Genomic DNA, 72,089 nt, shown 5'->3' with positions numbered 1-72,089 from the left:
ATTTTTTGTGTTTTCCAATCAGCATTGTCTAAGCGATTTCTTGTGGTTTCAAAGCACAAACAATTTATTTTAGCAAAAGTTTTAGCAGTTCAATACATATTTATAATAAAGTACAGCCGATTCTAAATACATGCATACCGCCGCGCCACGCTGGTACTAGCTACAGTACTTTAGTCCGGAAGATGATGTGGTCAGAGATGACTGTTAGCTGGTCCCAGCAGAGCTGTATATATACACTCAGTGATACAGAGAAGACAATACAGATGATGTGGCTTGCTTCTATAGGTCCAGGCTTCAGGAGGGTCCAGTGTAATGCAGGTCATAGGCCAGTTCAAACAACCCCCTCCAAAAGTGGGGGTTAACATTCCAAGGATGGGGGTCTGCTCTACAGATGATGACTCCTATTTTCCCGTCCAGAATCCAGTTTAAACTAGTCTATTTACATAACACAGACTGTGTTCAGTGGAGCTTCATCAGGAGTTCCACTGAATGAAATGCGTTGAGGCCTATACTGCACCTTATTGAGAACATTGTTATACTGTTATACCTTCGGAGTCACCACTGTAGATTCTACCCTTTCCTGAGCTTTTGTATGGAGCCTATAGAGGGACATCTATAAGTACCACCAGGAATACAACAACCAGTGATCTCACCTGTATATTATACAGATAAGCTTGGATTTTATACCTTTATTGTGAGTTTGCATTTTATATTTATACCTGCTGTCAGGCGCCGTCTCCGCACTGACACTTGGTGCAGGAGACGGAGGCCTGCACCTTCCAAGCAACCACGTCCTGTTGCCTAGCAGCAGGACGCTATCTCTGCTCACCTGTCTGCAGCCAGCATGTCTTACCGCCAAAACCTCCCTAACCCCCTTAGGGTATATAACGTAGCCTCTGACACATGTCTAGTGCCAGAGTATTTGGTCTTCAGCCTTGCTCCAGCGTTTGTTCCTGTGTTGCTGTTATTTGGATTCTGACCCCGGCTTGTTCCTGACTTCTCCTTTGGCTCCTGATTCTGGCTTAGAGTGATATTTGGTATTGACCCGGCTTCCTGACCATTCTCCTGCTTCTGATTTGGCTATATCCATTCCTCTGGTTTTGACCTGGCTTGCTGACTACTCTTCCATCCTGCATCCTGGTGGGCTATCACCGCTGCCTCAATTGTTACCTCGCCAGCTGACCTGCACGTCCCTTGCAGCGAAGTCCATACCTCCTTGCGGGGGTTCCTGGTGAAAACCAGGGGCGTGTTAGACTCCGCGCCTCAGTACTCAGTAGCGCCAACTGCTGGCAGGTATCATCAATTCCACCTAGTTATTCTGACAGTATACTCTGGCCATGTCAAATGCCGAAGGCATCGGTGATCTCTCTGGATAACCAGACTCAGTTCCTGCAATGCCTTCAGGGACTGGCTACACGCATGGATACCCTCCAGAGAACCCTGACTCCTCCCGGAGTATCTGATGCTCCCGCACCCCCCCGTTGTCGGCTCTCCTGCTTCAGCTGCACCTAATCCTACTAAAGGGATTCGCATCCCACCTCCCGAAAAATTTGGTGGTGATCCGAGAAAGTGCAGAGGGTTTCTCAACCAATGTGCTATTCAGTTCGAGCTATCACCAGGAAATTTTTCTTCAGAATGAGCCAAGGTGGCATATATTATTTCGTTACTCACGGATCAAGCGCTTGCCTGGGCCTCTCCTCTATAGGAGCATGATGACCCAGTTACAAAATCCATCGTCCTTTATACAAAGCTTCAGAAAATTGTTCTATGAGCCTGGTCGAGTTGCCTCTGCGGCCTCCAGCATTTTGAAGCTACGTCAGGGAAGCCTTCCCGTTAGTCAGTACGCGGTTCAGTTCAGAACTCTCGCCTCTGAACTGACCTGGAATAATGAGGCCCTTATAGCTACCTCCTGGCAGGGGCTGACAGATCGGATCAAGGACGAGTTGGTCTCCAGGGATTTACCAGCTACCCTAGATGATCTGATCTCCTTATGCATCAAGGTCGATATCCGGTATTTGGAGCGTAATCAGGAACGAGAACAATCTCCCCGGGCTAGTCCACGCTTGGTCTTCACTATTCAGAACCCACCAATTCTACCTGAGGAGCCCATGCAGATCGGGCGTTCTCGTCTAACTGTGGAGGAGTGGGAACGAAGGTTTTAAAACCATCTATGCCTCTACTGCGCTGACCCCTCTCACATTCTATCACAGTGTCCCAAAGGCCTGGGAAAACGCCAGATCCTAGTCGGTGCCGGGAAGGCCGGTCTAGGACTGAGTACATCTTCCCCTTATTCCCCAGACAAGACAGCCTTTTTGATGCCCATTATCATCCATGCTTCCCAGGGTCCGGTCTCCCTTCGGGCCTTCGTGGATTCAGGGGCAGCTGGAAACTTTATTTCTGCATCCTTAGCAGCTAACCTTCATCTCCCCCTGGAATCATTATTGCAACCCTTGGTTCTGACAGCGGTGGATGGTAACAGAGTGGCCAATGGATCTATCTCTCAGGCCACCCGGCCGATCCTCCATTTAGAATGGATCTCGTTTCTAGTCCTTCCACAGACTGTTAATCCAGTAATATTAGGACTATCCTGGTTAAGGAACCATTCACCCCAATTTGATTGGCATCATGCTCAGGTTACTTCCTGGGGTCCGCTCTTCGCTGATCGATGCCTCAATAACCTACCTATTAGATGTCACGCTCTCAGACCCAGTCTTGGGTTGCCATCTGAATACGCTGCCTTCGTGGATGTCTTCAGTAAGACTGCCGCTGAGACTCTTCCACCCCACCGTCCTTGTGATTGTTCCATTGAACTTATTCCTGGAGAAAGGATTCCTCGTGGCAGAACATACTCTCTGTCCCTCCCTGAGACTCGAGCCATGACCGAGTATGTATCTGAAAACCTTGAACGAGGATTTATTAGAAAATCTTCCTCACCTGCCGATGCAGGATTTTTTTTTGTAAAGAAGAAGGATGGTTCTCTAAGACCATGCATCGACTACAGACTACTCAATGCCATTACCGTGAAGAACAGGTACCCCATACCCCTGGTTTCCGAGTTATTCGATCGGATCAAAGGTGCCACAATATTCACCAAACTAGACCTCAGGGGCGCTTATAATTTGATTAGGATTCGTGAGGGCGATGAATGGAAGACCGGTTTTAACACTCGGGATGGCCACTATGAATACCTGGTGATGCCTTTTGGCCTATGCAATGCCCCAGCGGTCTTCCAGGAGTTCATTAACGACATCTTCCGAGATCTACTCTATCTCTCAGTCGTTGTCTATCTGGATGACATACTTATATTCTCCAGAGACTTAGAATCCCATAGAGGTCACGTCAAGGAGGTTCTCTCTCGACTACGTTCCAACCACCTTTACTGCAAGCTGGAGAAGTGTGTCTTTGAAGCCTCTCAGGTCCACTTCCTGGGATATATTGTGTCCGGTGCTGGTCTTTCCTTGAATCCTGGGAAAGTGGCTGCCATTCTCAATTGGCCACAACCATTGGGCCTTAAGGCGATCCAACGCTTTATTGGCTTCGCCAATTATTATTGGCACTTTATCCAAGACTTTTCAACTCTCATTTCTCCCATTACTGCTCTCACCCGCAAGGGAGCAGCAAAATCATGGTCTGCCGAAGCCCTCAGTGCCTTCCAGTCATTAAAAAGGGCGTTCTCCTCCGCCCCTATTTTGCTACAACCTGACTTGTCTCGGCCTTTCTTTGTTGAAGTTGATGCATCCTCCATTGGCATAGGAGCCATTCTTACACAGAAAGATTGCGATGGAAAGTTTCATCCCTGTGGTTTCTATTCCAGAAGATTTTCCTCCAGTGAATTAAACTATGGTATCGGGGATAAAGAGTTATTGGCCATCAAAACAGCACTAGAGGAGTGCAGACATTTGCTAGAGGGGGCTGAGCATCCTGTTACTGTCTACACGGACCATAAGAACTTAACGTACTTGCAAACAGCTCAGTGTCTGAACCCACGTCAGGCCCGCTGGTCCTTGTTTTTTGCCTGTTTTAATTTCATTTTGACCTTTCGATCTGGGGTTAAGAATATCAGGGCGGATGCTCTCTCCCGGTCATTTGATGATAAAGATCTTCAACCCGCCCCCACCCCTAGAACCATCTTGGATCCTACTACCATTGTGGCCCTCACCAGAACTTCAACCAAGGTTCCTCTTACTGGTCGTTCCTTTCTCACTTCCAGGCTTCGGCCCAAGGCTCTCAAGTGGGCCCATGATTCTCTGTTTGCCGGGCATGCGGGTGTCAAGAAGACCTTCTCGTTTATTTCTAGGTATTATTGGTGGCCCTCTATCCAGGCGGACGTTAAGGCCTATGTTGCCGCTTGTGGAATCTGTGCCACACACAAGACACCTAGGCAGTCTCCTGCAGGACCCTTGGTACCACTTCCTATTCCAGAGAGACCATGGACTAGTATTTCTATGGATTTCATCACCGATTTACCAGCTAGCCATGGATTCAATACTATCTGGGTGGTAGTGGATATATTTTCCAAGTTGGCACATTTCATACCTCTCAAGGGACTTCCTTCGACTTCTTATCCTTGCTAACCTCTTCATCAAGGAGATTTTCCATCTTCACGGCTGTCCCCAGGATATTATCTCGGATAGAGGAGTACAGTTCGTGTCCAAGTTCTGGAGATCATTCTGCAAAGAGTTGGGGGACAATCTAAAGTTTTCCTCAGGGTACCACCCTCAAACCAACGGCCAAACAGAGAGGGTCAACCAAGACTTGGAACAATTTCTCATTACCTACTCTTCGGGTAATCAGGCTGAATGGAGTCGTTTCTTGTGTTGGGCAGAATTTGCTCATAATAACCAGGTGCATGTATCTACTGGTTCGTCTATATTTTTTCTTACCTATGGGTTTCACCCTCTCCTTCCTGAACTTTCCCAACCTGGTTCAGCGCTTCCGGCTGTGCAGAATCTCATTCAGGACTTTTCTCAAATATGGTCTCAGGCGAAGTCCAAATTATTGGAATCCTCCCGACGCTACAAAGCTAGCGTCGATCGTCGCCATAGACCAGTCCCCAGACTTCGAGTTGGGGACAAAGTGTGGTTATCCACAAGGAATTTAAGACTTCTAGTTCCCACCATGAAGCTCGCACCCCATTATATCGGACCTTTTCAAATAACTCAAGTTATAAATCCTGTGACATTCAAACTCCTTCTTCCTCCATCACTCAAGATTCACAATGTGTTTCATATTGCTCTACTTAAACCCCTCGTTCTCAACAGATTTGTCAAAAGAACCCCACCCCCGGTTCTAGTAAAGACTGATCATGGGGAGGAATATAAGATCAATCAGATTCTGGATTTCTGGATCTCCAGGGGTCGCCACCAATATCTTGTTGACTGGAGGGGTTATGGCCCCGAGGAGAGATCTTGGATCGATGTACAAGAGATACATGCCCCTCGCTTATTGGCCAAATTCAAGAAGGAGAGAGAGGCGACCTTGCAAGCCCTGAAAAAGAAGAAAGGGGAGAGTACTGTCAGGCACCGTCTCCGCACTGACACTTGGTGCAGGAGACGGACGCCTGCACCTTCCAAGCAACCACGTCCTGTTGCCTAGCAGCAGGACGTTATCTCTGCTCACCTGTCTGCAGCCAACATGTCTTACCGCCAAAATCTCCCTAACTCTATCAGGAGGCACCTTAGGGTATATAAGGCAGCCTCTGACACATGTCTAGTGCCAGAGTATTTGGTCTTCAGCCTTGCTCCAGCGTTTGTTCCTGTAATGCTGTTATTTGGATTCTGACCCGGCTTGTTACTGACTTCTCCTTTGGCTCCTGATTCTGGCTTAGAGTGATATTTGGTATTGACCCGGCTTCCTGACCATTCTCCTGCTTCTGATTTGGCTATATCCATTCTTATGGTTTTGACCTGGCTTGCTGACTACTCTTCCATCCTGCATCCTGGTGGGCTATCACCACTGCCTCAATTGTTACCTCGCCAGCTGACTGATACTGAGGGCCGTGACCTGCACGTCCCTTGCAGCGAAGTCCATGCCTCCTTGCTGGAGTTCCTGGTGAAAACCAGGGGCGTGTTAGACGCCGCACCTCAGTACTCAGTAGCGCCAACTGCTGGCAGGTATCATCAATTCCACCTAGTGATTCTGACACTTGCTGATTAAATTGTTTGCACAATACTACACCATATGGCCTTCTTACATTTTTCCTATTAATGAGCGCTTGAGAACGGTGATGCAGCTGTAATTATTAGAACATACGGTTTTTACTTTATATTTCTGCGGTGGAAGGAAACCATCACTCGAGATGACTGAGGAGCACCTATACAGATAAACTGTTATATTATTTACTTCTGGTACGCACACCATCCTATTACTATCCTGCACGGTGCCTCATATTGTGATATATGTTGACTACTTTGATATGCTGATATATGCTGATTAATTTACATCAGCTCCTTCGGCCTCAAGTACCACCTTTATGCTGATGACACTCAACTCTACCTTTCCTCTCCTGATCTCTCTCCCTCCCCTCTTTCCAGGGTATCCGCATGCCTCTCTGCCATCTCCTCCTGGATGTCCTCTAGATTTCTTAAACTCAATCTTGCTAAAACTGAACTCATTGTCTTTCCTCCCTCTCGTACCTCCTTCCCCTCTGACCTCTCCATCACTGTTGACAACTCATCTATCTCCCCTGTTCCCCAACTCCGCTGCCTAGGACTCCTCTCTCTCCTTTGCCCCTCACATTCACTCTCTCGCCAAATCCTGCCATTTCCAGCTTCGCAACATTGCCCGCATTCGGCCCTTCCTCTCCCAGGATGCCACCAAATCTCTCCTCCACTCTCTGATTATCTCCCGCTTGGACTACTGCAACCTTCTCCTTATCGGCCTCCCCCTCTCTCATCTCGCTCCCCTTAGATCTGTACTTAACGCCGCTGCTAGGCTTATTTTCCTCTCTCGCCGTTCCACCTCAGTATACCCACTCTACCAAGCCCTTCACTGGCTCCCCTTCCCCTACAGAATCCTTTTCAAGCTCCTCACTCTGACTTACAAGGCCCTCGCCAACTCCACTGCTCCCTACATCTCTAACCTTATCTCTATTCACACTCCCTCCCGCTCACTGCGATCGTCCAACGATCGTCGCCTCTCTTCCCCTCTGATTACCTCCCTTCACGCACGTATCCAAGACTTCTCCCGCGCCGCTCCCCTCCATTGGAACAAGCTCCCCCGCTCCATCAGAACTTCCCCTAATCTGTCCTCTTTCAAACGAACATTAAAAACCCACCTTTTTCTTAAAGCCTTCCAGTCTCATGCCTAAACTCCCACCGGTCGGCTACCTCTCTTTCTCATCCCTTCTTCCCTTCTCCCCCTTCCTTGACTCCGTCTCCGTTTCTCCCGTCTCTCCGTCTCATCCATGTGTCTGTCTGTCTTCCCCTCCCTTTAGATTGTTCGCTCCTTTGAGCAGGGCTCTCCTACCTTCTGTTTCCATCACTTTTAACTGCGCTCTCCAGCTACTCAGCTCACCCCCTCTCAGTCCCTCTGCCCTCTGTCTCCTCTCGCTTCTCTCCGCTCCCTTCAGTGACTCTCAACCTGTCATCCGTGCCCACCCTCTTGGGCCATAGTTACCTGCCTATACTCACTTTTCCCCTCCCTCCCTCTCTTTCATGCTGTGCCTGAGCCCCCAGAGTTATAGTGCTTACTGTCACTTGTACTGTGCTGTTTCACCTTGTACTGTGCCATTGTTTGTCCTTGTACGGCGCTACGGATACTTTGTGGCGCCCTATAAATAAAAAATTAATAATAATAATAATAATAATAATACATCTTGCACATGGGGTATATGATCTAGCTGTATTACTGACACCTTTTGGACTAATTACCGTTGTCCTACATAATCCTCTGGACTGTCCTGTGCTTATTGACTATACACATACCATTTGCATATACAACTGAAGGCGCCGTCCTTCCATGCTTGTTTTTCTGTTATCTTTATTCGGACTAACCATCTGTTATTGGAAACTTGGCTGCTACACATATACCTGTGGAGGTGTTCTGTATATCTGTATATTTCTGTATTAATGTTGAAATATCCAAACACTGGGTTAAGCGCCATTTAGATATCTTGTTCTATTCTATATATATATATATATATATATACATATATATATATGTGTGTGTATATATGTATATATACACCACTCCTTCTGACGCTTGGCATTTATCTTGGTGATGTGAAGCTTGCATGCAGCTGTTCAGCCATGGAAATCAATTCCATTATGCTCCTGCTGCACAGTTTTTGTGCTTACATTAATGCCAGTGGACGTTCAAAACTCAGCTATGGAATCAGCAGAGACGTTGACCCCTCTATGTGATTTTACATGGTCTTCCACTTCATGGCTAAGTTGCTGTTGTTCCTGAACACTTCCACTTTCTAATAATATTATTTACAGTTGATCTCGAAATATCCAGTAGGGATGAAATTCCATGAACCATCTTATTGCAACGGTGGCATCCAATCACAGTACCATGCTTGAAGTCAATGAGCTCTTTAGAACAACCCATTTTGTATCACAAATGTCTGCAAATGGAGACTGCATGGCTAGGTGCTTGATTTTATACACCTCTGGCAATGGATCTGATTGAAACACCTCAATTCAATAATTAACAGGTGTGGCTAAATACTTTTGTCCATACAGTGTAGTTCTATCATAGTAAAATATTATACAGCATTGAATCATAGTAAAATTATCCATAGCATTGTATAAATAGTAAAATCATAGATACTATTCAGTCATAGTGTAATGATATATAGCATTCCATCACATTTAAATAATATAGTTTAAATATGCAGATTTATAGACTTTTCTTGTTTGATTAGAGTTTAGTAAATTGTTAATCAGCTCACTCCATCTTTTTATGGCTATACAACATCTAGCTATGGTTATATGTATATAATAAGTATAAATAATGTAATAATATTTGTAAAACGTAATATATATTTAAGGCATACATATAGTACCACAGTAGAGTATCCACACTGCACCCTTTGTACAGCAAGTGTAGTTGAAATGGTCATATATGTATGCCTTTTAGAAAATTATTGTATTGAGATGACAGATAACTTATATCTGACTTCTGTATAGCTTTGATTGTTGAGCAGTTCATATATGTATATGTTGCTATATATAAATCATTGACTGCTGTATTCTTGAGAAGTTTGAAAAGACAGTTTATAAAAATACGTTCTAAAAGTATTTGGAAATAAAATTTTGGCTTCATTGCTAGAATTGTTTGATAGGCCTGACATAAAGGTCTACACAGATGTACTGAACCTATGGCCATAATAGATTACATAAAATAAGCCTCAGAGAGTATACAGATATATTGTTCAGCACGGTGCCTTGGTGGTAAGCACTTCTTCCTCACAGCACTGGGGTCATGAGTTTGATTCCCGACCATGGCCTTATCTGTGTGGAGTTTGTATTTTCTCGCCATGTTTGCGTGGGTTTCCTATGTGTGCTGTGGTTTCCTCCCACACTTCAAAAAAAAACAAACCCATACTAGATAGGTTAATTGGCTGCTATAAAATTGACCTTAATCCTGTGGATCCTAAACTTTGTCAGTTTGAGGCACCCTTAGGGTCTCCATAATTTTTTCAAGACAAGACTAAGCCAAAATAATTACCAAGTAGTCCCCCTCCTTACTTACCACCAGCCCAGTCTGTGGCGAGGGAGGGAGAGGGAGAGGGAGAGGGAGAGGGAGAGGGAGAGGGAGAGGGAGAGGGAGAGAGAGAGTTAGGGAATTTAGATTATAAGCTCCAATGGGGCAGGGACCCATGTGAATGAGTTCTCTGTACAGCGCAGTGGGATTAGGAGCGAGAAAGATGGTAGAACAGGGCCATCTCTTCCATTGGGCACGATGGGCAGCTGCCCGGGGGCCCCACGGGCAAGGGGGCCGCATAGGCATGGCTCTTAATGAGAATAAATAATCCTGCAAAAAAAAACCTACAAGGGTCACTGAGCAAGTACATCTATCTATCTATCTATCTATCTCTATATATCTATATCTGTATCTGTATATATCTATATATAGGGGCCCAGGTGCACTGCTTTGCCCGGGGGCCCATAATGTTGTTAAGATGGCCCTGTGGTAGAACATGCAATTTAACCATAAATACAGGTAGATAATACAGAATATAAGAAGTGGACACACAACAAACACATCAGTAACTAAGTGAGACTTAATTGAGAATATGTATTTGGACGTGTTATAGAGCATGTATGTTGATTCGATATGAAAATATCTAAGTAAAAGGAAGAAACTTCTGAATAAACATTTTGTAGTATATTTGTGATTGTGCACTAGCTGTGTGAAAATAAAAGCAGCAAATTGAAAATTGTTTTTGTTTTTGAAATATAATTGTAAATTTATAAGAAGTCTAGCCTTTTAAAAAAAAAAAAATGCAGACTTTTTGTAGAAAAAATCTTTAGCCTAGGAAATGTTTGTTATATAACTAAATTCCTTTACCTTAATTGTAGAATGTAGCAATTTTTGCTTTTGTATTTTAAAGGTTAACACAACATCCATAATTATATTAAACCATAAGACTAAATTGTCAGAGGGAGAGAATTCTTCCGCTACACAATCATGCACTGTTTTTATTCCAGCACGCTGCAGCATAACCTAGTCTGATGACTCGCTTAGCCAGCACACAGCTTTGACTGGATGAGTGACTAGCATTGTACAGTAACTCAACAAATAACATATTGATAAACTCTCACTGCCCAGGAGCCAGAAAAATTATGCCAGCACAGTACCATGTCGTGAGAAATCTGTAGTTGATTTGAATGATGACAGAGGGATAGACAGAGGGTTTGTGGAGACTGGTAACATTTTTGGGGAAGATAGAAAAGGAGAACATACTGTTGGAGAAAAATAGAGAAAAAATTTCAGGTAGAGCCCCAAAATAAGGGAAACAAACAGAGGGAAGATTGAAAATATACTGGGAAGAGGGATACTGAAAAGACAAGAGAATGGAGGGCAGTCTCTCCTAGAGTTTCTGCACCGTCTCCATGTATTTCTCCCTTCCTCTACACTTCTGCACCCCTTACCTCCTTTCACTTCCGTCACCACACTTCCACACTCCCTATATCCCTTTTCCCCTCTAGCCCCACTTACAACCTTTATTTCCAATTCCTTCTCTCCCTTCTTTCACGCTCCCTCTCTCCTCTTAATGTCTCATTCTCCCCACCTCTTCCCTCCCCCTCCATCTCACTCTGTTTTTAACTCTCTTTATAAAAGTTTCAGATTGAAATATGGAAACCACACAAAGACATCAGATGAATTATCGAACGTGAAAACTTAATATTTTAAATAATTGTTTATTTTAGGGTTGAAACAAGGTGATCTAGAAGTGGAACACAGTCAACATTAGGGGTATATTTACTAAACTGCAGGTTGGACAAAGGGAAGATATTGCCTATGGCAACTATTAAAGTATTTTTCATCGTTTCCCAATAAGCATTGTCTAAGCGATTTCTTGTGGTTCCAAAGCACAAACAATTTATTTAGCAAAAGCAAAGAATTAGCAGTTCCATAAATAAGTTACAGTACAATCCAGCTAGAACAGTCCTTCAGTCCAGAAGACTGTGGTCAGTGATGACAGTTTTAGTTAGTCCCAGGGAGCTGTATATATATATACTCAGTGATACAGAGAAAACTATACAGATGATGTGGCTTGCTTCTAAAGGTCCAGGCTTCAGGAGGGTCCAGTGTAATGCAGGTCATAGGCCAGTTCAAACAACCCCCTCCAAAGGTAGAGGTTAACATTCCAATGGTGGGGGTCTGCTCTCCAGATGATAAATTCGATTTTCCCGCCCAGAATCCAGTTTAAAGTAGTATATTTATATTACACAGACAGTATCATTTTAAACATTTATTCCCTAACATCGCTAACTATAGTATGCAATGTGCGATCCCTTTGGCGAATGAACCGGACAACTGCGGATAAATAGGGGATTAAAATGCTACTAAACATGACATATTACCTGTAACCTGAACCTTAAATATCACTAAAGTGTACATATAACCTTATAATATATATAACAATAAACCAAATACCATCTGCTCATAAACGACTGTGGAATGGAACCGTTATGAATATGAAATATATAAATGAGTGCGAGTGTATGCATGCGTATTTTATTGTGCGATCGCACCATGACACGTAGCGTACTGATTGCAATCGCATGGTAAAACAATATTAATCAATATACTTTCTTTCATCCAATTATACAACTTCGACACAACCAATCAGATTCTACCTATCATTTTGTAGAATGTACCAAATAAATGATAACTAAAATCTGATTGGTTGCTATAGGCAACATCTCCACTTTTTCAAACCTGCAGTTTAATACATATACCCCTTAGTGTTTGTTTTCAATCAGTGCAGAGGCGTGTGATTCTGGAGAAATTCCGCTTGATTCTAAAATGAAAGAGTGCTAGGGTCAAAACGGATGAGTGTGATTAAAATTAAAAAGGACAGTTATCTGAACCAGAATATGTTTTCTGAAAATTGATAGGATTTGGTAATACAGTTTGGTTTAAACAATGGTTGTTGGAAGTTAAGGATGCTAAAACAGCTACCACAGGAGAAAAACCATCACATCATGCTAGTACTAAGCAGTGGGATAGGACACAGATTTTTAAAAAGCATTCCATAAGACGAATATAATGAGTTAGACGTGCAAATTGTATTGGTTAAAGATTTCAACAAGACAAAATGATTTATAAGGGAAAGTTTTGAATCACTGTTATATAAATGTTTTTGTCTTTATGTAAGGGTTGTAATAGGTTAGGTTATAATGTTCTATTATATGAAAGGATTATAATGCACAAAGACAGGGTGCATCTGATTGATTTACAATATTATGCTAATGTGTTTAAATGACTTTTGTAATATCAAAATAATGCAATAAAATACTTGCATATACTAACACTGCAAACAAAATGAGCAGCTGAAGTTACTTTCAAACTTCTGAAGATATTTTTAGAGTTTGATTCCCCCAACATCCTCCTCCAGAGTGACAATAGTTATAGTTAAGAATCCACTGCTAATGTTGTAAAAGAATTAATGGATCTGTGCCTTTCATTTCATTGAATAATACGGAAATTCCCTGTATTGTGCACTTTTCAGGTGCAAACCAAAATTTGATGTTAAAAGTGCTGAGATACAAGAATTTGTTTAAGTGCAATTAGCACAAAAGACAAAGAAAAATTCTAGAATTGTAACAACAGTACTGAGGCAAGCAGTAGGGCCAGAGGCGGAACTAGCGAGCTGTGCAGTGCAGGGAAGCAGGGAGGAGAGAAACGGGCCCACAGCTGACTAGTTTCCCATGAAGCAGGCCCCATTATCTCCATTGGGCCCCGATGCACCACACTTGGCTGCACCAATGATAGTTCCGCCATTGAGTAGGACACAAAATGAAGAACCCAGCATTTTCCCTCTCCTGAACGAGCCTACAGAGGGAGAGGAGGTGCAATCAGAATGGCTGAACTTTTCTGTGCACCACACAGAACAGTTCAGTGTCACACATTATCACATTCATATTACCTACGGTGAGCCAGACTCAGACACATGAAAGGGTAAAGCCACACTCCACTCCAGCTGCCATCATAAGACTCCCAAATACCAGTTACTGAGTAATGCTATCCCAATCCCTACCAATTCAAATAATAAAAAGCTCCAGCCAGTAGATGGTTGCAGTTGTCTAATTGTTGCTGGGCCTTAGATTTCTCATGGGACCCAGGGCAATAAGACTATGATCAAAAGGTAGTTTTCTGGATAAAAAGCCTGATTAATCCAGGTTTATTAATTTGTAGAGAAGAGTTAAATTTGTTGGCATGGAGTGATATGTAAAAATTTTTGATCAGTGTTTGGGTATTGTTATTATCCTGTTTCTAAGATTGCATTTGGAAATAAAGACATTAGAATGATTATTAAATAGATCACTTACTATGTTTTTGAAAATCTTAAAATAGTGGTTAAATAATTCCATTGGGCCCAGACCTTGACTAATTTAAGGTTTTTAATAACTAGATAACTTTGGAAAAAAACTGCTTATCTGGAGTTCAGTCAGTATTATCATTTGGAGGTTATTTTCAAGGTTTTATAAGTGGGGACATCATTCTACAGATACATTGATGATTAGGGCTATAAATAGGTTTATATGATCCAGTATACAAAATTATTTCTTTTATTCTCTTCTATCCTAATTTGTTTGCTAGGAATTTATCAGCTTTATTTCCTTTCAACTAAAACTTCATAAGAATGCACTTTAAAGCAGCAATCCCATGGAGAAATTATTTTTTGGGTTTTTCACATAAACCACTTTGGCACCCTATGAGAAGAATCTTGACAATTACCATCTTTCCTTGGTTTGTTTCTTCAGGCTGCTATAATGGATTTATAATCTGACAGGACTTGCACAGTACCATTGCAACCGCAGTAACATGGCACATGAAGTGAGCAGAGAGGCGTTGGAACACCACTCTTAGTTTAATCTGCTCTGTGCACAGTAATATCCTCCCCTTCCTTCTAACCCCTCGACCAACACATGACATGCTAAGAGCTGTGAGTCTGTGTGTTACTGGCAGCCACACACTTGTATGATTGACAGAGATTTGAAAAGGAGATAATGATTTGTAGGAGGACAGCTAAGAAAAATTACCTTAACTTGCTATTTAAGGGATAAGAAAAGCAAATGAGGTAGGGAGGTAATGCAAATAAGTGCAAATGAGGCTCATCACCGTCAAACAGCATGAATTAATGTAGCCCTTCAAAAGAACTTAATATAGTGGCAATTAGTTCAGCTAAAGCATTTATCTTCCACCAAGGTAACTGGGATTCAAAAGACAATCCAAAAATGAGAAAAATATTGAAATATATACACATATAATACATTTTGTCTAGTGACATAAGATTAATTTCCACTAGATTCACTGTGAACTCAAAGGAAGTTTGTGTTCAGAATTATAGGCAAAATATGGAAACCAATTCCTATGATCACTATGCAGAGAACAATAACTCACTGTGATACAAGGCCTAAACCATGCGAAAAGGTTCAAATTAAGCCTACTAAGAATCACAATCTGGTAAAGGCAAGTTTAAAAAAATATATAATTTTAAAGTCTTATCCTGCTACAGATGAGCAGAAAACATAGCTCACACTGCTACCTTCCTTTACTCACATAAAGAGGATACAAGACAGTTTAAACCTCTCAGGTGAACAAAATAGTTTATACACTTCTAAGATGTGAAAAACTGTTTTCAGTAGGTGATACTACTTAGCATAGATTATTTGTGTGATGCCAATGCACAACAAATCTTTGGATTAATAATATGTAAAAATCTAACGAGTGCCTTGAATTTGTATGTAATTAGTAAGCATTCACAATGTAAACAAACTGGAGAGTCAGGGCAACAGTTAAGCTATGTACACACCACAGCAAATATAAATGATGGGCAATTTTCCAAAGACATGGGAAAAAAAAAATCCCAATCAGCCTGTCAATTTATGTGTACACACTATACACGATTACCTCCAGCTGTCTGCTCTTCCTCCATCATAACATACCAATTGTCTGAATGGTGACAGCCAGAGCCGCCATCAGGGGGGTAACAGGGGGTACTCTTGTACCAGGCCTTGGCTCACCAGGGGGCGGCAGGGCCCCCTGGTGAGGGGGGGCAGGGACTAATTACCCAAACCCGGGCCCTCACTGCCCGCGGGTTTTTTTTTCGGTTTTTTTCTTTTTTCTTTCCTTTTGTTTGTTTTTTTTTCGTGGGGGGGCGTTCGGTGCCTTGGTAGTTCGTTGGTGGGGGGAGCAGGGTAGTGAGAAAAAAAAAAAAAAGAAAAACAGATACTCACGTGATCGCAGTGCCGGCGTCCCTCCTCCTTCCTCGCTGCACTATTTACACTAAATGAGGAACTGTGCAGCGATGAACAAGAAAGAAGCAAGAAGACAGAAGAAAAGAGAAGAGAAGAGAGGAAAAAAGCTAATACAAAGGTAAGTAAAATAAAAAGAGAGAAAGGCCCACCATGAGGAAAAAGTATGGGGGAGAAGCACAGACAGTATGAAGAAAAAGGGGGGGAGGGAGAGGCACAGACAGTATGAAGAAAAAGGGGGGGAGGGAGAGGCACAGACAGTATGAAGAAAAAGGGGGGAAGGCAGAGGCACAGACAGTATGAAGAAAAAAGGGGGGGAGGGAGAGGCACAGAAAGTATAAAGAAAAAGGGGGGGGAGGGAGAGGCAGACAGTATGAAGAAAAAGGGGGGGGAGGGAGAGGCACAGAAAGTATGAAGAAAAAGGGGGGGGAGGGAGAGGCACAGAAAGTATGAAGAAAAAGGGGGGGAGGGAGAGGCATAGACCGTATGATGAAAAAGGGGGGGGGAGAGAGAGGCACAGACAGTATGAAGAAAAAGGGGGGGAGGCATAGACAGTATGAAGAAAAAGGGGGGGCGAGGCACAGACAGTATAAAGAAAAAGGGGGAGGAGGCACAGACAGTATGAAGAAAAAGGGGGGGAGGCACAGACAGTATGAAGAAAAAGGGGGGCAGGATGGCACAGTGATGGAGAGGGGGGACAGGATGGCACAGTGTGATAATGGGGGGCCAGGTGAAGTGGGAAAAGCAGCATGGAGGGCGCAGTGTGATCATAAGGGGGCACAACATGGTGATTAAGGGGCACAGTAATGTGTGTGTGATGGTACAGGGGACTTGTGGCAATGTAGTATGAGGTAGGTGGTGAATAATTAATGGGTGCAAGTTTGTTTGCGGGGTAACGGTTGGGCAACTTTATAGTGCAGACTTAATTTAAGATGGGGTGGTTTAGGGGCAACTGAATGTGGGGAAGAATGAGGTCGCTTTAGTAAATCTGACTATGAATTATTTAATGTCAGTAAGGGAAATAGGATAATTTATTAAATGTAAATACTATTATTTTAATATTGGGGTTGGAGGAACCCCTAATTATTAATCGTGGGTGCTATTGATTTAACACCGGGGCTGGCTGTAATTTTCTAAATGTATCAATTTTTTTCCCCCCAAAATAGGGCCCCCAACATTGCAAGATCCAGACAAGCCGCAAAGAAACCTGCAACCACAGGTGGTGAAAGTGAGAAGAACGGGTAGGAGAGAGCAGGAGAGTCTGTGAAAAGTTGTGATTCTAGTAGGAACAATGCCAATATTTGGCGAGTGTGTGTATAGTGTATATATATATATATATATATATATATATATATATATATATATATATATATATATATATATATATATATATATATATATATTAGGGGCCCCCTTAACTTACCTTTTAATCGCCTAAGTCTTTGTTTTTTAGTTTTTTTTCCTACATGATTATTTTTTTTTTTGCCTTGGGCCCCCTTTCCCCCTGGGCTCCCGCCCATCGTGCCCAGTCGGAAAGACGGCCCTGGTTCATCGGGGGTGGGATTTGGGGGGCCCTGTCTGCTTCATTTGTACTGGGCTCCACGATTTGATGGCAGCCATGGTAACAATTCCTGTCTTGAATGACAGGTTATAAAACAGGCCGCACACGGGAGAGAGAAGAGGAGAGGTACGGGGGAGAGAAGCTCCTGCATTCACGTTATCCGGGAAGGGTATTACTCGCTTCAACTGTAGAGCACCTTTCTTGTTAGCAACTCTCCTTTAAGGTTGATGCAATTTCTCAGTGAGGTTTCCCTCCCCCCTCTCTACTGCAGCACAATGGTTCAGCCCGTCAGCCTTAGAACCCACCCCCCCCCCCCCCCTCCCCTCTGAAAAGTGTACTGGTCCCGGGCATACAGCACAGGACCAGCACACAGGGCAGCATTAACTCTACCTGTGCTTTGGAACGATGATGGTTCATCATTCTAGGGTACACACTACTATGATACCGGGCCAATCAGTCATTTATCATCTGATTGGCCCAATAATTGGCTGAAAACAGTGTAGTGTGTACCCAGTCTGCGATAGATTTTAGTGATTTTAAGGTAGTAGCTAGGCTTAAAATCACTAAAACCTATTATACTCAGTAATCTAGTAATTAAGAGAATACAACATAGTTAACTCATATGAAATTAGTCATATCAGATCCTGAGCATATTGGGAGATGAGTCATGTGTCAGTCTCTGGCAGTTGCAAGATTTTTCTGGGATAGAAGTTTTTGAGTTTCAAAAACATAATTCTGCTAGAAAGTAGGAATACTTTTCAGGTATTAGCAGAATGTTCAGATGTCGACTATTCTGGCTGTATGTGCTAGGCTGGGGAAGGTTTGTTTTGATTAAGGTGGCAAAATCTGTTTGGTAGCATTTGTAGATGTTCTTGCATAGATATCATCAGTTGGGTGATATACTTTCACGTAAACCCCTTACACTAGTTTCTGTAGTCATCTAAACCAGCTATTTTCAAGAGCAGCTGTTATAGTTTAGTCCTGCTCATCAGGAATATATTTTTGTAGTAATGTCTTGAAATTTACTTTTCAGGTGCGCTGCCCTGTCTCCCAAATCCTTTACGTATTCGGAAATAGTCACAGCTAAGAAGCTTACCATTTCTCTTTAAACAGACCAGATTAGTGAGGCTGTGAATTAATTTTTTTTTTTTTTTTTAACCAAACACTTATTAACAGTCAGAAATATAAAACAATAATCAGATATTTTAACATCAAGTAGAGTGGATAAGTAAAAAAAAAACAAAAACCTTCATATGACGGAGAGGACAGTATTCACTCTTTACAGGGATGAAAAAGGAAAGACCAGTAGCTTTCTTGAATTAAGGAGGTGGGAAACGACCTGCTTCCAATCAGTGGCAATAAGGCAAGTGGCAGCAGAAATAATGTGCCGGGCCAGTTTATTTTGATGTTTAGTGGCTGAGGGGAATCAAAGTGGTAAGAGGAAAAATGTAGGTTCAAGGGGGACGGAAATTTGAATCAGTCCCAGCTGTGACTGGATCCTAATTGTAGTCTGTCTCTTCATCTTAGGCAAGCTGAGAGATTGAGGAACTCTACCCTAGTTTGGATCAGACTGTCGGTGGTATCTTGGCCGGAAGATGCGGTCAGCTTAAAGAAAGCCATTTACCAATCCAATGTCTTTTTCTTCGTTTTTTGGATACGTACTTCCTCTAGTGCCACCAATCTGCATGTTGAAAGTTGTTGTGTTTGACTATACGCTGCAGGTCTTCTGCATAGATTGAATTGTCCAATACAGTGGTCTTTGTCTTCGAAATCACGTACTTAAGTGCAGGTAACTGATATAGATAAACCAATAACAGTATACAAAGACATATGAAAATAGTTATTAAAGCAAAGTAAAAAAAACTATATGCATATTCAGTGTCACCCATATTCTTTCAATATTAAACACACTTGTACAATGCAATGTTCGATTACAAACTAATAGTATAATGACACAATGTCAGACAGGCATTATATATAGTTGTAAATGGAGAAAAGATGACCAACAACATTTTGGGAATAATCTCTTTCAAGTCTTACAACACTGTATGCAATGCTCTCCCCAGCACCTATTTCCCAGGTGCTCCAACAGAGTCCTATTATAATAGAATAAACTATTTTTTTCTCCTATTACAACAGGCACTATGTGAGCACTAAAGCCAGCAGTGTGTGTTAGACCACATGTCCGATCAGTCCTGGCATGTAAGGGCTATAACCGCCAACATTTTTCAATATTATTGCAATTACACTGCTCTACCCGGCTACTTCTTAATGCCACCCAGCTGCCAACATTTGCTATGGAGAACACTGGTATGCACTATCTGTCCTTGTCTGTAATTGTATTTTTTATCTGTATATACATGCATGTTAAATATTGAATGCACATTGGTGAATGTATCACTGAATATGTATATAATTTTTTGTATGTTGCTAAAACAAATCTAATTAACATGTTTGTGCAAGTGTGCTAATATTGCTTTTTTATTTGGATATTAATGAACGACACTAGACAGCACTCATGTTTTTCCCTAGCAAGTGTGTCTAATATATATGCACCATGCTAACATTTTTCCATACAGGTAATCAAAACTAGTCATATTTGGCTTTCCACATAATTCAGAATGCTAGTGGATGTCAGTCAGCAAACAGTGTACCAATGCTTTTAAATGGAAACAGTTTTTTTTGCATCTAGTAATGCAGCCTACAATTAGTGTGAACAGGTGGATTTGTGGAGTCCCCCTGCAAAGGAGGTAATCAGCACCAGCCTTTACCAGACTGGACACACTGTAACAGATCTGCAGAATGGGGCATTCAGTTCAACTCCAAATGGACTCCCAAAATAAAACACCCCTAATAGAACTGCTCTGCACAGCCACACAATATTAAGCGACAAATTTATTGACTGGGAGGCCAATACCCTCTTAGCCAATCAGGGTTTTTTCATTTTCGGAAAGGAAGATTCCTTTTTGCTATGGAATAGATCATTCTCAGTTTAAAACAGTAGATTAAAAAAAAAAAGAAGTTTTGTGATGTATGTTTAATTAAATCATTTTAATTCAGTTTGATCTTTTTATTTATTTTCTATAGCTACTGTGAAAGAAACGTTAGTTCCACAATAGCTAGAATAGAAAATAAAAAAGGCACGAGAGTCCCAGTAACAACAATGAGTATACTGGCACTTATTTTACAAGTTTGCTGGGAGATGTAGTTCCACAACTTTACAGCAGATTATTATTATAATTATGAGTACCAGGAAAACTCCCGGTTCTATTCAGCACAGGGCTGTATGTCTCTACAGCTTATGTTCTTTAATTGGTTCTAAAAATGTATCTACAGATCTGGTAGGGGTAGTGTTATACTCAAATTATAGAATAAAGGTAGTGATAAAGCTGGTATTTGCTGGGTCTTAAGACCAAACACAAAGAAGAAAAGCTGCACATCAGGTACCAGAATTAAGCTGTGGTATATGAAGTGTCATAAAAATGTCCACCTCTGTATTTTAGTGGACTAGTGTCCATAGCAGGTACTGGTAGGGGACAAAAGCATAAATAAATATAAAATCACTTAATATGTCGTTTGGCACCATTCCAGCCTGTATGTGCCATGGCATGGGATCTACCAATGTCTGAAAAGTGCAGGAGGGATGAAATACTGAATTTTCGCAATACGGTCACATGTACATGCCTGGTGAATGGAAAAAAACACTGCCTCGAGCGTCGTTCCAGAATATGCCATAAGTGTTCAATTGAGTTATGATCTGGTGACTGAAAAAGACACAGCATATTATAAAATTGGTGTCATGCTCCCACCATTGGACAACCACAGATGCTCTGCGGATGCGGTCATTGTTATCAAGGAAGACACCCCTCCAAATCAAGAAAAGGCTGCAACATGGTATAAACTCTAATACCAAGTAGAGATTAGCATTGGCCTTGCCTTCTAAGTAAATGACTGCATCAAAAGCAGACCAAAAAAAAATAAAAAAATCTATATAGATAGACGCCCCACATGCACTCTTGCTTTATTGAGAACATAGTGAAGGATGATTCATCTAACCATATCACCTTTGACCACTGATCCTTAAGCCATTAACTGCATCACTGAACTCACAAACATGCATGGTTAGATTTAATGAGCAGTTAATGTACTACCAGACTAGGTGATCCCGATTTGTAGAAGCCTTGTCAGTTCAAATTTAAACCTGTGGTGTGAGTAGCCAGTTTAGTAAAAGATGAAGTCAATTGACCAGCAGGACTTTGCCTAACACTTCACTCCGGCATTTTTATACAAGTCCTTGACCATGCTGGAATGTCATCTGCTTAATTATTACATGAACCACACCTATGTAGAAGACCTTGCTTTCAATATGCTTGGTGTCCCACACTTACTCATGTGTTCCTAGTTTTTTTTTCTTCACCACCTATACTCCTTTCATATACATGTAAACTACATTTGTAGGAACGCACACCATATAGAATATCATTAATTTAAATGTAAAATAAATAACATTATGTGCAAATTACCCAACTCTTCTTGATTTGAATCTTATGAGACATACTGACATAGCTTGCACCACTCATACAATGAAAGTGATCATAGATTGAAATGTGTCAAAAAGGATTGCAGATTGATTGCCAAATCCTCTAAGAAGCCATAGCTTTTACCATATCACATAGTAGATACTAAATTACTAAAGGTATAGCAACATACAACACCAATATTCACATCAGACTGTTCCATTGGAGCTTGCATTCTACCCCACATACTAGGGTCCATTTAGTCAGAAGCCAATTGTTTTTGAACTGTGGGAGAAAACTAGCACATGGAGGTGCTACAGGGAGAACATACACTCTCCACACAGATAGTGCACTAGAAGTATGGAGCTCACAATACCAGTGCTGTGAGTCAGCAATGCTAACCAGTGTGCTGCCCCAGGGAATGATGTTTTATAAAGCTACATGCAGCTAAATAGCATTTATCAATATACAGTATTTACAGGTGATGAAAGGAGTTTGTTCTTGCCAGGCAGAACAACATTCTGCACCTTGAATTTACTCGTTTTTATTTACACAATACTTCACACAGAGGATTTCAGTATGTAAAATTAAGACTCTGGTTATATCTCTTCTAAAAAGGAAAATATACCCCGGTTATTAGTGTACCAATATAAAAACATAAAATATCATGCACAGCCAGCAGTGGAAGAATGTCAACCAGGTTCAGATTAAATCTAAAAATTGAAAATTACAATTAACATTTAAAACCAAATCATTGTGTATACAGAGATATGTATTTTAAGATATATATTACTCAAGAAATCTACAAATCATATATTTAATCTATAAATAATTTTTCCATAAAATAGCTCTTAAAGATTACATTTCCTAGTGAACTTGCGAAACACTTGTGGACATTGTACTCTAATGCACATATGCTCAGGTCCCAAGCTAAATGTTACTGTGGACATTGTAACTACAAATACAATTCCAGAATATACTTTATCGACACTGACATCAGAAGCATAAAACACAAGTAGTTCATAAAACACCGAAGCTATTCAAATTTTTGCAGTTGCAAAGAATAGTTTTGCCAACATGCACAAACCTCTTCAGAGATTCACTTCCACATCCCTTTACCCTCAGCCCAAAAGAAAGTGTAAATAAGAAAACCCCACCATGCAGCTGTGGATTATATTGTTCAGGATATAAAACACATTTTTAAAATGTTGACATACTTTAACCATGTTTTAAAGTTAGAACTCTCCCTTGTATTACCATACAAAAGGCACAAGGCCTAGGGAGCAGGACATGGGTGTTTGCAGTGTTTGTAAATATTCATAATATAGAACTCCATGCTTAAAAGTGTTGTGTGTTCACAACACTTATGACAAAAATACTTTAGAAATCTGAAATATTTAGGTAAGCTATATTATACGATTAAGCTTATATTGTACTGTTCCAGTGTATGAAAATAGAAACTACCATTTTAAAGATGGAAAGTATTTCTCTATAGCATGAATTTATTGAGCAAAAACACCCACTGCAATTGCTAAATTATAGATTCATGCGAGTTTTGCATAATTAAATATGCTACTCATTGGGTTTTAGGTCTAACTCAGGGAACTATAAAACATTGTTAAACTTGTTTAACAATAGAAACTTATGTTAAAATATGTAATGTACCGAAATCCAATAAAAAAAACCCAAAAAAAACACACAACCCCCCCAAAAAGCTTTAAATGCCCCAGACCAGCGGTTCCCAAAGTGTGCGCCGCGACCAGCCGGGGGAAACCCCCGGGACCCAGCAGCTTCCTCTCTCCCGCAGCGCGCCAGACATTCAGTGACAAGCTGCGGGAGAGGGAAGGATGCTGGGTCCTGGACTCCACGCGGATTGGTAAGTTTTTTTTTTTTTCTCTGACTGGCCGCGGCAGAGTGAGTGTGATGTGGACCCCCAGAAATAAAAGAAAATCAATATGGTGTATATTGTTCAAATTTTACCATATATGATGTTGTATTTAGGGGACTCACCTAATAAAGGTGTTGCAAATTGTTGCAGGTGTTGTGCCTTTCAGATATTAGTAACATTTCAACAATGATTTTCAGTGAGAAGTACTCAAAAGGAAGAAAAAAAAAAAAAGAAAGACCATAGTGTTTACTTGTAAAGAAAAGATCAGTGGGGTTGTAAAAAAGGCAAATACACACATCTATAGAATGTAATTTAACGGCCTTTTGATTGTAATGAGATCATGGATCTGACATGATGTGGATTAGATTTGCTATACTGGATAATAAAATGAATGGTACAGTATATTGTAAAAAATAGCATTACTAAAGAAAACTGATCTCAGATTTAATATATGTAAGGGCAGAGTGACTGGATGCAGAGGGGACAGCGTGTGTGGAGATGAAGGTGGTCACAGTTTGAGTTAGCTGTCAATTATTCTTTGACAGAAATATAATTGAAAAAAATATATAAAAATATTCTTTTTCCTTGGATTTATGTGTATTATTTTTGCATACAACTAGTATTTCCATCCTGACCTAAATACTTATTACGCTTTTTTGACCCAACTACTTCTAAAATAGGACTGCTCGCTAATTATTTTGGAGGTGTGCCTTTAAAAAAATTATGGAGACTAAGGGTGCCGCGAACTGCAAAAGTTTGGGAACCACTGCCCCAGACCAACTTTTTCAAGCTCTAAAATCAACAAAACTCCTAAGACATCATTACAATCCTTTAAAGTTTGAACTTAAGGGACTTGTATTTTTCAACCTATGTAATAATTTCATATACTGTACAGTAAAGATTAAAGTATGCTCACAGATGGGACTTTGTTTTCCTGTTCTAAAGCCTTTACACTCCATGAACAGCGTCAACATTTTCTCAGACTTGTTTTTGAAACAATTAACGGTTACTAGCAACATTTACAGCTAATAAAGTATATACACAATATTTTTGGTGCAGTTTTCATTTTCGATAACCGTGTCACCCTGTACCTGCCGCAGGAAAAAGGGTAGCAAAGTAAACTACAATAAATAGTTCTGCGTAAGACAAGTGTAAAGTTCACACTATAAAATTAGGACAACCTTTGCACACAAGGGATTGTATATTGCAAATTCATTAAGAGAACGAGTGTAAAAAGGTATGTCATATATTCCAAAGTTTATGTAACTTGTTTGATAGCCCCTATAAACAATCTTCCACATTAGTGTTACCAATATGTGCTGTTTGATTATGTATTACAGCTATTAGCAGAATGGTAAAAATAATTACTATACTCAAGATAGTGCTTTGGTGAACAATATTTTTTTAATAAACATCACCCAGTGGTTCAAATTACATCAATAAATTTTACAATTAAAAAAGCTTAATCTCAAAGAAAATGAGTAACCAGAGACAATTTACAATGTCATAAAATGTATTTGGCATTTTTAACAAGTGCATACAAATACAGCTAAAAGCATTTCTGTTTTTCAAAGTGCTCTAAAAAGCATCTCAAGTCACAGCCTACACTGAACAGTAACTGTCACTGGATAAGAACAAATACTTGCAAATAACATTAGCAAAGAATACCTTTCTGATCAGTACATACCTTTGTTTTCAAAAATAGAAACACAATGTATTCAAAAATTAAAAATTATACAGCCATGTTTATGCAGTCTACATTGTGTGTGTGATATGTAGAAATTTATAAATTTCTACATATCACACACCACAAGAGGTTTAGTAAGAGATTATGGTGGCTACGAAGCACAAAAGAAAAAAAAACCAAGTCAAGAGTCTCTCTCCTTTTTCACTTTTACATCCCCAGCAAGAATTGTGGCAATTTCTCCCTGCATGAAGGCCCATGGTACATTTGATCCCACCAGGGGACATTTTTCCCCACTTGGGCAATACACTTCTCCAGATGATCCTTGTTGTTTAATACTTTGCCTTGAACATGGAAAACAAAATTTGTGAGAAGATACTGAAGGGCACTGTACAAAATGTGTGTCCTCAAGACGCTCATGGCAAAGAGTGCAGCACAATGGCATACTGTTTGGTATGGAAGAATCAGGAATGCTTTGGGGGTGCGCCTGTTCCAATCCTCCATGTGATGATGTTCCTCCACTAGGAAGTTGGCTTGGCACATCCCTCGCAGCCATTCTTCTTTGGTTCATAGAGGAAGGTGATGGTGGACTGTTACTGTTTCTCCTAGTTGTAGAATGAACCTGGTTAGCATCTTTCGAACCATGATTACCACCAGCATTATCAGCCACCAATATTAAAGCAGCCATTGGCGACTGGCCATTTTGTGCAGCTTCTGGTGGGGTGGTACGGTTGGAATGAGGAGAGACAGTGGAAGGTGGAGACATGAATGATGAATTAGTCATTGTAGAAATCTTAAGACAGTCAGCTGCTGGCAACCATGACTGCCCTTCGCCATTTATCTTAACTGGACCTCCTTCCTGTTCTGGTTCTGGAGAAGGCTTTCGCTTCCGTGCTGCACGGGCACCTGAGGGAAAAGAAAAGAGGGTACAATGAAAACAATGCATGGGAAACACTTTAAGTGCATGTTCTGACATTAAATTAGGCATTTTAGATGGAAACAAAAAGCATAATTTAATGTAGCACAAGTATTATTTGTCTTTTAATTCTAATCCCAATATAACCTACATAACTAAAAGAAAACAGACAAAAAAAAAAACTTAGTCTCATGCCAAATGTTTCATTTCTCAGAATCATGCAGTCTATTTAAATCATATCTTAATCAAAACCCAAGTCTGGGTATATGAAAAAAATGTTCAAATATATTTATCTACACAAAAGCCCTGTAAACCATAGAAACCAGCAGCTAACTTTTCAAAATTGGCTTTTATTTTGAAATTTGGTGAAACAATGCATATTAATGAATATGTAACTAATTAGGCCAAGTTCCTAGTGCTGTTAACCTGGTAGTGCAATCTTATATCCAAACGTCATTAACTTTCAATTACTTGTAATCATATGTATTTCAAGTATACATTTACAGGACAAAATTCTGATCTCTCAGTAAATATAAAAAAATTTCAAGTACTACTGGATAATAGTCCTTAGTTCCTTAACTAGATACAAATATTTTGGAAAACCACCAACAAGCTAGGAGTCTCACAGGAAAAAACTATTTCTAAAACTTAAAAATATACTCAAGATCTCAGTCATCATATGATAATGAAACAAATAGACTTTGGAATGTGATGCAAAAGGAGAATATGCAATCTGTTCAGTAGAGCCTATTGATTTGAATCTAGTCACAAGACTAAGCTCTAGTTTTTAAAAATGCATTAGTATTATTTTTAAATAAAGAGACCAAAACCTGCAACTATTGAACAGGTATTTGTTCAAAATGTTTTCAGATAGCTTCATGAAGAAAGTGGGTATGTGGGACCAACCAGAATCATAGGACAAACAACAACCAGTAGCAGTCACATATAAGTAAAGGTAAATATCTAACATTTGGCAAAGAAGCCTGTAAAATCACAACAGTGTGGAAGTGTATTTAGAAATCCTGCAACTTTTTCCTGCAACTAAAAAAAAAAAAAAAAAAAAAAAAAAGTAGTAACATTCAAACATTTTCATATATAATAGTTAAAGACAGCCACACACATGCCAAGAAATCTGTATCCAATTTAGTGACACTTTTGACGTAAATGGGTTGAAAATAACAGTGTACACACATGTCTAATGATCTACTGACCAGATCTGCCAAAAACACACCCGATAATGATCTTAACAATTTTGATCAGATAATTATTGGGTATTGCAGTTTTTTTGGCTGCCAACTACCTAATATTTTAGTGTGCACAAGCATTTTTCCTGGGGTTCCAATGGCCCCTCTCACCGCTTCTGCCAAAAACCACCCTCCCTCCTCTTCATCTAAGCTTTTTTTTTTTTTTTTTTTTTATATATTTTGTTATAGTCTGGCCCAGAACCCAGGTAAGTGGATCACATTGTGAATGGTAGATTTGTGTATTAAATTTTTTTGACCCCTTTTACCAAGGCAATTTTAATTATAATTTGCAGCTGTATTGGTTGCGCTTACCACTAAGCAGCTGAGCCAAAAACATGCAGCATGTACAAGTGTTAACAGGGCAGCTGTAGAGCGTTGCAGACAACTTTAATACATACACCCCCCCCACCCCTAGCAAATACAAATTTGCAAGTATTTTTTTTATAATTTTCAGGAAATAATTTTTTTACAAAAATAATAGAAGGTATTCCCCTTAAAAGTTAGTGACTAAGTGTGTGGGACAGACTGTCGCAAAAATTGTAGTATGGAAAGAGCAACGCCTGAATATATTTTCAGATTAACCAGAGCTGTTCTGACAGTCAAGGTAATGAAAGGTGATACAGTTTATCCTCTAGAGTATATAGCAGAGAATTTCCCCCTTGTGTAGACACATTTTAGAAAGAGTAGGATCCTGTCATAAGAATTGGTCAGCAAACTATCAGAATATTTGTTTGACTTTACCATACAACAACATTTAAAGGGTTTAGAAATTAATTTAATTGGTCAAGTGCAACCTTTGGTGGTGTCAAACCACAGTTGTGCTAGTTATTGGATTATGCTTTTTTTTATTTTTTTTAGCCTAAATGTCTCTTTAAACAAATGTTATACTGAAAATATATGCAGTTCCAAAGTAGAGGAAAGACTAGATAATTGTTAATTGGCAAGTGATGAATGCAATGCTTTACAACAAACCTTTGTGACTGAAATTATGTACACGCACAAGAAATACAAGTGGGTGTTCAAAAAATGTGTCCACTGGGGGTCGTGGCTTGGTGGCCATATTAGCTAGTCGCAAGTTTAATCTGCTCCCCTTGGAGGGTGAAAAAAATTTAAACTTTAACAAAGGCTTAAGCATCTTGAGTACCCTGTGAGCCTGGCTTATGCGGATGGGTGTACTCCCGCTCCCTCAAAGTGTGTTTATAGTGCCCGGGGAGACCGTACGAAGAACCTCCTGGCTTGGGGCCTACTGGGACTGTTAGAAACAACTGAGCGTGGGTGGTCGCGCTGAGGCTCACCGGAGCTTCAGACAGGTAACCGGAGGCCACGGGGGATCGCCTCTACACTTGGGACACCTGGATATCGATTGTGACCAGCCCCATCTCATCGCCCCAGCAAACGTCCTTCTGCTACAGGAGGGAAGACCGCCGGCTCCCCAACAAATCCGCCACTCTGCACTTACCTGTGTCCGGAAAAGACTACAGCACACGGCGGGGTAAGCTGGATACAGGCTGTGGAAGTTGCTCCGGCTGCGAAACCGGAAGTCACCGGCCCCCGCACTTCCGGTCGCGGGTCCCGGGGCCCCCGCTGAGGATAGAGAGCCTTGGTGTAGTCGGATCTATCGGGGCGCTCTGCCTGTATGTGAGACTTGCGCCTGTTCAGACCCAGTAGTCGGCGGATTGATTGGTCTGCTTGTGATTCCTGGCCCTGAGAGCTGCCGGCAAGTGAGGAGTGACAGGCCATTATAAATCGCCAATACTCCTTTGGAATGTTCCAGGCAGCTGGCTCCCCTGGTCAGTATATGTCTATGTGCTTTATTCACCCACTAAGGCAGACTTTACAGTGCCACTGATTCTTACAACTTTAAAAGTGTGTCTGTCGCCACCTTGTGGTGAATCTCACCGGGTGCAGGCTCTGCTATTGTAGAACATAAAACTCTCTCCAAGTATACATCAGGCGGACGGATTCAAGAGTGCAGAGTGCCTCATCGGGTTACATCTATAGCCGGGCGCCCTGCGCACACTGGGGCGAGTCGGCTCATCCGGTTTCGGCCATGCTTCTAAAAATGGTGCATCGCCTCCAAACAAGGGCTATCTATATTGTATTGCGACTTGACTAAATGGCTGAATGATCCATCCACTGGGGGGGGAAGTGACATGTGACAAAGCAGATCACCGGTTTATAATAAGTCTAAGCTTTATCTCTGTATCTCCACTCTCCACTTGTCAACCATGGTGCATCCATATAATGGGCAAAAATAAGAAAAGCCAGTCTAAGAGGAAACCCGGAACATCTGTGGATACTCCTAGACGTCAAGATCTACGGCAACATCTACATCCTACAGTCGCTCCTTTAGAACAAGATAATAGCCCACCAGCTTCGCCTGAAGCAGCTAAGGTCCAAGAAATGGCTACCCCGACTGACTCATCTAGTGAATGCCCTGTGAGCACCAACCAGTCAAGAGATTGGGGCGATTCTGCAATTGGTCAAATCTCTACCAACAAAGGCTGAGCTTCCCTCTAAGAAAGACTTTGAGTTACTGGAATACAGTCTTAAAGATACTGTCAAAAAAGAAGTCGCCACTCTACAAGCAGAGTTCTCTCGTCTCTCGTCTAAAATTTCCACATTAGAGGACTTTAAAGATGAGTCTACGGCTCGGCATGTTCTTCTCAGTGACACTGTAGCTCGGCAGGCTCAAGATTTTCTTTTGCTACAAAGTAGAGTGGATGACTTAGATAACAGGAGGAATAACCTGCGTATTCGTGGAGTTCCTGAAGAAATACCCACACAAGATCTAATTGCCTTTCTTTCTAAAGTCTTCAATGGGATCCTTGAGCAGGATCTCTCTACAAGTATTCAATTTGATAGGGCTCACATGGCCCTGAAACCAAGGGGGCTCCCCATCTGAGCGACCAAGAGATGTGATCTGTCGCTTGCACTATTACGTACAGAAGGAAGAAATTCTCCAAAAATCGAGAAAGCTGGACGGCATAGAATATGATGGAAACAGGCTTCAAATCTTTTAGGATCTCTCCTGGAATACCCTTCAGATGCATCGTATGATTAAACCTTTAACTGATGCACTACGGGCCAAGAACATTAAATACCGATGGGGATTTCCCTTTAACTTACAAGTGTCCAATAATGGAAAGACCGAGTTTCTGAGATCACCTCAAGATATCAATCCGTTCTGTTCGCAGCTGGGAATACAGGCAATGCCGCTGCCGGAATGGCAACAACATTTCGCCCGATTGCAGCCGACGGGTCCAGATTCTTGGCAAACGGCGGGAAGTTCCAGGAGAAGAAGGCGGGAGCCCCCAGAGTCTGTGGACACATAATTTGATACTTTAGCTGGAGATGCCTCTTTCCTGTACTCGATGGGATCAGGGAATCTCTGGATCAACTAGCCACTCAGTTAGCCAGGGCCGGCACTATACTGATACTTTTAATGATGCTGGGCTGCACGGCCTTTCTTCAACCTATCTATACCAGGCTCCTTCTGGTAACCGAGATACTGGAGGAATGGTCCACCATACTTGTTATGCTGTCTGACTTTTCTTCTATCTGAGGATGTACGCAGAAACAGCTATCAAAGGATTTGTACCCAGCTCTTGTCCTGACATTGCACAAAGAAAAGTGTTGGTTTTTCAAGTTTCTTCTCTGGTTTGTTGATACTTTTGGGCTAATCCTACTGGAGGTTCTTTCAACCATAAAACTTGTGATACAGCCTCCTCTTTCTGCACAACGCTGCCCATCTCAGTTTATCTGTGTGGATCTCTATCTGGTGACCAGGACATGGGATCGAGGAACTCCTATGCTTACCTTGTCTCTCCATGTCTTTACATGGGCCTGTAGATGATCACCTAAATTGTTATAGTTAGATGTGTATCCGGATCGCTATTAGGCACAAAACCTTTGTTCTTCAAGCGTTTCTTTGGCAAGTTGGAGTTCAGGTCCTGTCTAGATCGGAGGATCTTCTAACCACAAGACTTACTGTGCTTTAGTTACTAATATTGGTTTTGATACGGATTTTGTTTTGAAAGTTCTTATAATGTTAACTACTTTTATAGGTTGTTCTGCTAGTCACGGTCGCTAACCCCCCCCCTTTTCTCCCCACACCGCAACAAGAATTCCGAGAGATGGGCATGGCTCCTCCTCTCCCGTTTCCCAGGAGCGGTTTAATTGTGTGTTATCTGTTATGTCTCTATACGTCATTAGGTTTGTCTGTGTCTGTATTGTTTTTTTCCTCATGTGGCTTACCTCCCCTAGTCCTCCTGGTAATGTCAACTCTTATAATCCTCTCATTACTCTCTAAGCTCAGGTTTACCTGGTATTTACAACTGCTGATTCAATATGCTTGTCTGTTTGATTCAGAGGTGCTCTTCTGATATTTGTAGATCCACCAAACAGCTCAACTCAAATTGGTCTCAATTAATGCTAAGGGTCTTAATCTCCCTGAGAAAAGATCACGGGCATTAAAAGAAATGAGAAATATGGGAGCGGATGTAGTTTTCATCCAAGAGACACATTGTAAGCAAGGAATGGCCCCTCGGCTTTCAGATGGCTTCTATACTAATTCGTATTTCAGTAATAATAGCGAGGGTAAGACACTGGGTGTTGCTACTTTGTTTTCTAAGACTCCCTTTTACGAACATCCAAAAATTTTGCCTTGTTGAAGGAAGAGCACTTCTGATTAAATGTAGCTTATTCAATGTAATGTATACCTTTGTCAATTTATACTTGCCTAATCAGGGTCAACCACTGTTTATATCTCAGGTTTTCGAAAAAGTTGCAGAGCTAGCAGAGGGAACTCTGATTGTAGGAGGAGATTTCAATTGGACCCTGCAACCAGAACTTGACACATCTAATGGTCGGTCGACATTGCGTAGATCTCAACACTGTAAGGTCAGACGAGTGCTTCATGAACACCAATTGGTCGACACATGGCACCTTCAACACCCTGGAGAAAGAGATTACTCTTTCTTTTCCCATCCACATAATGTTTACTCACAAATTGACTATCTGTTTCTTTCACATAGGGCCCTCCCTTACCTCTTAGCATCATCCATTGGCCAAATAACTTGGTCAGACCACGCTCCGATATCAATAACTATCTAACTCACTCAATCCATGACCAAAAAGTGCACCTTGCGCCTTAATGAGTCTCTCCTGCAAAACATAACTTAGAGATCAATTGGCCGCAGCATTAGATGACTATATCACAGATAAGGATACTCCTGATGTGTCCAGAGGCACATAAGTGTGTCATGAGGGGGAAACTCATTGAATTAGGCTCCCGTGTTAAGAGAGAACGTACGGCCCGAAGGGATCAATTATTACAGCAGATTAGAGATTTAGAGACGGCACATAAATCCTATGTGACCAACGACCTGTTAAATAAGCTAACCGAGACTAGGGCGGCACTTAACAAGCTATTAAATGATAAAGTCAAATTAGACTTTAGTAGGTGCAGACATCATTTCTTCCGGTGGGGTAATAGGCCGGGCTGTATGTTAGCGAGGGCCTTGCGCAAGCAACGAGCAAGGGCCTATATTGCTTCAATTAAGGATGGTAAAGACCGAGACTGTAAGCTGACCTCGGACATAGCCAGTGCTTTCCACACTTACTATACCAAACTATATAATCTTGAGACCCAGGTTGGTTGTGCAGAAGGCTCCACTCATTCAGCTCGGATCTCGACATATCTGAAGGAGGTGGGTTTTCCTACTCTTTCAAGCCCAGACAGCGACATACTAGAGCAACCCTTCACCGAGGGGGAGCTAAGGGAGGCTATCAAATCTACACCTGGGGGTAAAAGTCCGGGCCCTGATGGCTTTACTATGCTACTACAAGTCCTTTAAAGACATGTTGATACCACTAATGGTGTCGGCCTTCAATGTGATTTCCAGGGATACTTTTTTCTCCTCTGAGCTTGGAAGCACACATAACTGTGATCCCTAAAGAGGGAAAGGACCCCTCCCAATGTGCGAGCTATAGGCCTATCTCCTTGCTTAATGTGGACATTAAGCTGTATGCAAAACTTATTGCAAATAGATTAAAAGTGCTACTCCCAGAAATTGTTCACGCAGATCAAGTGGGTTTTGTCCCAGGTCGAGAGGCTCGAGACAACACTACCAAGGCGATAGATCTGATTCACCTGGCCTCTCGTTCAACATCGTCAATGCTTTTGTCCACTGATGCCGAGAAGGCTTTTGATCGCGTAAGTTGGCCTTTTATGAGAGGGATCCTTGAGCACCTGGGTCTGGGCACTGGGGCCAGTTGGTCTTCACAGAATTCTGGCACTTTACCGACAACCTACGGCTCGGATTAAAATAAATGGAGATTTGTCGGAGCCAGTCGTGTTTAACAACAGCACCAGACAGGGGTGTCCGCTCTCACCACTTATTTTTGTGTTGTGTATGGAAGCAAGAGCTATCAGGGCCAACCCAAATATCTCGGGAATACAAGTTGATAAGAAAGAGCATAAACTCGCCTTATTTGCAGACGACCTTTTAGCCATTATCTCCAATCCAGTTGTTTCTTTACCAAATTTGGTAAGGGAGTTTCAAAAGTTTGGCGTGTTATCCAATTTTAAAATTAACTATAGTAAGTCGGTGGCTTTGAATATTAAGACCCCAGCTTCGGTGGTAGAGGGGCTGAAACTCGCCTTTCCTTTCATCTGGCACCCTTCCCAATTAAAATACCTGAGGGTAATAATCCCTAGTGACCTCACATGTCTTTATGAGCTCAATTTCAGACCACTTTTGGGCAGGGTCCAAGCTGACTTGAGGGAGTGGCAGAGTAAGAATTTTTCTTGGATAGGCCGGGTCAATATAATCAAAATGAATGTCCTTCCCCGTCTTTTATATCTCATTCAGACTTTACCGATCCATGTGCCGGATTCATGGTTTCAGGTCATCCAACGAACGGTGCGCAAATTTGTGTGGTGTGGGAGACGCCCTAGATTCAAGCACGAAATATTATTTAGACGAAGACACTTGGGAGGACTGCAACTTCCCCACTTCTCTTATTATGATGCAGCAATTTTGGTTAGAATTATGGAGATGGCTAGTAGGGTCGGGTCAAAACAATGGGTGGAAATTGAGTCGTTTTCTCTGGAATCCCCGGCTGACACATTACTTTGGCTATTCAGTATTCCTCATCCTACTTTAGGTCCCACGTTAGTGAAATGATCTAAGCTTAGAGCCCTTCCATGTATCTCCTCTCCAATTGCCCCACTGACCCCATTATGTAATAACCCAATGTTCCCTCCGGGGATTACCCCGCTAGCTTTCAAACAGTGGTCCCAAGCAGGGATCCATCGTGTCGGCCAGTTGGTGGGTCAAAACATACCCAAAACTCCGGTGTTCTGGCTGTTAAATAAAGTTGATATGTCTCTATCAAGTTTTAAAAAAATCGATTAAAATTTATTATCTCGGCAGCAAAGGCAGTAATCCCAGTGAAATGGAGATCAACCACGCCTCCGAGTATCCGGGACTGGTCTAATAGATTGGAACACTATAGGATCATGGATGAGATGCAGCTGTCAACCAAAGACTCGTTTGAATTGTACTATGCTACTTGGGTTCCATGGTTAAAACTTCTGGACTCTCCACAGTCCCCGATTTCAAATTTGACTGATTGAGTGGTTTTGTTCCTTCCCATTTTTGCACCCGAGGGCTGGCTTGGTTATATGGACCATTTGGGAGCGTTGTGTGCCCGGCAGATACATAACCTACTAGGTTGACAGAGCTTTAAACTAAACTGAAGCTTAAATGAGGAATTTTGCCAGACCCCCCCCCCTCTAATGTGATCCCCCCTTCCCTTCCTTTGTCTTTGTCTATATGAGTATTTAGCAGGTATGTGTAAGGGTTGGCATATCTCCTTTACAGATTTCTGAGTGCATTTTGGACTGATGCCAGGATGTCTTTTTTTCAGTGTCAATAACGTACCATGCCATTTTGTTGGTTGTACATTTATAACCTGTGTATGTGTGTAAAACTCAATAAACTTAAATTTAAAAAATAAATAAAATGTGTCCACTGTAAAGTAAAATAATAAAAATACGAGATATTTTTCGTTACAATATCCAAAAAGATCTAAGTCCTGTGCATTATATATAATAAGTGCATTCATCTCTGCTCTAATCATGTGATGGACAGAACCTAAATTTCAGCAAAAAAAATAAAGAGGGTTTTTGTAAAGCATTTAATAATACTTCAGGAAAAATGATTGCATTTGACAAAGGGCTCACTAGGTGCAGTTGCTATACTGGTTATCTGTGGTCAAAGATGGCCCTTGCTTTGCAGGTGCTCACCTGAACCACCATGAATAGCTTTATCTTGTGTGCTTTCATTTTTATGCACAAACATAATGCCAAAGGCTAGCTGCTCAGAGTTATTTGACCTCCTGATCACACTTCAGACTGACTTTGATATTTTATAGCAATTTTTTTTTGCTGTTATTCTGATCTTCTGCCTACATTTACCTCCATTCTTAGAGAATATCTCCATTTGTAGCCAGCTTTACACACTCGTTAAGTTAACTTGTTGAAAATAAAGGTATTTTGTGTGGGACTTACCCTAATGGAATCTAAAAATTCTTCACTGCAAAATAAAAATTGCCTCCTTCAGAGTACTTACTCACATGTGGCATGTTACTATGTGCTATATTTAGCAGAAAATGAACAATGCATCAACATTTGTAAAAAACAATTAATTCATCAGTATAATCTGTGCCAACTATATTCTATGCAATTGGACCATGGGTGCAGCTTGATTTTAAATAATCCATAAGAATATACCCTTATAGAATCATGAAAAAAAATTCCTCATCTTTCAAATCAGTGTTTTTAGATAGCAGAAGATATTTAACAATCTAGTAATCACCAAGTCCTAAAATCTCAAGTGTCCTCAAACCTCACGTGACAAAAAAAAACAACAACCACATACTAGATTTTACTTTGTCATTATTTATTCAGCACAAAATAAGCCATGTGTGAAAAAGTATACCCTTACTGTTTTCATATGGATGAAACTGGTTTGTTGAGTGCCTTACTGGTAAATTCTATTTTATTATGTGACCAGCAAGTGCTACTACTGCATAAAAATAGAACCTCTGGCAGTTTCCAGAGCACTCATGTTTCTTTTACTACTAGACGATTGAGAAACGACACCTGCAAGGATATCAGAGAAATTATTTTTTGCTGCTCATCAGTCCAGAAAGGGTTTTAAACCCATTTCCATACATTTTGCAGTCCATCATACTATAAAAAGATTTACAAATGGAGAAAATTGAAGACAGTTGCCAAACGTGTGTGTGCGCCTGTGCAAGTTCACCTACAGATCATATTGTTGCCAAGAGAAATCACAAAAAAACAAAAAAAGCTACATCAAGGGATATATACAGTTAAGTGCCAACATGGCAAACAAAATAAATAAAACTGTAGTACAGTTTAAATTAGCAAACTCAAATCTGAACATAACAGACCACTTCATCATTTATTTATATAGCGCCAGCAGATTCTGTAGCACTTGTGGAACAATGTACTCTGAACAGACAAGACCAAGACAAAGTGAAGTTGTTTAGTGTTAAATAAAAAACAAAACAGTTTCACCAAAATAAACTCATACCAACCATCAAGCATGGGGATCAATATTGGTTTGCTTTGCATCCAGAGGACATGGGATTCATTCCTCTCCAGAATACTCTAGAGGAAAATGTGAGGACACCTGTCTGACAATTGAAGTTATAGCCAAAATTTGATTATGCAACAGAACAGACCCTATGCACACCAACAAGCCTGCAACTGAATGTCTGATAAAAGAAAATTAATGATTTGGAATGACTGCATCAAAGGTCAGGCCTCAATCCCATTGGGATTATTTGGCAGGACCTTAAAGTAGCTGTACATAAACGATTGACCTTAAACATCAATGAACTGAAGGAGTTTTGTATGGAGAAGTGGCTCAAAAGTCCTCCAATACGATGCAAGACAGATAGAGAAAATCATTACTTCAAGTTTTTTGCTGAAAAAGTTTGCTACTGAAGAAAAAAAAAAAAGTCAAGATGGCTAATTTTCTGTTGAATAAAGATATCAAATCAATTGTTAATAATTTATTATACGAGATTAGATTTAAACAAGTTTTAGTACTTTGTGAGGACTAGATGATTATTAATTATGTTACAAAATGTAAACTGCGAAGCAAGACCCCAAAGTCCCCACTTTGAAAGAAGGGTGTACTTTTTCACATGATAATATTAAGACAATTTTTGTAGGATTGTAGAACCCATAACAGTAGTAGTGTGTCCAAATAGCAGCCCACTGGCCATAATCTGTATGCCCCTGCTATCAATACATGGTTTCAGCATTGAAACCAATGTTGTGACACTGACTTCAAGTAGCTAGTCAATTGCACTAGCACTGGTTGAGCACTCTTACCTCTCAACCCCTTAATCAATATTCATAAAGCCAAATAAAAATAGTTATGTAAAACAATAGAAAAAATATATATAAAAAAAAAAAAAAAAACCTGGACTAACCATTAGGGAAAGGGGTAATTGAGCCAATAGCAAGGTGCAATATAAAAGACAAGGAACATGTAAAATAAAATTGAAGGAGACAAGTGAAATAAACAGCTATAATTACAGCATAGTAAAGGGGTGGAGAAATATGCTGCAATTGGTAAAGAGTATCTAATACATAATGTATTTCTAGGGGGGTCTCCAGCAAATTTGAGGCTGACAGCCAGGCTGTGCACAGAATGTATATGGCAACTTTGTTTTTTTTATGCACTTGTATAAATGAAGTTGAAATGCCATTTGTATTAGACATCCGTAAAATAAGTACTTTGCCTTCATGACATCCCTAACATGTTTTTTTTCTGTAATGCACAGCACACCATTTAATTTTATGGAGTCCTGTTAAACACATCGAAAATGCACGGGCACTTTTTAAAATGAACAAACATCTAAGAACAGAATATAAAAGAACATTTCACAATATGCCAAAATTCAAAACAAGAACACAAAAAAAAAATCCTAGTTTGTTGTAGTACAACTTGCTTTTCATTAACTTTTTGTTAATCTGTCTCCATCTTTAAGTCATTGTCATATGCAGGCAGATTAATTTAAGATTTACTACTGCAAAATAGGGATGACGAAGCTTGTAGAAACACTTTTTTCTGATTCATCAGTGTGGATACATCCACATTGACATATCCACACTGGCAGTCATTATCAGACCAGCCAAAAGAGAAGTTGAAACCTCAACTATTAAGACAGAACTTAATTTCAGCTAGGTAGTTATGCATTAGGCTAGCTAGCGACTGCATTTCATATGTGGTGGGGGTGCAATAGAGGAAACTCCAGCAAATCCCCCTAGCTTACTTGCAGTGGGCATGTATAAATAGAGCAGTCAGTGTCCAAATAATGCTGCTGCTGATAGCAGCCACACAGTTATGGATCACTGGAACCAGTCATTTCCATCTAGTGTATAAAAAAAAAATAAAATAAAAAAAAAAATAGTAAAAGCATGATTGTTTTAATCAGTGGTTAAAGCAACCTTACAAATCTCATTTATTTAGATTAAAAAAAAAAGTTATAAATAAAATATGCAATGATTCAGAAATGTAGAGGTGACATTAAATGTTGATAGCATAAGCAACTGATAACTGTAAAACATGCATTTACACTTCATTATTTCTATCATAATCTTTTTGGCCACATACTACAGCTGTTTCTAATTAAAGAGCAAAAGTACCAAAAACCAACTTCCCCAAGTCTGTAACTGCTGACCTAAAACAAACACTCACTCCACTGCTGGGTAAGAAGAGGTTTTAAATGGGCAGAAAGAAAGCTCAGGATGATATTCTAACTCCCCAGTCCATAATAATATTCGGCAGTTATTAAAAAACAAACCACTAGACCAAGCTAAAGGTGTCTTGTTGATATATTAACAATATACTTTAGTGTGCTGAATTATATTGACTGCTTTACAAATGGCAATGTATTTACTTGAACCCAACTAAGATTTAAAAAAAAATCATAAAAAAAAAAAAATCTACCAATAAACATTTAGGGGACATACTCTTTGGTTCAAGGTCCAAAGTAGAACAAATGAAAGGGTGGGTGGCATTATATTCAAGATAAAAGGGAAAACATTGGGAATCATAATGAAAGCATGACAAGTCATGAAAATAAATCTGCATAGTATATTATTGTATTTTTGGGGAGGGGGGGAAATGGAGTGCTTCTGGCTTTAAAACGCCCATTCTTATCTATTCGCTCACTCAAAACATAGATTGAGGACCTGGAACATGAAACATTTTAAATAAAAAACTGGAAGAAAATACAATGTAAACATGTAAATTCAAAAGTAGATGTCTGATTAAATCAATATGGTCAAATGTGTATTGAGCCAGGCTGGCTATGCAATCACCTGTCAATACAATATTTCTAATAAGATATATAAAAATCTATGGGCAGTGGAACCAGCTAAATAAGCATCTACCGGAGACAGGAGTCCTTTACAAAAAGAAGCAAAACAATTATTTTTGTCTTAAATAACATCACTAAACCCCAGCAATACCACAACCTGTGCAAGTTATAGATATATGCATAAATGTGATGTTGCGACACTAAACAGTCATTACTGTGGTATCCTGAAATACAGCAGCATTCTTACCAGGGTCATAGTTCTCTGGCAAATTCAAGATTTAAAAATAAGCACAAATTAAATAGTGTATCATACCATACCTTTAAGAGGACAAAAACAGAGATGATAAAGTTTGCAGTATTATTTTAAAAATAACTTATACGAAAGTGAAAGCAGATATGATTGTTACACTAAGCATAACAGCCAATGCAACATTAGTCATCAGTAAGATAAAGGATTAATAACAGGGATAAGTGCACTTACAATCATACTTCACTATGAATAGCACTATTGTTTTCTGTACACAATATATAATAGAACTTTTGATAAGTTTTTTTTTGTGTCATCATAACTGTTCAATCACTTAAAAGGAATCATCTGTACTTGTAAAATAAAAACATTTAAAGTATACTGATCAACAGCATAAAGTATGAAAACCTGCAACTCCAGTTTTATGAATGAAAAATAAAGCAAGTCCTCTCGACTCACATGGATTTAAATTTAAAAAACAAATGTTAGCCAACAAACTGTTTAAATATCTGTTATGTTTCAATGTAAACTAAACAATAAAATGCCTTCTACCTTCATTATTGTGTTGTATATTGCATCTGAACTTCATGGAAGCAGGTCTTACACACTTGAAAACTAATGTATATAAAATGTGTGCAATATGTAGAAATACAATAAACAGCACTTGCCTAACTGAAAACGAAAGCATGAATATTAAAACTATTGGGCATTAATCTTTGTGAAACAAAATCCTTGTAATTCGAACGATTTTTCTTATCATTGTGGTGTGAAATTTCTAATTTAATCGCTCAACACACAATTTTGAAATTAACTGCCATGACCTTAACAGCAAAAAACGTAAAACATACATACATACATACAACAAGCACAAAACCAGACTCTCTGAATAAACAGATTAGCTACTAAAGCAAGTTTACTGTAAGCGTGTTACAAATAGATGCTTCCATTATTTAGGGTATCAGCTAGCTTGACCCCTAGAAATTGCTGCATCAGCACAATAACACGTTGTTATGTAGTTGTTACATCTCACTCTTGAGGCAGAACACACTTGATGTGCTCTCTCGGCGCAGCCATGATCTGCACATGGCAGCACGTTAAAGCAATTACATAGCTACGTTTTTCTGTCATCTCACCCACTTCAAAACAAGAAAAAAAACTGAGCAAACCAGTTTCTAGAAAAAGTATGCCATGCTCACCCCCAGTGCTGTCTCTGCACCATTTCCTCAACTTTCTACACACAAAACTAGTATGCCCCTTGTATATATAAAAACCATATACCTGATTTAGGTGCTGGGTTACTGGCATCAAAGCCAATAGCCCTCCCTGCATTTGAATCCTTCTTGAATTTGGTGTCAAATGGCGAGTGGTTGTGCTGCATGGCCATCAGTGTGTCCCTGACCGTCTTGGGCTTATTGATCCATTCCTCCGCCCTGCCCTTGTGATTATCCGCCAGCTCAGAGTAGCTATCTGCCCGGTGTTTTTCCTTGGCATCGTGCTCACTACTGGACACAGAGCCAGGCCGTTTGTTCCCCATGTCCGCAGAAGTTGTGGCAGCAACTGCTGCTACCAAAGAGGCCGCGGAGATCCCCAAAGGAGGAGCACGGCCCATGGGTGATCCATTCATCAGAGCACCCAGGGAAGGGGGTACAGCGCTAGTCCTGCGCGAATTGGGGCTCTGGCGATTCAACTCCGGGGGGTCATCGGGTTTTGGGAAACCATTAGGCAGCAAAATACCATTCACCTGGCGCCCAACGCTGTAATCCGAGCCCAGGCGGGGCGGCGGCCTCTCAGAAACCAGCGGGTAGCGGTCCAGGCACTGGGGTGGAGGAGGCTGCTGTGAGGCCCTTGAGACACCTTCAGGGCCCCCCACCGTGTGTCCTATCTGCGCCATCTCTTTGACAGTGAGCTGCGGCTTGACTGAGGAAGAGGAGGTGGAGGAGGAAGAGGATGGTGGCCCCGGGGACCTGCCCTCCTGGAAGCCGTGCGCCCTTTTTAGATGTCGAGCAGTCTCGATAACAAACTCGATGCGATCGGCACCTTCATAGTTGACGCAGCCTCTGCACACGGGCTCCGTGAAGTCCCAGATCATGGCCCATGGCATGCGCGGCAGGTCACACAGATAGCACGACTGTCTCCGGGAGGCGGCCACCGTGGCGGATGACATAGCAATACAGAGCTATCCACACAAATCCAACAGAGAGGCTAGCAGGCGTGAGCGTGCGCTGCCCGCCTCGGTCGGGGTAAGAACCGTGCGGGAAAATCCAGGGGCCGGGAGGTTACTGCGCACAGCGGGCAATCAGCCTCGGGGAGCTGGGCGGCGGCGGCGCCCTCCGCCTTGGCTGAAACTAAGTCCGGCTTGAGACATGCACACTACGCCCTGGATCCCGGGAGAAGGAGGAGGAGGAATTATTTTCTGTGAAGCGCTTCTTCTCTCGCCTTCCTCAGCTGCACCGCTCCTGGGAGGGGAGGAGGGAGAGGAAAGGGGGAAGGGAAGCGACTCGCCGATTGGCTGCTGCCTCAGTCACCAGAGGAGCCCCCCTCTTTAGACTGCCGAAAGCTCACAACAACTCCGGCTTAACCCCTTCGTGCACCGAGACTAAACAGCGCTGCCAGAATATCGCTATAAACCAAGCTGATATACAGATCCCATAGAGCAGATGTCGATAAACAGGATGCCACAGCCGTCCGTTTTCTCCGTACCACGGATTCCCGCCTCTCTGTCAGTTTTCACTGGCACTGTCGGTGACGTCACGACTGAGCCAACCGTTGTGATTCCAAGTTCTCTATTTACTTGATTCTTCGACAGTCCCCGTCCAGCCACCGCCGCCTCCCTTGTACGCATGCGCAGTAACTGTCATTAGCCATGCACGCCCACGCTTCCTTGCCTCCTCTCCATCCCCCTCAATTCTTTGAACTGCTGCCAAGACAACAAACAAGAGCTGCTGCTGCAGGAGAACCACTGACTCAGTTACTATGCCCTGTTGCAAGGGTTGGGGGAGGGAGATTAGGATTCATATGCGTGTGATGCAAGCACAGTCTTTTCCTCTATTAGGAATACATTTTTGTATTCATTTTTTCTGTACATTGTTTCCGTTGTTCAATTACATAAAAGTCTTTGTTTCGTGCTCAGTTTCTTTACAGTCTGCGGAGTTACAGTTTAAGGGGTGAACTTTCTGTAATCATATTTTTGTAGACGGAATGTTTGGATCTAGTATGTTTGTAAAGACATCGCGTTTCATGTTAGCTGCTGATAAGAACAGGGGGAAACAAGTTTATATCCAATTCTGATCGTTAAGTCAATAATAAGTATCAATTTAACTCATTTTATTTTCTTTATATCTGTGACATGCATGAACATGCAGGTCGGATACTCGTGTTTCATTACTAAGTCTTCGAATTTCACAAGATGTGTGTGAAGGTTAGGGTGGGTCAGTGTGAATGGAAAATGTAAGTGGTTAATAATTAGTCAAATGCGTCGAGTAAGTCCTTCCAGAAATATCTCTGTGCATACACAGGCAGGTCCCTCCCTCTCCCACAGGACATTTTTCTGACTGTTACTTGTTCCTTTTTTAAACTGCTATCCAGCCATTATTTCACACTCTCAGTCATGACTTATACAAGGCTGGATAAATATACTAGTGTTGTTTTTCCCCCCTTCTGTTCTCTTGTATAATGGTGCTGAATCACTTCGCCAAAGGCGCTTGCGTTAGCAGGAAAAGAGAGAGGTCAAAAGCTCAGTGCTGCAACTAGCTTTCAAAACACATTGCAAATTGTAACGTATGCTCCACAGAGGGAAATTACTTGTTAACCCACACACCTCCAGAAGCCAAATCTGATTTTTTTTCTCATTCTTTTAAGGGGTAATCTTTAAGAAGTGTACCTCTCGGGAAAATGTCTATCTTAAACACCCATTTTGTGAGGGTCTTTTCCCTGCTTTACATCTTAATCACCTCAGAAAAAATAAATTTGATGGTTCTGCAGCACGGGGAGCAATTCAAATGGATGCCAAATCTAAAAGGGGGGGCACTTTTCCATCCCTGTATCTTACTGCAACTGGGATGGGGTAATGGAGTGTTGATGCCTTTTGTTCTCATTTATTGTAACAATTCTTGAGTAAAGAGAAAAAGTTTGAGTCATACTGTAATTAACTTCACAATGCGCTCCAGAATACCGGGGGACAAGAATTTAGGGCTTATTTGCAAAATGTCATCTGCAATGGATTTTATATGTGAACTATTTAACTTGTTTAAACGGTAATTACATACAATTAATGTTGCATGTTAGATATACTTGCATGTTTGATTTCAGTTGTGTTTCACAATTTCAAAAAATTTTGGGCTTGCAGCAGGGTTGTTTTGATTCAACCTGACAACCTGCATAAGCCTTTCTAGGACATCTCATGCCTGTCTTTTCTGTTTACTTATCTCTTCTGCAATAATGGTCTTTACCATGACTAAACATGTGAAAATCTGTGTGACAGCATAGCGCATAAGGAACAAGTAAAAGGAAGACATTTAGTAGCCATAGATCATTTCAGTAACCACGTGTCCTTGAGTAGCTGATGCCCTGAGGCCACTAAATATTATAACATCAGTGTGGTTAAAATGTAATAATGCTTAAAATAATTATGAATTGTATATGATTGATTCCTAATGGCCCTCCTATAGTACCACAGTGGCATGAATGAAGCCCGGGAGCAGCATCAGAAATATATAGGTTTTTTTTCTTCTTTTCATGAATAAGGGAGGTCAGGGTGGCAACAACATAAACCCAATCGCTTTATTGGGGGAGACTTGGCTGTAGCATTGCTAGCAGACTACAATTGTTTCATATCATTTGCAGCATGTACATAAGCATTTGTTATACTATTTGTTAAAGCCATATTGCCTCTTCCATATTTAAGAATTATGTAAATAATAGAAACTATCTTGGGAAGAAATACTTATTTGTTAGCAATAGTGAGAGTGTGATCAACCCACGTACTAGCTGTATTATGGCCACTGTGGTCCCTAGAAGCTTTTTGTGATGTCATCAACATTCAGATAGCAAGACTCCTAATTGGCTCTGAATGACCATGAGATTACACATGGGTAATCCACATGGAAGTCTTCACCAATAGCTAATTTACATTTTCCATTCTGCAAAATACATGACAGAGAGGATTCACACTTTTCTTAAGATTTTATAGAGATTGGTGACTATGTTAATGATAAATGTACAATTAGGCTGTATTATTCATTATATTTTTCAAACCTGCTTGAAAGGTATACTGTAACAAAATATAAACATCTACCTGTACAGCAAGTGTAATACTGGCACATTTTACACTCAGAATACAGTATATGTACCACAGGAAAATGGTGTTTATCCGCTTGTTATGCCTGCATATAACACAGTGTAAACATCAGGGTCCTGTCACACTCCAGATGACGCTGACTGCAATTGATAAATGCTAGATTCCTATGGCAGATTTATGGTGAGCGTTAAAAACACCAGTCTGCCACTACCTTTAGTCATGCTTTCTGTTAGTTCCTAGATTGCATACTTTACTTATTTGCATTTTTAAAATTTATCTTCATTTCCTGCTGGCATTTCTGCCCATGAACATATTCAGCAGAATTTTAGAAAACGAACATGACCCAGCCTCTGTGCTTTGTCAAGAGAATAGAAAGTATTATTATATTACACAGTGCATTGTAGAGAATATTTAATCATTCACATCAGTCTGCCCCAGCGGAGTTTACAATCTATATTCCCTACCACATAGACACACTAGGGTTAACTCTGTCACAAGCCAATTAACCTACCAAAATATCTTTGTAGCATGGGAGGAAACCCAAGCAAACAGTAGAACATACAAACTCTACACAAATAAGGACCCGAGTTAGAATTCAACCCATGACCCTAGGGCTGTGAGGCAGTAATGCTAATCACTTTGTCACCATGCTGTTCATGTTTGTTTGTTGTATTTGATTGTTTTTGTTTGATTGCTTTTTTTCCCTAGTCACATATAAAATACATCAGTGTAATTTTATAAGATGTCATGACCACTTTATATTTCATTTAGAATTAGTTTGTCTCATTTTTATTAAGTAAGCGTATCAGTGGTTCTTTAACCAGTCCTTGATATCCTGAAACACACTAAAAATATCTGCATTATCCATTACCACTGCTCCACACAAATATCAAACTCTTTAACGGGAAAGCCCACATCCAAAGAATTCTATAGTTCAGATAGATTTGTTTAGTTACGCTGTCCTTCCATACCCAACAGATCTGCTGTTTAGATACAACTGTGTTATAATTGCTTTTTATGTATGGAATATTGGTTGGATTTAGGGGCATTTATAAATCTGATTTGTGAAATAAATTTTTAGATTTATTTAGTAGAGCCTTTAATACAGATTGCGTAGAATTTTTCTATTTCTTGAGCCCACTACAACTTGCAATATAAAAGGAGGTGAAGTTTTGCTGAAAAGAGCAGGTTTTCCAGTGGGACTTATGGTGCAACACTTATAGCAAATAGTTTGTGACAAAGACTAGCACTAATGAGGTACTTTTTCAACACCAGGTTAAACCATGTATAGGGCAATCATGCTGTTTCAGGGGGTGATTGGCAGGCAGTTATAAAAGTTGGTAAATGTATAAAAAAAAAATCATTTGCAACTGTTTTTGAACAGTATTTTTGTGCATTCTTTATATATAAATGTACAACTGAGTATTTATCCTTTGCTTTGCACTATTTAAAGTAAAATAAACAGCTGAATTGCTCAATACTTATAACTATGCAATGATAATTATATAATGTATAGGAGAGGACAAGAGGGCAAACCAGATAATGCTGACGCTCGCATTATTCATCACTGGTTTGCATATTTAAATGCGTCATTGTGCTTCTAAGTAATCTTCAACGACCAGAGCCAGGGTTAAAATTCCCATTCACACATTACGCTTGAAGCTTTTCCCCTTCAAAGGCCTTCCATGTTCAGCTTGATAACGCAGAGCCTGTTTACGTGAGCTAGAGGACGAGCAAGCAGGGAGGAGGGAAAGATGGCTCGGTGCCAGCGCTGGAGGGCTGTAGTCTGCGCATGCGCAGTGTAGGTATGACTGCGTGTCTGTAGCATGACATTCCAAGGAGAACGAGAATGTCAGTGCTGCGTCACCACTCACACAGCTAGTGTGTGTGTGTCTGTGGCGAGAACTTTATATAACTTGCCTTCTTTTGTATCGTGTTCCAAGCATGTAGTAGGCACTTTAATCACCATGTTTTTCAGTTTGTTTTTTTGCGTTCATCGACGTCAGAGTTATACCGTAGTGATTTATTAGATGGGTAACATAGTACACACTCGCAGCCTTTGTTTCTGTAGCGTACTATTAAGCTGATTAAAACACAGACATCATTTTACAAAGCAACAAAGAGCTAATTGTATTATATGTGCAACAACAGGATTGGAAGGTTTTACTGGAGGCAGGATGTTCTGCTGACGTCTGAACTGTTGCTATTTAAAATGTCTACTTCAAATGGCTAAAGTTTGTGGAAGCCAAAAAAAAAAAAAACGATCTCGCGTTAAGTGAGGGATTTTTTCCACTTGTGTTGCAGACATATCACTGACTTATTCTGCATTTGCTTATGTCCTTGGGAATTTCCAGAAAAGCAAACTAAATATCCTGCTCTCACTTAGGATCATGTTACAGACACTGGAACACACTTGTTAAACAGTTCAAAGACAGTAGTGCATGTGTAACTAGAGTTTACATTTAGTTTCTGCGTTAGGTGGAAAATATTGCTGCTGTATTTCCAGTCATTTATGCTCTAGCAATATTGAAGTTTAGCATCAGTTTATAGAAAATGTGAATAATATTTTTAATTTGAAAAACGTATATGTTTCATATATAAATAATAAATATAAAAATGCTTAGCCCATCTGTCGTTTGATTATCTTTGCCCATACTGCTGTGGAAGGCAAAGTAAGAGGTGCAGTGGGTCTGGGGTGAGGGGCTTGTTTCATTGTTTTGAAAAGATAAGCGGAGCAGGGATGGCGCAGGTGCCTTTGAGGACATTATTTCCCTCAGTCTGCATAGAACCTAAGGAAACACTCAGAGACCTGAAACTTCAGCTTAGAAACTCCACCAGCTTAGACTCAGAAATTAATGTGTTAACTACTAAGAGGTGTACCAACAAGTATGGCATACAAGTACTGTTGGGGGCAGGGTCATCTCTTCCACGGGGCATGATGGGCAAGTGCCCAGGGGCTCCACGGGCAAGGGAGCCCCATAGGCAGGGCTCTTTCTTAATTCAAATAAATAATCCTGTAAAAAAGAACATACCTTTTGCGGTCAGGTCGGCGATCTGGCTCCCTCCCTGTTCCCTTCCTCCGTGCTGTGCTCGCACTGAATGTCGGGCGTTACGTCATCACTCCCGACATTTTCATTGAGCGCAGCATGGAGGAGCCACAAAGCGGGAAGCAATGGAGAAGCAAGCAAAATTCAAAGAATCAGAAAACAAAATAAGAAAAAGAAGAGAAAAGGGGGTGCAATCGGAGAACAAGGCGATTGAAAGGTAATATATATTCTGTGGTTGTGTAGGTAGGAGCCCCAGTGCGCTGCTTTGCCGGGGGCCCATAATGTTGGTAAGATGGCCCCAACTTGGCTGTGGTGGGATGCCCATATATCGATAATTCCAGGGATGCAGCTATCTAGAGCAAGCTCCCTACTTGCTCAGGATAACAAAATTCCTAGAATGACATATGGGCATGTTTTCTCAACTGGTGCCTGTAAAATAAAAAGTGCCTTGTTATTTACTAACCAAGTGCAAATGTGCATTAATCCATAGCAAGCAATCATAAATTGGCTGTGATCAATGTTGTGTAAATCTATAACCCAAAGTGAATGTTTGATTGGTTGTTCTTATATTTTTTTTCTAGATTTGGACTTTTGTAAGTTGTTAGTAAATCCCCCCCACCACCAGTGTTCCCTCTAAGCTGAGTAATCTGGAAATGATAGAGTTAAACCTGTATCTTACTAGGAAACATCCTTCAGATTGTGAATGCGAACCTTTCAGGTGGAGCTCACATTAGAGTGACCTTTTAACTCTTTCATTTCCAGATTGCTCAGCTTAGAGGGACACTGCTCCCCACTCCCTGTCATGTTGTTATGTAAAGGCCTTATTCAACATGTTGCAGTCTGTAGAGCAGGGGTGGGCAAACCTGTCCTCAAGGGCCATATCCAGTTCATGTTTTTAGGATTTCTTTAATCATGTACAGCTGAGTTAATCTATTTGGCTGGGTCAGTAATTATCCCACCTGTTTCTACAGACAGAAATCCTAAAAACATGAACTGGATATGGCCCTTGAGGACAGGTTTGCCCACCCCTGCTGTAGAGAGTCTTTGGCCGGTGACTATACATCTCAATATCACTAGAACACATGGAGGCTGTAAAAAGAAAAACACAAAATGGAGAAGCGTTTTAAGAAATGTAAGCTATTATTATAATCATTTATAATTTATTATGCCACTAATTCCACAGAGCTGTACAGAACTCGCTCACATCAGTCCCTGCCCCATTGGGGCTTACAGTCTAAATTTCCTAACGCACACACACAGATAGACACAGACTAGGGTCCATGGGCTTAGCCTCACAGATAAGGCCATGGTCGGGAATTGAACTCGTGACCCTATTGCTGTAAGGCAGAAGTGCTAACCACATAGCCACCGTGCTGTTAAGTAAACCTATAATAAAAAGGTTTACTTAACATTTTTTTTTAAATATTTTACAACACACTTAACCCATTAATGCCCACCCAATGTCCTTTTACATGTGTGCTTTACATCTGTGTGCTGTAAAAGCAGTGCACAGGAATTGCAGCTATGCATGGCTGCACCACTTGAGCCAAGCTGTCAATGACAGCCCTGGACTCCAGAGAGAAGTTCAGCGACTGTAGATTTACTTTTGAACTACTCAATTTCTGCATATGGGATGCATGCTGTATGCCCCCAGTGATGACATAATCATTAGTTACTGCCTGCAATAGAAATAGATATTGGATTGAAAAAGAGCAAGATTAGCTCTTGTAGTCAAAAAAAAAAAAAGTTAACATATTGTTTTTAACTCTACCTGAGCTGGTATGTCAGCTCCATTGACATGCAACTTCTGCAATAAAAATGAAATGTATTTGTAGTGTCTGCCAGAGTTTACTCTGACCTCCTTAGGACATTCATTTAAAAAAACTAACACAAGAAAAAAAAAAGAAGAAACGCACACTAATTATATTTTCTAAAACTTTCCTTAAACTAGAGACAATTACACATTTGGTGTAAAAAAAACATGAGAAAAAGGGAATACAAAATTATCATAAGTATGATAATGCAAAAGTGCACTTTTTACTATTTTTATCTAATTTAACTTTTCATCATCATCATCATCATCATCATTTATTTATATAGCGCCACTGATTCCGTAGCGCTGTACAGAAAACCCATTCACATCAGTCCCTGCCCCATTGGAGCTTACAGTCTAAATTCCCTAACATACACACACACACAGACAGAGAGAGACTAGGGTCAATTTTGATAGCAGCCAATTAACCTACCAGTATGTTTTTGGAGTGTGGGAGGAAAGCGGAGCACCTGGAGGAAACCCACGCAAACACGGGGAGAACATACAACTTTTATAGCTCTAAAAATAAAAGACTTTAAAAAATCCTTTATAGTTCTAAAAATAAAAGACTTAAAAAAATCCTTAACATTGTAGCGCCTGGGAAGAGAAGCAAAACTGCTCCCCCCTAGATCCTAATTTTAACTAAATTAACCTAAAATATTCATTCACTGCACCCCCCTTCAGTGTTGCGACATGGGCAGGCACCCCTCTTGCACAGCCCTACTCTATACTTGCCTACACTTCTCGAATTTCCAGTAGGCTCCCCAATTTTGAGGAGTCCTCCCGGAATCCTGTAAGAGTAGGCATCCTCCCATAGGTGATGGAGGCGGGTCTTGCGTCATTAAGCCCCGCCCCAGGCTAAGAAATATGAAATGTAGTGAATTTTGGCATTTCCTAGCAGGAGTCGTGGCCTACGGTGAGGTGATGATGTTACCACGCCCCCTCTCATCACATGAAAGGTTTGAAGAGTGGGCAAGTATACCCTAGTTACGGCCCTGCTTTAAAATGCATCACCAGGCTGAATGTGTGAAAAAAATATGGTCAACAAGGAGAAGCTCTTAATATAGCTGGAAAATATGTAATTGGAATTCATCATTATCATTTATTTATTTAGCATCAGCATATTGCATAGTGCTTTACAAATGGGAATTACTAGTTAACGGTAACTTAAATAAATTACTGGAGCTGAAATTAGATTTAGTATTCAATCTACTTATATATGGTTCGTTCGTTACAATATCTTAATATTTGTGTATCATGAAAAAATGAGTTGTGTATCATCTGTGTGAGAAGTCACAACACTGAATAAGGTTGGGAATCACTGCTCTAATTGTCCTGCTGTACAAATGGTATGCTTAGTCATTTTTCCTGAGACAACAAATTAAATAGCACCCTTTTTATATTTATTAGTAGTGTACCATATTAAAGACAAATATTGACACCTTAATAATTATATGTACCAACAAGGTAGAATGTACTGATTTAGATTTGCCTGAAGCAGCTACCTCAGCCTATCTTTTAAAGTATAGATACGCAACTCCTTTTTTTATTTATAAGGCGCCACAGATTTCGTAGCGCCAGATACAGAAGCAAGTAACTAATAGAAGAGGTAATACATATATGTAGTACAGATGAGTGTGAGTAAGCAGTATGAGGCACTCCCAGGGTACTTCTAATGTGAGGTACAATATTCATGATCATATGTTGGATCTGTTGGGATATGGTCGGAATTACTCTCAAGTTCTGTGCTCTTTTTTTAAACTGCATCTTGCATGCAAATTGCGTTCCAAATTGAATCAGGCCCATAAGCTATAGATTTTTAATAAATGAGTTGAAGAAGTAATGAAGTAATTGTGAACCTAGCAGTTCATTTAAGATGGATTAATTTGTTAAAGTTGTTGTTTCATTATTTGTCCCTGTGTAAACAGGTATTTTTTATCTGTGCATGACCATCCCAAGATGAACAGATAGACATAAGATGCTAGATATTGTTGAATGAATACTATTCAGGTTGTATTTTGACACAATGGAGGGGATTCAATTGACCGCAAGATATTTTTTAACATCGCGTTAAGTCATTTTAACACTGTTTTTTTTTTATAATTTTCGAGCGGGTTAACTTTACCCGCGATTCAATTCCATTTTTAACGCTCAGTTTTTTTTCATGAAAAGGTCCTGTTGCGCTCCAGTAGAAGGTCTATTGAAAGAATAGGGTGGTTGAGAGCCCGCAGCGTTAAAAGCTATTCAATTGTTTTTTAACGCGGCGCGTTTAAACAGGAAAATATGCTGTTTTATCTCGCACCTCTTTGGGGTGTGCTAAAAATAAAAAACCTATGAAAACTATTTGAAATCATGTAATAATGAAAAAAAAGATAAACTATGTTTATCAATATTGCATAACAATAAAAAGTTGATTTTCTTGTGAAAAAATAATGAAAAATAAAAACATAAAAAAAATGAATAAATAAAAATCAATAATTAAATGTATGTATGTTTTTGGTGCAAATATGTATGTACGAATGTGTTTGACATGGTATAGATCAGGGGTCGGCGTGCCGGGGGTGGCACGCATGCCCCTGAGTCCTGGCACGCCGGCTGTCCGACTGTTCTAAATGACAGCCGGAGAAGAGCTGAACTGCTGCGCAAGCACAGCAGTTCAGCTCTTCTCCAGCTGTCATTCCTTCCCCGACACTGGACTGCTGCGCAAGCGCAACAGCTCAGCACTTCTCCGGCTGTCATTAATTCAAAATGACAGCCGGAGAAGAGCAGTTCAGTGCCGGCTGTGCAGTTCCTCCCAAACACCTTTTCGGACCGGATCACTGCTAGAAGAGGTAAGTATAAAATTATATAATTTTTTATTAATTTATTAGTGTCCTAAAAAAAAATGTATGCAATTCTGAGGCCATAAGAGTCAATGGGGGCATTACTGTGGCATAAAAGATATTGGGGCAACTGTGGCATACTATGTGTTTCTAGGGGCAACTGTGGCATATTATGTGTTTCTGGGGGCAACTGTGGCATATTATGTGTTTCTGGGGCAACTGTGGCATATTATGTGTTTCTGGGGGCAACTGTGGCAAAGTATGAATTGGGGGCACAACTATGTGGCATAAGATGAATTGGGGGCACAATTATGAGGTATGATGTGAACTGGGGCACTACTGTGCGGCATAACATTTTTTTTTTTGCTGGTCCCTTACTGTTAATATGATATTAGCCTCATAAAATGAGAAATAATTATATATATATATATATAATATAGCCGCCGAGAGGGGAGGGGGCGGCTACAAATTGCCTGGGCCTGCATAATGGCCCGAGTCCCCTCTGGAGACCTAATTTTGAAAAAAGAACTAATATTTTAAAAGTACTTTTTTTAAAAAAAAATTATTGAGTGCAGGGGGATCAGTAGTGGCTAAATCCCCTTCAGCTCAGGTACCTTCAGACGCCAGGTCATGTGACTGCAGTGGTCACATGGTACTCGGTGGGCTGCTGGATATCTTCCCATCCTGTGCAGTGGAGAAGAAGGTAAGAAGAAGGTGTGATGGAGAGGGGCATGTGTCACTAAAGGTGCTGGGCAGAGGGGGGGGGGCAAGTGTGATTAAAGCACGAGGGCAGAGGGGACATATGTGAGCAAAGCTGCTGAGCAAGGGGGCATGTGTGAGTAATGCATTTTTCTGTAAGAGGGTGGCCTGGTGCTTTTCACCTGCTAGACATGCCCCCAATGATGTACTTCTTCACCCCCAATTGTACGACCACTCGCATGGGAAAAAAATGTTGTACAACATTTTTTTAACTATGCTTAACTATAAGGGAGGACCCATGGAGTTGCTGTACCTGGGTCATGAATTTCTCTAGGCAGCTCTGTATGTATGTATGTGTGTATGTGTATATAATATATATATATATATATATATATATATATATATATACACACACACACACAACTGGCACACCTGGGCTTGACTAGATTTTAGCCGGCACTCCGATAGAAAAAGGTTGCCTACCCCTGGTATAGATGATTCCATAGTAATAAATAGTGAAATAAAAAAATATGCTAAAGAAACTACTGTGATGTAGATATTATCAAATAAATAGGTTGTGTAATGCAATCTAATGTATGAAAATGTATGCCAATCCTTTTTTTTTTTGTTATACATGACCGCATTAAAACTCCCCTTCTCTCACCTAAAAACTCTCAAACACCAAAGACTAATGCGCGGGGTCAGCGTTCCCTCTTTTTCAATTGAATTGCATGAGTTTTAACGCTGCGTTAACTAAAAACGGTTGCTATAATAGTTAAAAACCCGCGTGTGATTTTTTTATTTATTTTTTTAACGCTGCGGGGAAAAAAACCAACTTGCGGTCAATTGAATACCCACCAATGTCATGTAATTCACAATTGTGAAATACTTATTGTAGGCTTCAATAAAAAATGATATACTTTAAAATGTTTTTTTACAGGATGCTTTTTCACCTTTAATTTACATCACATAAGTAGTTTTTTTCATGGGCATGTATGTATTTTAAATGTTTGTGCCAACTCAGAACTCTGAAGTGAAACAGTTAAAAGTTTGACTTTTCTTTATCCTTTTCTTCGTCCCAGAACCACTGGCCTTATGTGGTTAAAATTATTGGCATTTGATATCTCTGCCTAGTTTGCAGTATTTAATCATGTAAAGGCGGTAAACACGACCTTTGTTGTTATGTTACAACAAGCTCTGTGAGCTGAAATTGGATTCCTTCCAATGAGGTCGCAGCTCTGCCTTTATGAGCACGACTCATGGGTGAGGCAATGTGTCTGAAATTTGCAGATGCAACACACAAGGCAGGAATTGTAATTGCTCTTTATCATGTGATGTCTTATGAAAGAGGAAGTTTAAAGTTTTAGTCACGTACACTCTGTCCTCTTAGTCAGACCCATTATTTTTCCATAGGCTCGTTGAGTTAATGAATGTAGTTTTACAACTGAAAGGGGTTGTTTGAAAACTGTAGCCTTGGGAAATACAAATATGGCTGAACATAACCAGTAAACAACTCATACTTCTGCTGCAATACTGGCGTGTTACTCAATTTAGTGTAATTTTTAACCTACAGGTTTTTTTTTTATCTTTACCTTTACTTACATGCCGTTTTTTACAGTTTTATTTTTGTAATCCTTTAACTATGTCTATAATTGTGAAAAAAAGTGTAATGCTATTTTAACTGCAAAAATGTTTTTTTTTCTAAAGAAAAATATATTTTACATTATGTTTGACCATTGACACACCAGGACTGAGCCTTCACACACCAGGGAATACAGTTATATCATAGTGTCCCATATTTGCCAACTCTCACGGAATGTCCGGGAAACTCCCGAAATCCGGGTCTGCCTCCCGCACTCCCGGGAGAGCAGGCAAGTCTCCCGCATCCCACAATTCCCTGGCCAAAATAACATGATTCGCTGTGAATTGCGTCATTTTGGCCCTTACCCCCGTGACAAAACTTCAGTTCGTCGTGGGGGCGAGGCCAAACTGACGTGATTGACCACGCCCCACCCTCTAGTCACGCCCCTTTCCCGGACTGCACTGTCTGAAAGTATGTGTAATCCAGACAATGCTTGCAACAGCATACCAACTGAGCAGGAACCATGAAACTGACAGTTACTGTTTCCTGTGTAATGCTTTTAAAATGCTATGGAAGCAAATGATAATTTTCCCCTCTGCCTCTTCTGGAAGCTTTGGTGAGGTCATTCATATGAGTGAGAGTTTCTGGGTCTAGTAAGACTGACAGAAGCTCCTTCGCCCTAGTATAAGATCATATGACTGTAACTAGAAATTTTAGTGCCCTGAGCAAGAGAGACCGATGTTAAAAGTTGTGGAATAAATTAAACAATATAGTGGGTGGCTTCCATTAACATTAAAAAGTAGAGGCTTAACCATGATTAAGTGCTTTTTTTCCTATGTTTGCTCAATTTTCCATTAAATAAAAGGATATTTCTCTCAATATGCTACCAAAAGAAAGTATAATTGTCCCAAAAAAATAAAGTCAAATTCACATTAGGTAGACTAAAAATAAATCAACAGTTGTTTCCAGTGAATGAGATAATGTGATAATTGCTCACGAAGGGGTTAAATATTTATATGGATTTCATGTTTTTTACTGGTAATGAATGCATTCGTATTTTAACAGTTTACATAATAAACACATTCAGAAGGCTTACATACATATATTATTTTAATATTTTCAAATACTCATTTAAAAAAACTATAAAGGCAGGCAAGAAATGGGTTGTAGCATATAAGAAGAACCAGATTGAAATGGTGTACAAAGAGGCATGTGCCCCAGGCCTCCCTCTCTCAGGGGGCCCCTCGGACCATGTACTACCATCAGCGCAGCACTGTGTGTTTCCTGGTGGCTGGCCGTTTTTCCGGAACCAGCCATGTTTCTTCATGCAGATCACAGATCGGTTCATCCCTCCACCTATGGTTCCGCTTCTGTGTGGCTGCCTCTTTCTCCCAAGCTGACACAGGTCACATGGGATGCACACCACCTGACGTGAGTACCATTCCATGCGTGCAGAGCTGCAAGAGGGGCAGACAGAAGAGTCTGCCTCTCCAACTCAGGGCAGATTATTATTATTATTTATTTATAGGGCGCCACTAGGTATCCGTAGCGCCGTACATGGACAGACAGAAATACAGTACAGGGTGTGTTATGTGCGTTTTGTCGCTAACCAATAACGATTGTCGAACCTCGATTTGTGTTTCCAAAGCACAAAGATTTATTCGCAATAAGTGGAAACATATGCTCAAGCGAAGTAATAGTAAATACAGCCGTTACTTATCGCAGGCGCTCTGGATCCAGTGCAGTCATTCAATCCTGAAGTCTGGGGACAAGATGTCTGCCCTCTGGATCACAAGCTGCTGCTTATATACACAATCAAATACAGTAATACAATGAAGATGGTATAGCTTGCATCTATTGGTCCGGGTCTCAGGAATGTCCAAGGGGTCGTCAATCATTGGCTGGTTCATCCTAAGGAATCCAAAGGAGGGGGTCATCTCTGCAGGGGGTATGCTCTGCTCTTCCCGCCCGGATTCCTTAGTCTTAAGTAGTTCATAATTCCCTATCATTCATAACTTGCGTATGCACTCTGCGATTCCCTCGCAGAGTGAACCAAACAGTAGGATATGTAATAAGGTTCATTATGATACCACTCATGATGTTATTCCTTTAACCCATTCCGTGTATTTCACTAATATGCATGTAACTCTGATATAACATATATATACTACTATATTTCGACATAACTGACTATGTGTTGCAACTACCATTAATGTGTACTATTTTATAAGTATGCGTGTTTGTGCGAATGTATGGTAAAAGACCGATTACTGTTGCTGCCACGTGTAGTGGATGCGTACGCCCTTTCACGCCGTAGCGTGCCCTTGTACGTCATAGCGTACCGTACGCATCTTTTCAGACAAAGACAACCAAGTTTGCTAGACTTTAATTGAAATGACTTTATCCAATTTGCTGACTTCGACAGGTGAGACATCACGGAACAGTTAACAAAAAGCACAGTAACTCGGAAGCTCAAAGTACAGCTAGATGACAGACGAGAGCCCCAGCGGGGTAGCTAGAGGGGTAGAAGGGCCTCACGGAAGAGACAAGGAGCTGGAGAGCAGAGTTAAGGTGGTGGAGAACAGGAGGAGAGGAGGCCCTGCTCGAAGGAGCGTACAATCTAAGGGGAGGGTAGGACGGACAGAGACGCAAGGGTAGGAGGAGGAAAGGGGGAGAGCGGAGGCAAAGACGGAGGGGAGGGGGGGAGAGGAGAGCGACGAGGAGGAAGGTAGGTGGGAGACAGGAAGGAGGGCAGTTTAGTGGGGGACTGGAAGGCTATAAGGAAGAGGTGGGTTTTTAAGGCCCGTTTGAAGCTGGACAAGTTGGGTGAAGTTCTGATGGAGCTTGGGGGAGCTGGTTCCAGTGGAGGGGGGCAGCACGGGAGAAGTCTTGGATGCGAGCGTGGGAGGAGGTGACCAGGGGGGAAGAGAGGCGACGGTCATTGGCCGAACGCAGAGGGCGGGATGGAGCATGGATGGAGATGAGGCTGAAGATGTAGGGAGCGGTGGAGTTGGAGAGGGCCTTGAAGGTAAGTGTAAGGAGCTTGAACACGATTCTGTAGGGGAAGGGGAGCCAGTGAAGGGATTGGTAGAGGGGGAAGACAGAGGAGGAGCGGCGAGAAAGGAAAATAAGCCGAGCGGCAGCATTGAGAACGGAGCGAAGGGGGGCGAGATGAGAGCGGGGGATGCCAGTAAGGAGGAGGTTGCAGTAGTCTAAGCGGGAGATGATAAGAGAGTGGACAAGAGCTTTAGTGGCATCTTGGGAAAGGAAGGGCCGAATGCGCGCGATGTTGCGCAGCTGGAAGCGGCAAGATTTTGCAAGTGAGAGAATGTGAGGGGCAAAGGAGAGAGAGGAGTCCAGGATGACACAGAGGCAGCGAATTTGAGGAACAGGGGAAAGAGAGGAGTTGAGTACAGTGATAGAGAGGTCGGAAGGGCAGGGGGAATGAGCGGGAGGAAAGACAATTAGTTCGGTTTTCGCGAGATTAAGTTTGAGAAATTTAGAGGACATCCAGGAGGAGATGGCAGAGAGGCAGTCGGACACCCTGGAGAGGAGGGAGGGAGAGAGATCAGGAGAGAAAAGGTAGAGTTGGGTGTCATCCGCATAAAGGTGGTACTTGAGACCAAAGGAGCTGATGAGTTTGCCCAGGGAAGAGGTGTAAATAGAGAACAGTAGGGGTCCGAGAACAGAGCCTTGGGGGACCCCTACTGGAAGGGAGGAGGGGGGGAGAGAGATCCAGAGGTGGTGACCGAGAAGGAACGGTCAGCAAGGTAAGAGGTGAACCAGGACAGGACGGAGCCAGAGAGGCCAAAGGATTGAAGGGTGTGGAGCAGGAGTGGGTGGTCAACGGTGTCAAAGGCCGCTGAGAGATCCAAGAGAATGAGAAGGGAGAAGTGGCCCCTGGCCTTAGCAGAAAGGAGATCATTGGAGACTGTGGCCAGGGCAGTTTCGGTGGAGAGGGAGGAAGGTGTGAGGGGAGGGGCGGGTCTTGATATAATGTAGGCTATTAATTTAATGGTGGTGGGGAGCGGGGTTCTACATGTAATATTGGTGAGAGGTGGGCTATTAATTTTATGTAAAGTGTAGGTGAGTGCTAATAATGAATTTGTAGGGGGTGATGGTGGAGAAATTTGATAGTGGAGGCCTATTAATTTAGGGTGGGGTGATGGGACCTTTAATGCTGAGTTGCTTTGCTGATGAATGTGAGCTTGATTTGGGGGAGAATGAGGGCTATTTAATAAATGTGAATATTACTTATTTACTATCTGGGACGGTTGTGGGAAGTAGGTATATTTTTTAAATGTAAATGCTATTAATTTATTGTTGGGACTATTTGGGGGGAGGGAAATTGGTTTATTTATTAGCTGTGGATACTATTAATTTAATGTTGAGGCTGGATGGGGGGGAAATTGGGCTATTTATTAAATTAATAGAAATCAATAGAAATTTAAAGCGGCAATGTGGGGACCTGTAAGGTTTACTGTTTATACACTTAACCCGACATTGCCTCTTTAAATTTCTATGACAGACGTCACGCTGATGTCAGCCTGCTGACCACTTGTTCATTCGGAATCACTTGCTGTCATTATGGATCGGAGATGTCCAGCGTTGGCTTGAAGGTAAGTCTGTTTACTTTCACATCGTTTAGGATTTTAGTTGTAGGGTTTAAAGTTGTCGGAATAGTGATAATCGTAAAAATGATTACCACCGCTCTCTCTTACCTGTTCTTGTAGTTTGACCACATGCTGGCATCTTAAGTTCAATTGCTGCTTGGCCAGATCCTGTTGGGTTCCTGTTTGGAAAAGAGATAGTTATTATTTACCTTCTGGAAAGCTGAGTAGTGAGTGAACAATCTAGGCCTCCCTCCCACTCAACCAGCCAGACATTAAATCAGCAGCTTTTTGTTATTTAATAAACAGGCGTTTCTCCATGCTACCAACCTCAAAATTTAATTGATAACATTCCCATTTAATTCTATTCTATCTCCCCCATACAGTCTTGACATTAAATTAATAACACCCATGTTTAATAAATAAGCCTCCTTCCTCCCAATCAGCCCCAACATTAAATTAACAGCATTCATATTTATTATGTAGATCTATCTCCCCCCACTACCCCTGACATTAAATTAATAGTATTCCCATTTAATAAGCCAACAGTCCCATTTAATAAACAAGACATAGTCCAACTCCTACCCCACCCCACTTCCGACATGCCCGGCATTAAATTAATAACAGCGCTTCTAAAGGGCTAGGCATTTAATAAAAATGCCTATTTCCCCACAAGCCCCAAAATAAAATTAATAGTTTACAAATTCCCCCACATTTAATAGAGACAATTATTGCTAATACAGACATCATCTTCTTTTGAATATATTACTGATTTTTTTTTTATAGTTATACTTAATTACTTATGTTTTGTGGTATTTATGTGGCATACAAAAAATGTTCTCCAAACCGCAGCCCCCTCAATCCCCCCCTGTTCTCTCCAGCTCCTTCTCACCTCCTATTTTCTCCAACCACCCCTACCCTGTTTTCTGCACCCCCCCCCTTCTTTCCAGCCTCCTCTACCCTGTTTTCTACAAACCCCTGTTTTACCCATCCTCCCCTTCTCTCCAGCCCCCTCTCCACCATGATTTTTCCATTTTAATCCTCCTTCTCTCTAGCCCCCTCTACCTGTTTACTCTAGCCGCCTCTCCAGCGTAATTTATATAGCAGCCTCCCCCCTTCTTTTTAGCCCCCTTTCCCCCAACCCCCTCTCCTGCATGATTTATAGAGCGCCCTCACCCCCTTCTTAGCCCCCATTCCCATAGCCCCCTTTCCAGCGTGGTTTACACTGCCCCCGCACCCCTTTCTTAGCCCCCTTTCCCACAGCCCCCTCTCCAGCGTGATTTATACAGCCCCTCACCCCCTTCTTTGCCCCCTTTCCCCCAGCACCCTCTCAAGTGTGATTTATACAGCCCCTTCACCCCCTTCTTAGCCCCCTTTCCCTCAGCACCCTCTCCAGTGTGATTTATACAGCTCCTTCACCTCCTTATTAGCCCTCTTTGTCCAAGCTCCCTCTCCAACATGATTTATACAGCCCCCTCTCCCCACTTCTTTTTAGCCTCCTCTCCCCCGTTGTCTCCAACCACCTCTTTCCCATTATTTAATACATAGTTACCTTGTCTTTTTTCTTCTTTACTCTTCTCCGCTGCTTCTTCCTTCTTCTTTCTTCTTTGCTGAACGGGCTGCTGTTAGCTCCTCTCCTCTGAAAGGGTTAGCGTAATGACATCAGATGCTGCAGAGGGCAGAGTTTAAAAGGCAAGAGGAGCCGGGTGCCTAACGCCATTTTGGCATGCGCCGTGCGGCCGGCAGTCTGAATCTGAGGTCTGTCACTCTTTGACACAGTCTAACAGAGGCAGGTAGCACATGCCACCTGTGCCCCCTTGGGGCTGCGCCCTGGGCGATGGCACCGCCCGCACCTGCCTAGTTACGGCTCTGCTGTAAGGTGACTAACTGCCTAGTACAAAAGTGTAGCTGAAAAAGGCATATCAGAATGCCCAACTTATCTTACATTGTAATGGATAGAATATCAGTCAGTTATACACATCAGTCAGTTACATACATCAGTCAGTTACACACCTCAGTCAGTTACACACCTCAGTCAGTTACATACATCAGTCAGTTACACACCTCAGTCAGTTACACACCTCAGTCAGTTACATACATCAGTCAGTTACACACCTCAGTCAGTTATACACATCAGTCAGTTACACACCTCCGTCAGTTACACACCTCAGTCAGTTATACACATTGTCAGGCCGTAGGCCTAGGGGCACAGGAGTAGAATGAACACTAACCGGTATTGGCACAACTGGTCTAACAGGCGCAGAGTCTAACGTACCCCTGGTGTTCACCAGGGACCCCCGCAAGGAGGTTTGGACTTCGCTGCACGGGGCACGCAGGTCGCGGTTCTATTAGCCAGTTACCAGTGTAGTGAAGAGAGGTCAGACGGTTCCGGGTCACAGCAATCAGGAATATCAGGTACAGAAGGGTAATTCAGAAGAGTAGTCGCCAAGCCGAAGTCACAGTACTGAAGGGGTCACACAGAAGAGTAGAATGGTCGCCAAGCCAAGTCACAACAGGAATACAGTAAGCAGGATACTCAGAAGTATGGATGCAACGGAAGCCAGGAACACTGGTGGTGAACCTGTTACTCTGGCACCCTAATGGCGCCAGAGGCAGGTTTAAATAGGATCCAGACTGAGGTGATTGGTGGAGAGCGGGGGCGGCAGTGGATACAGAAGCAGCGTCCCGTTGTCTAGCAATGGGACTGAGACCAGGGCGCATGCGCCCGTTATCCGGAAGTCCGCGGCAGCCGACGGAGGGATCAGACGTCCGTTCCCCGTCTGACAGGGAATCAGCGGGGATGGCGTCTGACAGTACCCCCTCCCCTCCTCCCTCTCAGAGAAGGATTGCCTTTCCTCAGAAATTTTGCAAGGAGACGAGGAGCATGAAGGTCGGCTTCCGAGACCCACGATCTCTCCTCAGGACCGTAACCTCTCCAGTGTACTAGATACTGAGGTTTGCGCTGGAAGAGATGTCTCTTCAGAATCCTCTCAATCTCGAATTCATCCCCTAAAGATGTTTTAATAGGTGGAGGAGGAGCAGGTTCTCTGAAGAATTCGTTGAGAATCAGCGGTTTCAGCAATGAAATATGAAATGTGTTATGGATCCTAAGAGACGGAGGTAATGCAAGTTTGAAGGAAACAGGATTGATGACTTGTGCTATGGAAAAGGGACCAATGAACTTAGGAGCCAATTTCATGGATGGAACTTGAAGTCGAAGGTTGCGTGTAGACAACCAAACACGGTCTCCCACTCTCAGGACTGGAGCTACTCTCCTATGATGATCAGCCGCTTTTTTCTGTCTCTGTACTGAAGTAGACAGTGCTTCTTTGGTTTGAGACCAGATTTGAGAGAAGTCATGGATGAGAGTATCCGCCGCTGGTACTAGAGAAGAGGGAGCTTCGGATAAGAAAGGAGGAGTGGGGTGTCTGCCATAGATAATGAAGAATGGAGAACGAGCAGAGGAGGACTGTAGAAGATTGTTGTGAGCGAACTCGGCCCAATACAGAAGATCGCTCCACGACGTTTGATGATCGGAGGCAAAACACCGTAGGAAACACTCTAGGTCCTGATTCACTCATTCCGTTTGTCCGTTGGTTTGAGGGTGATATCCGGAGGAGAATTTGAGACTGACTCCAATCTTATTACAAAAGGCTCTCCAGAATTTTGCGACAAATTGTACTCCTCTATCAGAGATGATCTCCTGAGGACATCCATGAAGACGGAAGATATTTTTTAGAAACAAATCTGCGAGCTTAGGAGCTGAAGGGGGACCTTTACAAGGAGTGAAGTGTGACATTTGTGAAAAGCGGTCTACCACGACCCCGATGGTATTGTAGCCGTTGCTCAAAGGGAGATCGGTGATGAAGTCCATCGTGATGCTGGTCCAGGGGGAATCAGGAATAGGAAGAGGAAGAAGAAGACCAGCAGAACTTTGTCTTGGTACTTTATGGCGAGCACAAACTGAACATGCCGAAACGAATCTCAGAACATCCGAAGCAAGTTTAGGCCACCAGTAGTATCTGGAAAGGAATTCCTTCGTTCTTTTGTAACCGGCATGACCTGCAAATTTGGACTCATGCGCCCAAGTTAGTAATTTAGAGCGAAGATGTGGTTCCACAAATGAACATCCCGGAGGAGGAGAGGTTGCTGAGGAATTGGTAATGGCCACTACTTGTATCGGATTAAGAATCATCTTGTTGTCTGGATAGGGGAGAGCGTCCGTATTGTCAAAGGACCTGGAAAGTGCATCGCCCTTAGAGTTCTTGGAACCAGGACGGAAAGTAAGGACAAGTTGAAATCTTGAAAAGAAGAGAGACCAACGAGCTTGACGTGGATTAAGACATTGTGCCTCCTGGAGGTAAGTAAGATTCTTGTGGTCTGTCATTATCGTAACAGGATGCAAGGCACCTTCCAGCAAATGGCGCCACTCTTCAAGAGCAATCTTGATGGCTAGCAATTCCTTGTCGCCGATTCCATAATTTAGTTCATCCTCGGAAAATTTCTTAGACAGGAATCCACAAGTCTCTAGTGCACCCGAAGAAGATCTCTGGGATAGTACCGCTACAATTCCTACCGAAGAAGCGTCTACCTCAAGAAAAAACGGTCTCCCCTGGTCAGGCTGTTTGAGTATAGGGGCCGAAAGGAATGCTTCTTTAAGAGTCTTAAAAGCCCGTATGGCTTCGACAGGCCACGGTTTGCTGCAAGCACCTTTGCGGGTTAAAGCTGTGATGGGACAGATGATGGACGAAAAATCTTTAATAAACTCACGGTAATAGTTGGGAAACCCGATGAAGCCTTGAGGCCAGTTGGTAATGGCCAGCTGATAATGGCCTCTACCTTGCTTGGATCCATAAGTAGACCGGTGCCGGAAACTATGTACCCCAGAAACGGAACTTGTGAACATTCGAAAAGGCATTTCTCCAGTTTACAATATAAGGAATATTTTCTGAGACGTGAAAGAACAGTCTTGACATGAAGGCGATGAGAATGTATATCAGAAGAAAATATTAAAATATTGTCCAGGTAGACAATCACGAACTGATACAAGAGATCCCTGAAGATTTCGTTTACAAAGTCTTGAAACACTGTTGGAGCATTGCAAAGACCAAAAGGCATCACTAAGTACTCATAGTGCCCGTCACGGATGTTAAATGCCGTTTTCCACTCGTCGCCTTTTCGAATGTGGATCAGGTTGTAGGCTCCTCTGAGATCTAATTTCGAGAAGATTTTGGCTCCTCTGATCCGATCGAACAGTTCTGTAATTAACGGGAGAGGGTAACGATTCTTGATGGTGATGGCATTAAAACGGCGGTAGTCGATGCAAGGTCTTAATGAACCATCTTTTTTCTTTACAAAAAAGAATCCAGCTCCTGCAGGGGAGGTGGATTTTCTGATAAATCCTCTTTGAAGGTTGTCTGAAATATATACGGACATCGCCTTTGTCTCGGGAAGAGCCAGTGGATAGACTCTACCCTTGGGAATGGTTTTGCCGGGAATTAGCTCGATGGGGCTGTCCCATGCCCGATGAGGCGGAAGACTTTCTGCAGCGGTCTTGCTGAAAACATCAATGAAGTCTAAATATGGTTCTGGTAGTTTGACCTGTGAGTCCAGAGAGAGACAAGGAAGATGATTAGGAGGAAGTACTCTCGAGAGGCATTGATCGAAACATGAAGAACCCCAGGAAGTTACTTGAGCGTGAGCCCAATCGAATTGTGGTGAATGTTTTCTGATCCATGGTAGCCCTAAGATGATGGAGTTAACGGATTGAGGGATGACCAGGAACTGAATCCACTCTTGGTGAAGAACCCCTACCTGCAACCGGACTGGTGCGGTGGTGTAGGTGATGGAACCGTTGCTGACACGGTTACCGTCAACTGCAGTAAGAACCAATGGTTGCGGCAATGGAGAGCAGGGTATGTGAAGCTTGGACACCAGAGTGGCGGAGATGAAGTTCCCTGCAGATCCAGAATCCACAAATGCAGAGCAATCTAGGGAAGTATCCGAACACTTGAGGGTGACAGGCATCAGAAAACTGTTATCTCTTAAAGGAGAGGGAGAATGGAGACAGGAACCTAGAACAACCTCCCTGGTGTTGCCTAGGCGGTAGAGTTTTGCGGCTTCTTTGGACAAGAAGATAAGAGATGGCCAGACTCTCCACAGTATAGACACAAACGGTTTTTAATCCTACGTTCCCTTTCATCCCGAGACAAACAAGAGCGTCCAATTTGCATCGGTTCTTCGGCTGGAAGAAGTGGAGATTGGAAACGGGGAGCCAGGCGAACAGTACGGCGACACTGGATCCTCTCCGTAGAACGCTGTTGATGGCGAATGTCTACTTTGATAGACAGAGAGACCAGATCGTCAAGCTTAGACGGAAGATCTTGAGAAGTCAGAGCGTCCTTGATAGGGTCAGACAGACCTTGCCAATAGGTAGCCGTTAGGGCCTCATCATTCCATCCTAATTCTGAGGCTAAGGTACGGAACTGAACAGCGTATTGTCCTGCTGTAACGGAGCCTTGGCGAAGAGCTAGCAGACTGGATGCAGCCGAAGACACTCGGCCGGGCTCGTCAAATACCTTTCGAAAGTTCTCAATAAAGGTGTCAGAATGGAGGAGCGATCCATCTCTCCGCTCCCAAAGTGGGGAGGCCCAGTCTAGTGCTTGTCCCGTCAAAAGAGAAATAATATAGGCCACCTTAGCTCTCTCGGATGAGAAGTTCTCCGGTGTCAATTCAAATTGAATGGAACACTGATTCAAAAATCCACGGCATCCTTTGGGATTACCGTCATACTTCTCCGGGGTAGGAATACGTAGAGTTCTAGAGGGAACAACAGCTCCGGTAGGAGGCACAGAGACTGGAGCAGAAGCAGGAACAGGAGCTGAGGCTGGAGCAGCGGCCTGCGGAACACTCAGGGAATCCAGGCGAGAGATCACCCCCTGTAAACACTGTAGAAGTTGCGCTTGATTGGCCTCTTGCTGTTCTACCCGTACTCCTAAATGGATGAGGAGATCTCGGGCTGAGGGTTCTCCGGTACCGTCAGTCATGGCCAGAGTAAACTGTCAGGCCGTAGGCCTAGGGGCACAGGAGTAGAATGAACACTAACCGGTATTGGCACAACTGGTCTAACAGGCGCGGAGTCTAACGTACCCCTGGTGTTCACCAGGGACCCCCGCAAGGAGGTTTGGACTTCGCTGCACGGGGCATGCAGGTCGCGGTTCTATTAGCCAGTTACCAGTGTAGTGAAGAGAGGTCAGACGGTTCCGGGTCACAGCAATCAGGAATATCAGGTACAGAAGGGTAATCCAGAAGAGTAGTCGCCAAGCCGAAGTCACAGTACTGAAGGGGTCACACAGAAGAGTAGAATGGTTGCCAAGCCGGGTCACAACAGGAATACAGTAAGCAGGATACTCAGAAGTATGGATGCAACGGAAGCCAGGAACACTGGTGGTGAACCTGTTACTCTGGCACCCTAATGGCGCCAGAGGCAGGTTTAAATAGGATCCAGACTGAGGTGATTGGTGGAGAGCGGGGGCGGCAGCGGATACAGAAGCAGCATCCCGTTGCCTAGCAACGGGACTGAGACCAAGGCGCATGCGCCCGAAATCCGGAAGTCCGCGGCAGCCGACGGAGGGATCAGACGTCCGTTCCCCGTCTGACAGGGAATCAGCGGGGACGGCGTCTGACACACATCAGTCAGTTACATACATCAGTCAGTTATACACATCAGTCAGTTACATACATCAATCAGTTATATACATCAGTCACTTACACACATCAGTCAGTTATACACATCACTCACACACATCAGTGAGTTACACACGGTGGCTTAGTGGTTATCACCTCTGCCTCATAGCACTGGGGTTAGGAGTTCAATTCCCACCCATGGCCCTATCTGTGTGGAGTTTGTATGCTCTCCCGCGTTTGCGTGGGTTTCCTTCGGTTAATTGACTGCTATTAAATTGCCCTTAGTCTCTCTCGGTCCGTGTGTGTGTATGTTAGGGGATTTAGATTGTAAGCTCCAATGGGGCAGGGACTGATGTGAATGAGTTCTCTGTACAGTGCTGCGAAATTAGTGGCGCTATATAAATAAATAGATGATGATGATGATGATATGACACATGATATCCCAGCAAATTTCTATTCCTATCAGCAAAGCACAGGATATGGCAAATACCATAAATATTTATGGTAAAGTGGTACGTAGTGTAATGCTTAAACATCACAGGATATCTTAACATTGTTGCCAACATCATTCCTTAATGGAAGCATCAAAAAGTTGTGTATTAATGTCTGTAAGATATCATATTTCTTTGATTTTTGACATACAAAATCTGACTTTAGCTGTCTTTCTGTAAATTTATGGACAGTGGACAATGGTGAGTGGTCCTATATAGCTGTCAATCCAAATGCAGACTGAAACAACTATTCAACAGAAATATAAGAAGGAGCCCTGGGATATCAAAAGAAAAGTAAAAAATGTATAATATTTTTATTGAAAATTCTTCAACATATAGGTTACAGGAGTTTGCTGATATAGGAGTTTCCCTCCGAAAGGTTGTGCATTTATGATAGAAAGGATGGTGATTCAGCGCTCCCTACACATATGGATCTGTGTATACTGCAGCCACGCGGGACCGGAGGGGAAAATGGGAAGGGGAAGGATGAAGGGTGGCTCAACCCTTAGACACAGTATTGATAATAAAAATTAGTCCCTGGGCGCATAGACAATGTAACCTTGTATAAATCATATAATGGTATATTCATACAGTGCTGTACATAAACACATGAATAGCAGTGATAAATGACCTTTTAGTGGTAGATCACTACCAGCCCCTTGCATATAACAGCCATAGGTAGCCACCATAGAAGGGCAATAATGGAACAAATACATATATGATAATCGTATATCAGCTGGTAGCCAACCGGGCTGACCGTGTGTGCAACAACGCTGAGTTATAGTCCAACAAATATCTTGTATTAATCACAAACAATGTCCAAATGTGGATTCCATAAATCCATTCCTCCTGAGTGAGGATATGTAACAAGTAAAAATGATGCAGACAGTGAATGATCCCCAAATAGGAATAGTTCAGTCCCGAAACAAATCCTGGTTTATGAGTAATTATATATGCCAGACAGGTCCATCGGGTGAGCCCAAATATGGAGACTGGTTCACCCTTAGTGAAGTGGAATGCGAATCACAAAGTTGTGGATAGTCCTAACTTGAAAACGCTCCCTTGTGTTTTGGGCCCGTTGCAGTGGAGATGTTTTCACGTCCTGTTGCCTGGCGGAAGTGTCCGTCTCGGAATGAATGTTCTTGCGCATGCGCATGCGACTATGGTGCCGCCGCTCATAGCGGTGGGTTTGGATATGGTTGTTCTCAGCGATAACTGCAAAGAACTGTGCAGTGTGTTGTGTGGTTCAAACCAACGCGTTTCACCTTGGGGCTTCCTCAGGGATTGTGAAAAGGGGGCCCATTGATTAGTTTTTTATAGGCGCCCATGCTCCGGGTAGGCTGCTGATAGGTCATTTGTGTTGTCATATGTTCCATCTTTGACAGACAGATGTCTCATCCAATGGGGGGAATCATGATGAATAAATTTGTTTCTCCTTTTGTATTGTGCCAGCTGTTTGTAGTTGTATCTTCCACATTGTGTGTTGTTACTTATAGGGCTAAGATTACATTTGGTAGACTGATAGTATACCATAGATAGATGCAAACACATAAAGTGTGTCCATGTTAGTGTTTAACTTGCAGAGTTATAGTCTTGTTAATAATGTTCCCAGATAGGTTGCAAAGCCTGCATCTTACTTCATTTGATTCCATTATAAGGAGTCCAAAGTCCTTTTGCAGTAGTGCAATGTCTAATAAACATCTCCAAAAAGCTCTGGGGAGCAGTGATCCTTGTTGCTGGCTGCGTAGTGGCAAGTGATGCTTACATTTGCAACAAATTCCTGTTGCCATATTGTTACATTAAACACAAGTATATATGCATATGGTCATAAGGGTCGCCCCTACATTCACGACCGGTGATGGTGGTTGGGCTAGTTATGCAGCAATGTGGTGGCAAATACTTATAGTGGGTTATGCCAATAATATTAAACAATAAAATTATATTGGACACTCAGGATTCCCACATTAACCGCCGGTTAGGGGTTGTAGTGATAATCATACAGGATTGGGTAATATATATTTCCCATATGTAGTTATGCAGGATTGGGTAATATGTAATTCCCATATGTAGTTGTGACATTGGTTGACGAGTGTTTGTATGGAAACAGGGTTTGTAGATTGTACAGAGGGGATCTCAGAGGAATTGGCCTAATTCAAAGTCAATATTGAGTCCTTCTGGTGTAAGAGTTTTCATAAAGTAGATGTGCTTGGACTCTTCTCTCGATATGGATTTTATATAATCACCCCCTCTCCAAGGTTTGATGACTTTTTTAATACCCATAAATTGCAATTTTGATGGGTCCTTGGAATGGTGTTTGGCAAAGTGGTCAGAGACACTATGCTTGTCAAAGCCCTTTCTGATATTTCTATGATGCTCGGAGATCCTGATGTGAAGTTTTCTAGTGGTTCTCCCAATGTACTGTAACCCACAGGGGCATTGTAGGAGGTAAATAACCCCTGTGGTGTCACATGTAATTTTCTCCTTTATGGGGTGTGTTTCTCCCGTAGTTGTGGAGGTGTACAGGGTAGAAGGTTTAGTGTGTCTAATGGTGCTGACTTTACACGCTGCACATCTGGTGCAGTAAAAGAAAACCTTTGTGCTCTCTTTAAGCCAAGTCTCGCCGGTATTTGGTTTGCTTGGTGCTATAGTACTATGTACAAGTTGGGTTCTAAGACTGTTTGCTTTTGTATAGATGAACCTTGGCTTATTTGGGAGAATTTCTTTGAGTTTTTCGTCTCCCAGAAGAACTTTCCAGTGCTTCTGAATGATGTGCTCGACTCTTTTTGAGTCATTGCTGTATTGATTTATGAATGGGACATTATATTCAGCAGCTGGGGCATTCTTTTTACAAAGGATACTAGTCCTGTCTGTTTCCCTAACAGTTGCTAGGGCCTGTTCAACTGTTTCCTGATTATAGTTCCTCTCAAGAAACCTGTTCTTAAGTAGTTCTGCTTGGTTATCGAAATCTTCTATTTTGGAGCAGTTGCGCCTTATTCTTGTGAATTGACCTTTAGGTATTTTGCGCATCCAATTATTGTGGTGACTGCTTGTTGATGGAATAAATGAGTTGGAGTCTACCTCTTTGAAAAATGTTTTGGTTTCAATTCGATTTTGTTGGATGTAAATTTGTAAATCCAGAAAATTGATGACCTCTGTACTAGTGTCCACAGTGAAGTGTAGGTTCAGGTCATTAGAATTGATATGGTTAAGGAGAAGTGTAAGTTGGTCTTGGGGTCCTGTCCAGATGAATAGGACGTCATCAATGTATCTATACCAAAGATGCAAAAATTGGAGAAACGGATTGTGGGTCCATATATTGTTGTTCTCCCAGACAGCTACAAACAGGTTCGCGTAACTGGGCGCAAATTTCGCGCCCATTGCTGTCCCACGAACCTGTTTGTAGAACTGCTCCTCGGACCAAAAATAGTTGTGGTTAAGTGTGAAAGAAATGGCCTCAACTAGAAAATTTACTTGTTGTGCTGGAATGTTTGATTGATGCGTGAGAATATCAAAAACATGTGCGCAGCCTGATGTGTGCTCAATGACAGTGTATAATGAAGTGACGTCACATGTGGCCAATATATATCCTTCCTTCCAAACAGTTTTATTGAGA

The 72,089-nt window shown here is 41.7% G+C and overlaps 1 protein-coding gene across 1 annotated transcript; it reads right to left on the bottom strand.

Moving 5' to 3' along the window:
• Positions 1 to 25,289: 25,289 nt before the first annotated feature.
• IRF2BP2 (interferon regulatory factor 2 binding protein 2) lies at positions 25,290 to 43,241 on the bottom strand. The gene is made up of 2 exons (XM_075203329.1): positions 41,709 to 43,241; positions 25,290 to 26,494 (listed from the first exon to the last, which is right to left on the bottom strand). Exons 1-2 carry the CDS (start codon positions 42,592 to 42,594, stop codon positions 25,773 to 25,775), a joined length of 1,608 nt encoding a protein of 535 aa, XP_075059430.1. The 5' UTR covers positions 42,595 to 43,241; the 3' UTR covers positions 25,290 to 25,772.
• Positions 43,242 to 72,089: the final 28,848 nt, after the last annotated feature.

The sequence above is a fragment of the Mixophyes fleayi genome, chromosome 3 (assembly GCF_038048845.1).
Source record: "Mixophyes fleayi isolate aMixFle1 chromosome 3, aMixFle1.hap1, whole genome shotgun sequence".
Lineage (NCBI taxonomy): Eukaryota > Metazoa > Chordata > Amphibia > Anura > Limnodynastidae > Mixophyes > Mixophyes fleayi.
Note: the sequence above shows the minus strand (reverse complement) of the source record. Positions and strands in the feature narration are given on the sequence as shown.

What these genes read in the sequence shown, in the direction of transcription:
- IRF2BP2 (XM_075203329.1), bottom strand. Translation starts at nt 42,594, where the DNA reads ATGTCATCCGCCACGGTGGCCGCCTCCCGGAGACAGTCGTGCTATCTG. An exon ending in TAACCCAGCACCTAAATCAG is followed by an intron (nt 26,495 to 41,708) that starts GTATATGGTTTT and finishes CTTTTCCCTCAG; the next exon opens with GTGCCCGTGCAGCACGGAAG.